The following is a 72,089-nucleotide window of genomic DNA, read 5'->3' as shown; positions in this document are numbered from 1 at the left end:
CCCCTTCATACGTCCGACTAAGGTGGGTTGAATATGATGGTTAACTCCAACAAAAAGAACCAAAAGACATTCCTCAACTGATGCCTTCAACATCAACTCAAAAGAAATTCCTCAACTGATGCTCTTCATTTAAATCAACTGCATAAGGAATTTAGAATTTTCTTCTTGCATATGAATAAAATATTCTAACAGAACTTGAGCATCTCCTGGATCTAAAACCAATTTTCGTCCCTTATCATACTGACTTCTCATTTAACTCTCTAAGCAATCAACATTTTGATATGCAGAAAAGAGTTTACACACTGGAGTATGTTCTTCCGTCTTCTTATCCTAAACTTACTTTAAAGAAGATAAACGTTTCTATGGCTTCGGAAAAGATGTGCCTGAGCTGGTAAAAGCTCATGATTGTGCTGCCTAATAAAGCTAGAAAAAAACCACCTTCCATTCGGCCTCCTCTCCTTGCAACCAATTTTCGGAGATGGTTGTGGATTTATAGCATCATCAGATTAGTGCTTGTTTCCAAATCTTATGCATGAAAACTTCACATCCATAAATTCCTTTGATGTGAATCATTAAGCAGCAGCGGGTCTGGCGCTGAACGAATCAAGAAGGAATCAAGTATTCCAACCACCGCATTGAGAAGAGATTTTATAAGAGAACTTCGCACTCTAGTTGACAACTCAACTGTCAATGGCATCTAACAGCCATCAGATTGCCATCAGTTCGATATCCTATGGCATTGCTTTAAACGTTTTATAAGATGATTCCATCTAAGGGGTGCCTAAAATGAAAATTAGCAATGAATATAGATTAATATCAATGGATAAAGAAAATCCCTAATCTGATCTCAAGATGCATTTCCACTATAAAAGGGAAACGAATGTTTAAAATACTGAAAACAAAATTGACGATGATTCTCTAGTTAATCAATTAACTCCAACTTAACACATGATTGACCGAGCTTCTTTGATACATAATTTTGTTGGATTTCATAAATAGTCCCATCTACCAGAACATAGATTTGGAAGGGTTGGAAGAAGAAGATTCTGTCAGTTGCTCTAAAAAACTAATGATTTTTAGATACTAAATTGTTTTACATTAGAGAAAACTGATAAAAAAAAGTTTTTAATAATTAAAATAAAAAGGTACTTAATATAAAAAATTAGTGTTTAACCATTAAAACTATAACGAAGGGGAAATTAATTAAAATAGACAGTCGGTTTGCCACGTAAACTTTTTTCGACAGCAATTCTTACTTTTTACCTTTTTAAGCAAATTATATTTTCATTTCAAAAATACCCCTCATTTAATTTATCAGCGTTTACCATAGTTTTCACCGATTAATTGCTTATATTTCAGACGATACGCATTAAGATTAAGTTTTCTGTAATGAATAAAATCTACAGATGAAAAACAGATTAATTTTTTATAAAATAATTTATTTTTATATACTTTTATAAGAAAATACAAACGGGTACGGGAATGGGTGAATGAAAATACAAATGGGTGTGTAAAAATACAAATAGGTGCGTGAAAATGTGAAGGGGTGCGTGAAAATATAAACGGGTGCGTAAAAATACAAACGAGTGCGTAAAATATAAAAAGGATGTGGGAATTATAAAAAAGGTGCGTGAAAATACAAACGGGTGTGTGAAAATGTGAATGGGTGCGTAAAAATACAAACGGGTGTGTAAAAATGTGAAAGGTGCGTGAAAATACAAAAGGGTGCGTAAAATATAAAATGGGTGCGGGAATTATAAAAGGGGTGCGTCAAAATAATGAACACAAAACAGGTGCGTAAAAATGTGAAGGGGTACGTGAAAATATAAACAGATACGTGAAAATGTGAAGGGGTACTTGAAAATATAAACGAGTGTGAAAATACAAAACGGGTGAGTAAAAATACAAACGAGTGCGTGAAAATATGAAAGGTACGTAAAAATACAAACAGGCACGTAAAATATAAAAGGGGTGCGAGAATTATAAAAGGGAGGGGGGGGGGGCATCTCCCGCACCCCTTTATAATTATAAAAGGGGTGCGGGTTTATAATATATATTAATATATATTATAACTCCCGTATCCTTTTTATAATTTCCCCGCACCCTTTTTATAATTCTCGCACTCCTTTTATATTTTACGCACCCCTTCATATTTTCATGCACTCATTTGTATTTTTATGCATCTGTTTTGTGTTCATTATTTTCATGCACCTCTTTTATAATTCTCGCACCCCTTTTATATTTTACGCACTCATTTGTATTTTCACACACCCCTTTACATTTTCACGTACCCATTTGTATTTTTACACACCCCTTTCCAGATTCCTGCACCATTTTCCAAATTCTCACACCCGTTTCCAAATTCTCGCACCTGCACCCCTTTCCAAATTCCCGCACCCGCACCCCTTCCCGCACCTTTTTCCAGATTTCTGCATTTCTTTCCAAATTCTTGCACCCCTTTTTCAAATTTTCACACTTATTCCCGCACCTGCACCCCTTCACGCAACCTGTTTGAGAAGAAAACTCACCGTTTTGAGAAAAAATGTACCATTTTCGATATATCCATTTCGATATATAACAATCAATTATTTTATAAAAAATTAATCCGGTTTTCAATCTATAGCTTTTATTCATTACAGATAACTTAATTTTAATGCGTATTGTGAAATGTAAGCAATTAATCGACGAAATGTTATAGTAAACGTTGAGAAATTAAATGAGAGGTATTTTCGGAATAAAAAATACAATTTACTTAAAAAAGTAAAAAGTAAGAATTGCTGCCGAAAAACGTTTACGCGGGAAAGCAGCTGCCTATTTTAATTAATATCTCGTAAAGAAGATAGAAGTTATATATTTGATCAATAAAATTGTGTACACTAATAATATGTCATTATACGATTAGATGAATTTAAATTAAAATAAAATAATATCCAATCATATGACGACAAATCATTTTTTTATCTAAATTATGTATCAAAAATATATGTACATAGCATTACTCATATTCAATTCAGGTTTAACTCTTTTGTGTTATTCAATCCTACATTCAATTAGCAAATTTGACTAATATAAATATTTGTTCTCAAGTCAAGTTATATATTCTCTTTATTTACCAAATTGAAGGTGAACAAGAAGCTGTGGAATAAGTAAGCTTGTAAATGGAGGTATATAAGCATTTCAAAAAAAAAAAAAAAGTTATTTTTTTAGTTTTATATTATTTGGTTTGAAATTGACCATTAAAAAAATAAAAGAAAGAGAGAGAGAAAGAATGTTTGGGGGAGCTCTTAGAATTAAGTAGACAAATAGTATACCAAGAGATAGTCATGGGTTTTCACCTATCTAAATCTTTGTATCAAATAAAATCTCAAATTTATTATATCACCCTTTAAAAAAAAGCAAAAGTTTATATAATAGTTGTAAGTCTAATCATTATATTTGAAATTTACATACCTTCTAACCGAGTAAGGTTTCTTGGTTTTTTAAAAAAAATAAGTCATTTTTAAATTATAAAGACATGAATAACTTATTGAACTAATTAAATTGTACTTGCTAAAGAAATGAGTTTACCCTCCCATTTTAAGAGTTTAGCCCTCACTCTAGGACACCCTTTGTGATAAAAACTAAGGTTTCATTGGTGTTTTCAATCAAATTCTAAAGTTAAGTCAAATTGAAAAAAGAATGAGAATTCAAAGAATAAAGACTCAAGAAAGGATAGAGGGTTGGGATTTTCAAATTATTCAACAATATTTTAGACTTTTCATCATTATTGAATGATACATTAGACTTTTCATTAATTCTATAGTTAATTAAAGCGTGCAAAATCTAGCAACAAAATTGGATGATTGGGTAGGAAACAAACTTTTAAACTTAAAAAGGTGAAAATTTGTTATTTAATCAAAGTTTGGTTTGGAATTAGTTATTTGGCCTTTCTCAACCAAGATTATAAAGAAAAAAGTTCAAAAGATTAAAATAAAATAAAAAAGGCTAATTTTGAAAAATAAAATAAAATCTTTTTAAATTTGCTTTTTTTGATCAATAATGAGCCACTTTCTACTCAATCAAGGCCATAAAAAGCACATGGACCAGGCCTAATAGGGCTTAGCCTAAATTAACAAACATAAGCCCAAATAATTTGTTAAAACTTATCTTTCCTTTATATACCATAGAACATCCTCTATTTTTATTTTTCCTTCAATAGAAGTTTGAAGTCTCAATTTTATTGTCATTTATGAGCAAAATTTTGAGTTGAAATCAAGTAGATTCATGAATTGTATGGTTGATTAGTCATGCAAAATTGACTTTTCTATCTTGGGCTTTATGTCAAAAATTCCTACTCTTTTTCCATTTACTCTTGTTATCATGAATTATTCAAAAAATAATTATCGTTTTTTAAAATCGAAAAACAAAAAAAAATAATAATAAAACTATGCACACACTTTAAATGCATAAAATAAATATATAGATAATGTGTTATCATGTAATTGAATAATTTTAAATTAAAGATAAAATAACTTCTAATCACATAATAACGTATTACCTGTATACTTATTTTGTATATCCAAAATATGTACATGTAGTTTGCCCTTGGTGTATGTAAGATTATCTTCTCAAACAACTAATAATTATCCTAAAATGTGTTGTAATATTTAAAATATTAAGATATTGTTTAAATTATCATATTATATGTTTGAACACTCTTTTCTAACTCATAAGAACAAGGTATTATTAAAAAGACATTTTAAAATATACTATTCAATTTTAGATTCAAGTCTCTAAGGTTCAAAAATAGTAAAACTAAGAAACCCAATTTAGTGGATCATATATATAAATAATAATAGACAAAGAAAGTCAGAAAATTGGTTACTACAAATGGTAATAAAGGGTAAAATTACAGGTTCAAATATCTTATAATATTATTTATTATTATTTTATTTTTAATTTAAAATTATTAAATTATAAATAATAACTTAACGTTTGTATCAATTATTAATGGTGAAGTATTATTATATACCATTAATTCTTGATGAATATTAGAGAAATATCTCTTTTTAATACAGTATTAATTTGATAATTGTAATAATCTTTCATAAAAAATATTCTCCCATTCAATTAAAACTTTAGATGTTTGAGTCTAAGTAAAATAAAGCCAAAAGTAGGTTTGTTATCACATTTGGTGAAGAATCTATTCCAATATTATTTGATTTTCATAACTTTCAATAATAACAATAATAGTTTTGCCTTCCATTCCACCTCATCCACTCACCTTGTTATGCACATCTTTTTGTTTAGGCCAACCGACTATATCCCACCCAAGGTTTGATGTTTTCTCAAGTTTCTACCTTTTAACTATGGAAACACCAAACACCCACCCATGGCCGGTTAGATTTAACAAAACTCTAACGGTGATAAGGGTAAAATCGTCATTTTCTCCATAATATTAAAAATAAACTAAAATAAAATCTATTTTGCCCTCCTAAACTTTAAAAACTATAATTTTCTCCCAGCCTAAGTTTTAAAAAATCACAATTTCATCCTAGGGTTTCGTTTCGAAATCTCCGACGACATCTCCGGCTCCATTGTCGATGGCCTCTCCCTCCCGAAGCATCCTCTCCTTCCGGCGATCTTTTTCCTCTCATTTGGACTCCCGATCGGAGTAGGAGAAGCCGTGGAAGACGAAGAACTTCGTCGGGGAAGACGAAGTTCTTCGTCTTCCCAGTCATCGGATGCGTAGTGCGTAGTGCAAGAGTTCTTCGTATGCGTCGATCGATCGTCTTCTCCCAGTCGTCGGATGCGTCGATCGATCGTCTTCTCCAAGACGAAGAAATTTTCTCCCAGTCGTCGGCTGCGTCGATCGATCTCATCTTCTCTAGTCGTCGGATGCGTAGTGCAAGAGTTGAGGGGGGCCGGAGGTGGAAGAGAAACCGTCGGGAGGGGAAGACGGCCGGTGATGGCGCCGAAGAAAGTGAAAGGGTTTGGAAATAAACCCTAAGGGGGGAAATGCGATTTTTTCAAACTTAGCTTAGGGAAAAAATGTTAGTTTTTAAACTTTTAGGGGGGAAAATGAGATTAAATTTACCACCATTAGAGTTTTGTTAAATCTAACCGACCATAGGTGGGTGTTTGGTGTTTCCATAGTTAAAGGGTGGAAACTTGAGAAAACATCAAACCTTGGGTGGGAAATAGTCATTTGGCCTTTTGTTTATCACTAAAAGCTCTTTTTGGATATTCACATTGTTCATTTATTTCTTCCCATTTATATCTAAAAAATTTCTCTTTTAGTTTTGCTTTTTTCTCAAACGAGTCATTGAATTTTTTATATATTCTTCTGTATTTGAGTGTGATGAATCTTATATCGATTTACTATATATTTATCAATATAGTCAGCAACTATTGTATTAATGGTCTTAAAATAGGCTTAATAAAATGATTATGTTAAGTTAGTATCAAATTAAGTTGATTGGTATACAAAGTGTCTTGATAGTCTCAAATTGAAAAAACATATACACCACCATCTATTAGAGGATTTGTTTCACAAACACTAGAATAATCATCAATAAGTAATCATATAACAAGTTAGTCTATTGTTCTAATGTGTTATACTAGGTAATCATAAATAAACTTGACATGTGAAATTTGTCACCTCCTTTTAGTGAGATCATTCAAAAATATGATAATAGTTTTATTGCATTATTTGTGTCTTTAGTCAAGATGATATTGGGATTATAGACATGATTTCATCTTTTAAAAGTATTGTATAATGACTTAAAAGAGTTAAAGTTATAATAACATAAATATATTTTAAATTAAAATAAACATAAATATTTGTATTAATAAAATATTTATTAACTAATATATTTATAATTATCTTATATATGATTTTATCTTTTGAAAATATTGTATAATGACTTTATTAACAATATTATCAAATACATCTTTCTATCTACACAACTAAGCTATCATTTAACTATTAATTGCTTATTCTATTTCACAAACTGTTTTTCACAAAATAAGTTACTAAAAATGTTCTTTCTACACTCACAATGACAATTGGTGAAATTAATGCTAATTTCAATAACAAAAAAACTAATGAAAAATTGGAAACATTTTATCCTTTTTAGTTTTAACTATCACTTTTATAACATCTTCATTCTCATTTAATCTCATAAATTTGACATTAGAGCGTATATCCAAAATGTAATCATGTAATACCTTCAGGTACGTTTCAGGGGTATTTATGTCTTTTGATTTTGTTTTGAGATATTTCCAGTTTTAAATATATATATATATATATATATATATATATATATATATATATATATATATATATATATATATAATATGGATAAAAAGATAAAGTTGTATATACATAGATATGGATATATATAAAGAGAAAAAAGACAAAACAAATAAACTTCAAGGCTTTTCCATCATCTTCCCATCCATTCTAGCAGCCAACATTCTTCATGCTATTTTCTTTTGTTTTGTGAAGATAAATGAAGGAATTGAAGGGGTTTTGGAAGACAAAATAAGAAAAGGAAACAAAGAAGCACTTTGGAAGCCTTGGTAACCAAAAGATCTATTTCCTTTCCCTTTACCTATGTTTATATGCATGTTATGTGAGAATGTTAGTGTGTTTTGGTGTTGATTTAAAGTGGTTTTGGTGATAAAGAAAGCAAAACAAAGAGGAGGGAGCTAACCTATAAAGATTTAGCTTGAAACAAGGTAAAAGATATTATCTTTGATATGTTTTATGTTTTATGTTTTTTTTTTCTTGGATCTATGTTATAAATGATGACTTTGAAGTTGAGAAATGTTGTTTTGCCATTTGGGGTATCTATGTGTGTGATTTTGTTCATGGTAGAGAGTTAGATAATATTTACCGTTTTGCCACTGACTTCGTCCCACATTTTGACTGTCATATCTAATGAATTATGAGTGCTATTATAGTTTGTTGGAAAGATATTTGAATTCTCTTTTTAGTGATATATAGCTTGCATGAATTAGAGACCGTTTGAACTGTTAAATGGCATGAACAAAAAACACTGTCTTACCAAATAAACAGTGAAAACAGTTTTTTGCCACTGACTTCATCCCACGTTTTGGCTGTCTTATCTGATGAATCATGAGTGCTATTATAGCTTTTTAGAAATCTCTTTGAATCCTCATTCCAATGATATATAGCTTGTATGAATTAGATATCGTTTGGACTGTTAAATAGTGTATGAACCAAAAGGACTGTTTTACCAAATAAATAGTGAAGACAGTTTTTTTGCCATTGATTTCATCTCACCTTTTGACTGTCTTACCTAATGAATTATGAGTGATATTATAGATTTTTGGAAAGCTCTTTGAATCCTCTTTTCAACGATATATAGCTTGTATGAATTAGAGATCGTTTGGACTATTAAATTATATGAAAAAGAAGGTTTCCCTGCCAAATGAACAGTTTCGTGAACAGTATTTCACAGTTTTTGGAAAGAAAGAAAAGGAAGAGAAAAAGGAAAGGAAGAAAGAAAGGAAAGGAAAGGAAAGGAAAGGAAAGAAAAGAGAGAAAAAGAAAAGAAGAAGAAAAGAAATAAAAACAAGAAAAGGAATTTGGGGCTCAAGATTCAGAGGTGGTCCCAAGAGTATGGTCTGGTGAGTTATGAATAAATTTAGATGGAAGCAAGATTAGTAAGATATAAGGCACGCATGCATGCTATGAACTATGAGGGGGCACTTTACATTACACCACCCGTAGTAGGGCATGTTCGTAGTAGGATATAGACCCCTAGTAGGGTCCGCTTACAGTAGAGCATACTCATAGTAGAGCTTAATTCAGATTCAAAAATGGTGTAGTGAGAGAAAGGAAGAGAGCTCAAGCTTAGAAAAGTGTCAAATCCTTATAATAAGCTTCCATAAAGTATCAAATAGACACCAGATAGGACAAAGTATGACTCAAATAGTAAAGAATGAACTAGATTATCCCCTCAATTTCTTATGGAGGTTATGATGTGAGGTTGAGTCCCGAGAGTGAGTTAGAACAGGAAATGAGATAGTTTACTTAATTCTTTTCTCTTACTGAGTGTTCTTATCTCTCACTTCCTTTTCTTTCATGATTACAGGTACAAGTGATCGAGATAGCTGCGAGGCAAGGTTAGGTCAACGAAGATAGATCTAGTTGAAGCATGTTATCTCTGGTTGTTCTTATTGACTTTTGACCTTTTTCAGATGATTGTACAGTTAGATATGATTACTCCATATTTTCAGATATTTTCATATGAGATATATACATCTTTTGTTTGTTTCCAGATTTTCAGTTTTCTTAGAATAATTTCTAAATGCTTTCAGTAATGAGTTGAGTTCAAAGTAGTTTTTTTAAAATAAATAAATAATAGATGCTCCGAATATTAATTCATAACATTTCTCCTCCAGTGGATAGTACTTCTGAGGAGGGATGTTACAAATCATTAAATTAAAAATCAATTATCATGAGTTGTAAATCAAAAAAATTTTTTAGATAAAATTCAACAAAGTGTATCAGTTTTTCTTTATCATAAGCAACAAAATTTTTATCTAGACATAAGTATTTCAAATAAATAAATAATTTTATATTTAATTACCTCATTAAAATAATTATTCAACTCTTGAAATTTCATATTTAAGACACTATAAAATTCTTCACTACAATAATGGTGACTCTGTTGTTTGTTTACTTGTTCAAATATTGAAAATATATTTATATCATTATATTGTTCATATAATATAAGGGGCATAATTATATATATGCATAAATTTATGAATATTTTTTTATAAAAGAGGGTCAATTAACCATAATTGATCCAACTTCTTTCCACCACTACTTGTGGCCAATTTAGTTCATAATTTTTATCAATTGAACATTGACAAAGTGTTTTATAAATAAAACTCATCATTCTTCAATTAGATATTTATCAAATGGTTGATGATGTCCTTAGTTTTGTTCTCTTTGCTCCATGTCAATATTCTAGTTAATCTCTTATTATATGGTTTTTGTAATTCTCATTTATGTTCTTAGATTACATAACATTGTGGCATCACAATGGAGGATGAGGGGTGAGATTTTGTGCGATGGCAAAAAGGAAAGAGTGGTCTATTATGCGATGGAGTATTTGTAGAACCCGAATAACAAATTGGATTGTCAACGATAGCAGTAGTGATGATAATGATAGTAATGGTGATGTTGATGATCGTAAGAGTGGTGATAATATTATCGATAGTGGTTATTGATGATAATAATGTTGTTGATGATGACAAATGATTGTATTATATTATCGACAGTAATAATAAGTACTGATATTGTCACTAATGATTGTCGATGAAGGTAGTATTGTTAATAGTGTTAATACATTATGGTAGTGTTGTCATCGATAACAAAAGATGATGATGATGATATTGTCAGATGATGACAATGAGTGGTATAATCTCATTAATGGTGGGATTATAATGAATTTGTAAAATAAATTGTATAATAATAACTTCGCATCACATCATTTTTTTGTCTTTGCCTTATTATGCAATAGAATTTACTAATATTACTTGATAGAATGTGAGGATTTATCTTTTTTTTACAATTTTAAAAATGATAGGGAAATTAATTAAAATAAGCAAAAATATTTTCGTTTATACATTTTTACGCCAACCATCAGACTTTTTACCTTTATAAGCAAACAAATATTTTTATTCTAATAATACTTCTTTCTCACTTCACTTAACTAATCTATATTTGTAGTTTTCATCTAATTTTCACCATCATCTCTTTTCTCAATGTTTTTATTCTATTAACACTCCAACAACAATACATTGTAGTTATTTTCTCTATCATTCATCATTATCATATAGCAAGTAAGTTTCTTTTAAATTTCCTTTATATAAATAGCAATATGTATTAAGAAAACTGTGAAGCTAATAATTTTTATAGAGATAAAAAATTAAAAACTTTAATGATGATCTCTGAGTGCTTGAATCTTTTTATAAATACTTACATTATTTGTACATTCAATAGTTTTGTTACCCAAATCTAAGTAAAAACTGAAATCGTTGTATTTTTCTGGTAAATTGCGTGGTTTACGTTTACATGGTTACTTACTTATTTTAAATTTTGTGTGTGCAGGAAAAATGGGAAAACTAATATATTTACTTGGATATGGTGGATATTGGGTTAATGGATGTGACAACAGTTCAAAATATATTGGTGGAGTTCACCATTTGTATCAATTAGTAAAAAAATAAATTATGATGGATTTGTAGAAGCAGTGTGTTCTCATTTATGCATTAATCGAAGTTGCAATATTGTAAAAATTTATATGCAAAATCCAACCACCTATAGTGATGTACCATATTTATTAAAAAATGATTTTGATATTCGGATTATGATGAGGTTATCAAAGACACATAAAAAGGATATGTTATTTCTTACAGTGTTTACAAGGCTTACAAAAATTAGAACCAATATGCAACAATAGCGAACTAAACCACAACCAGGAGTTCAATCATTTAAAGCCATGGATGATGCGATTAATTCTTTGGATAACATATATGGTGAGACACAACCAGAAAGTATGTCTAAAGGTGATGATGTTGATCTGGTACATGATGAAATAGGAAGGCAACAAGACCCTTTGTGGGGTACACTAAAGAGATGTTATGAGTGTTAGAATATGCCCTAAAAACCAATCGCTTTAATTGGTTTTAAGGGTTGTATATCTTGCATATACATTATTAATAAAAGAAAAGTTCTGTTATACTTCACATGTTTTCAACGTCACTTATATATATATATATATGTTGTAGTTGTATATTACATCCATATTAACTACATGCATATGACATGTGAAAGGTCCCGATGAGTTTTAATAAACGTCATCAAATCGTTCCCTACATAGGCAATCTGTTTGGGCAATAGTATTGCATAGTGGGTGTGTGCTATATCACCACAGTATATCAATGAATGATATTAGACATGGTGGATATACACATGGGTAAACAATGGAACCATTTGATGGTTAGAGAACTGATCAAAGGTTATTTTATTATATTGTTTATCGAACGTGACCGCTGAACGATGATCACATGGGCATTAATATGTAGTCAATGATACATCGTGAATCATACTAGTGTATAGATCCTTTGACTTGAGATATCATAGTTGTGCTTCGTTCCGGAACATATGGTTCATACGGTGTATACCACGAAGCTAATCATGTCTCGTTCAGAAACCGTTTTGATCATATGTTGCTTGAGCGAGAGGACAAGTGATGATCATACAAGGATCCGTCAGCTCGACTGCTCCCGAGTTCCCATACGAATATCGAGAAACATGAAAATCTAAAACACTGGCCAGTGTAGATAAAAGACCACAAGAAAAGAGTTTCGATGTGGCACGTTATGATGTATTACCTGATATTCGAAAAGATTAAATATTGGATTTTGACATTCCATGAATCCAAGCTTAATCGGGATGTAATGATGGAGGGATTGGACTACATGGTAAGTGTGAGTAAGAAAGGTTCATTTGATATTATGTGAAGCTTGTATTTCATTGTGATGTAGGGGTCATGGGACATTGCTAGATGATACCACATGATCAGTGGGAGCTTCATTTTGTAGCGGAAAATGAAGTATATCAGTTAACGACAGTTTTAGATTATATAATGATATAATGAAATGTATCGTCCGATATGGGGTCCACGACTACGTCACTATGAACCTTGAAGGTCACACCTATATTTCAAGGAAGAAAATGGTATTATGAAGCTGAAAATATTTATCTATGGTGGGCTAGCACTTTCCGAGGATAAAAATTGTGTTTTTCGAATAAGATTCGGAAAAGGGGCAAAATTGTCATTTTACACCTTTCAAATTGTTTAGAAAGTTAAAATAATTAATTTTGGGCATAAATGAATTAACATGTGTCAAATTCTCATTTCTCTTACTTTTCCACCAATGAGAAGTAAACATATGTTTAACTTGATAATTATCAAGTTTTAATGCCATAAATTTGAGAGAAAATAAAGAAAAATATGCAATTTTTCTTTACTTCTTCTTCTTGGCCGGGAAAAAGTTTCTCCTTTCTTCCATTTTTCTTCCTTGCATGGTGTAAGTCAAGAGATCACTTATTTTAGTGATTCAAGCTTCCAAACTTCAAATCAAATTACAAGGTACAAAGTAGTTTACATGTTTATATATTTTATTTCTTGAAAAATCATGTAAACTTTTCAATACCATTGTTACATATGATGTGAACATAAATTAAAAATTTTAATTTTGTTGCCAAAATCCTTCAATGAGATGGGTACTGTTCCAATAGAAAATTTATAATCGAATGAGGAAGAATATGGTGGTTATAATGATTAGGATAATGATATTGGTGATGATGTGGGTGATGATATTGGTGATGACAAAAGTGGTAATGATAATGGTGGTGATGAAGAATGTGATGATGATGGTGAAAACAGAGGTGATAACGGAGGTGGTTATGAAGTAGGAGTTGGTCCAAGTGGATTAGCTGGGGGAAGTTCATTTCATAACACTCTAACAATGCATGGCAGGCCAATTCCTATTAATGTACAAGTTTCAAATCCTTTTTTCAGTGGTTTAGATCCTTTCAGTGATATGGAAAATGAGGGTATTGCATTACATTCAGCTCTACCATGAGACGGGAGAATCAAAGTGAATGATTAGCAGGTGCTTATTTACAAGGTATAGACTATAAACGTTGGGTCCGTGCTTACTTTTCGAGTCTCCGATATAATATAACGACAATAAATATTGCAAAGTCATTTAATGCTTTGGCACAACATGCACGAAAATTACTGGTTATGATGCTACTTGAGTTTTTGCATTCTACCATACAGAAATGGTTTTACTTCCGACACAATATGACAGGTTCGTATAATTTTCCTACTTTTGTGCATGATGTTGAATTGTACACTTATAATATTTTTTTGATCATGCAGAGACTTCTACTAATCAACTGACTCTTTAGGCAGAGGAGAAAATAACAGGTCATAATCTTAAATCAGCTAACATGGTTGTCAAACCAATTACTGTGCACAGATATGAAGTGCATATTGTAGGCCAGTCGATTGTTATAGTGGATTTATGTGCGAGAGAGTGTAGTTGTAAAAAAATTCAATTGTCACATATTTCATGTACATATGTTGTAGCCATAGCTAGGTTCCAGAATTTTTCTGATCAATGGATGAGTAAATAGTATTCAATAGAATATTGGCAAGCGGTATATAGAGAGAGTGTCGAACCACTCAGAGATCCTTTTGAATGGGTACATCCAAAGAATCTTCCCACAGTTTTTCTACCACCAATACAACATTGACGTTCAAGTTAACCATTGGAACACAGAAGAAGATCATTGCAGGGGGAGAAAGTACGTCAACCTGTTTGTAGTCAGTGTCACGAGCGTTAACATACTCGGATTATTTGTACAAAGCCTTTATCCAAGACAAGTAGAAGACGAGGGATATCATATGCTGGTCTTCCATAGCCTTTCAGGTATCAAATTGTTATACATTACATTTGTATTTACGATGTTTTTAAACTATCATGTTTTATGTGTCTTGTTGCAAGTGTTCAGGGTGTGCAAGGCTGGGTGAATTTGCACTCCAAAGTTGTTGCGAGGTGTTGAACTGTGACAAATTTTTTTTTTTTGTATTATAAACTTTTTAAACATTCAATGGTTATTGTACTGTATTTTAACAATTTAAAAAAATTTCGACATAGTTTCCCCTATATTATTTCCATTAGCCATATCTTCTTTTTCTTCTTGTTTACATTTTATCCAAAAATAGACTCCAATATATATATATATATATATATATATATATATATATTCAATCCACCCAAACTTCGTTCCAAAGCATGAATAATATAAAACAATAAAATAATAACACAATAATCAACAAAATAAATATACATTCACCATTCACCATACAAGAAAAAAATTAACAAATATACATCAACCATTACATCCGTGAGCAAAAATCTTAGACGCGATTATCCTGCACAAACAAATAGTGTCAGAGGCTATATAGTCAAATTGGCACCCAATGGCTAAGCACTCTATCATCATAAGTATGAAGACTCCACAATCACCCAAGGACATCGATGATCAATGTGTGGATCAACGCTCCAACCTGGTAACTGGTAGTGTGAAACATCTCTTTCCAGAGGTACTACCCACTGAATGAGAAATGTTACGAATTAATATCTGGAATATCTATTTTTTTCTTTTAAAATACTTTAAAATGAACGCATCACTAAAAGTGTTTAGAAATTATTCTAAGAAATCTGAAAATTTGGAAGCGAACAAAAGATGTATATATCTCATATGAAAACTTATCTAAAACATCTAAGATTATGGAGTAATCATATATATGCCCCTAAATACAACTATACAATTATCTGAATAAGGCCAAAAATTAACAATATTATATATATATAACAAAAACCATAGGTAACCAACCCCAGCTTAGGTCTATCTTCGCTAACCTGACCCTGCCTCGCAACTACCTCGATCACTCATACCTACAATCATGAAAGAAAAGGAAATGAGAGATAAGAACACTCAGTAAGGGGAAAGAATTAAGTAAACTATCTCATTTCCTGTTCTAACTGACTCTCGGGACTCAACCCCACATCATAACCTCCATAAGAAATCAAAAGGATAATCTAGTTCATTCTTTACTATTTGGGTTATACTTTGTCCCATCTGGTGTCTATTTGATACTTTCTGAAAGCTGACTATAGGGATTTGGCACTTTTCTAAGCTCGAGCTCTCTTCTTTTCCCTTACTACACCATTTTTGAATCTAAATTGTGCTCTACTGCGAGCGGACTCTACTGTGGGTCTATGTCCTACTACGGACATGCCCTATTGTGGGTCGTGTAGTGTAAAGTGCACTCTTATAGTTCATACATGCATGCGTGCATTATATCTTACTAATCTTGCTTCCATCTAAAACTATCCATAACTCACATGACTATACTCTTAGGACGACCCTTGAATCTTGAGTCCTAAGTTGCTTTTCTTTCTTTTCTTCTTCTTCTTTTCTTTTTCTCTCATTTCTTTCCTTTCCTTTCTTTCTTTCTTCCTTTCTTTCTTTCTTCCTTTCTTTTTTCTCCTCCTTTTCTTTCTTTCTTTCTTTCCAAAAACTGTGAAATATTGTTCACAGGACTATTCATTTGGTAGGGCAGTCTTTTTGTTCATATAATTTAACAGTTCAAACAGTCTCTAATTCATACAAGTTATATATCATTGAAAAGAGGATTCAAAGAGCTTTCCATAAAGCTATAATATCCCTCACGATTCATCCGATAAGGCAGTCAAAACATGGGATGAATTTAGTGGCAAAAACTTGTATTTCCTGTTTATTTGGGTAAAACAGTCTTTTTGGTTCATATAATATTTAACAGTCTAAACGGTCTCTAATTCATACACGTTATATATCGTTGAAAAGAGGATTCAAATATATTTCCAAAAAGTTATAATAGAACTCATGATTCATCAGATAAGGTAGCCAAAACGTAGAATGAAATCAATAGCAAAAAACTGTCTTCACTGTTTATTTGGTAAGGCAGTTTTTTTGTTCATACAATTTAATAGTCCAAACGGTCTCTAATTCATACAAGCTATATATCATTGAAAAGATGATTCAAAGAGATTTCCAACAAGATATAATAGCACTTATGATTCATCAGATAAGGTAGCCAAAATATAGGATGAAATCAGTGGTAAAACTGTAAATATTATCCAACTCTTTGTCATCAACAAAATCACACACATAGATACCCCAAATGGCAAAACAACATTTCTCAACTTCAAAATCATCATTTATAACATAGATCCAAGGAACCAAAAACATAAAACATGAAACATATCAAGGATAATACCTCTTACCTTATTTCAAGTCAATATTTGCTAAATTGGCTCCTTCATTTTTGTCTTCCTTCTTTGATCACCAAACTAAACTTAAATCAACACCAAAACACACTAACATCTTTATATAACATGCATCCAATATATACAAACATAGGAAAAGGGAAAAAGAAAGAGATCTTTTGGTTACCAAAGCTCCAAAAGTGTTTCCTCTTCTTTTCTTTCTTTACTTTTCTTTCAAACCCTTCAAACCATCCACTTTCCTTCTAAAAACAAAGAAAATAAGCATGAAAGAGGCTGCTTTTCTGGAAAAGGCGGAGAAGATGATGGAAAAAGATAGAATTGCCTTTTTTTTTTTTACTTTTCTCTCTTTATATATATATATATATATATATATATATATATATCTTTGTTTTTCTTTTGTAATTGTTTTGTATATAACACACACACATATATTTCAACCTACACATTTAAAACTGGAAATGTCTCAAAATAGGACCAAAAGACACAAATGCCCTTGGAACGTACCTGAGGGTATTACATAGTGCAGTCTATCCAGACATGATTGAACTGTGTACATATGTGCTTTGACACGCATGGTGAGGAGATTGGATTGCACCGCTAGATTGAATAAGGCTATGATCATCATCAAATTCTTCTGTGTACCTCATATAATCCACAACCTTATATACCACACTGATTGCTTCTCCTCGGCAGATGGAATCAACACAGAAGTGACAACATCCCAATAAATGTTTCAATAAATGTATCAATTTTTTACGATATAACAAATTTACTTGTTTTTTTATGTCAAAAATAAATTAACATACCTGAAAAGCCTCAAATATGTTGTTAATAAGATCTCACCCTAGTCGCTTAAGTGACTTCCATTTCAACATGTGAAGGGTCCTATCTTTGGACTTGCAAGCTGCAAAACCCCTCAAGTTACTGAGAGTTTCATATATCCATAGTTGCATCTCATAAAAAGATAAAATTTGTGAAATGAATAATAAAAGCAAACCAAAAAAGTAAAAGTAATATAAATCTAATTTAATCTCATATTTATTTCTAAGGTTACCTGAAATGCAACTATAAATCCTATTAACACATAAGTTTGTACTGGAATATCTGGATCATATGTTCGATGTGCATTCATAACTTCTTCATACCGTTTCTCCACTTCTCAACTCATTGATTCCACTGTCAATTTCCAAACCATAGTCCCCTATGGAAATCTATTGAAACTGTCTCAATCATCTACTAATTGCATTATATGTTCTGATACCACTTGTTGATTATCTGCTCTTAATAATCCATAATGTATCAGATACAATACAACTATTTTGATAGCATCTTCATCATTGTTTCCCCATGCGTTAGACATTAAACTTTTACTAAGATCACCATGAGTCACAGATTTGCCACTTGGAAAGTACTTGTTTCTAAAATTCAATGAATATGTTGTTATGTATTCAGTTATATATGTTTCTCTATTAAGCCTCAATCCAGTAATTATAGCAAACTCAATCGGACTAAATCTACAATTGACCTCATTTAATCTAAACCAAAACACCTCTCCCAACTCACTTTCATTCACTTGCCGAAATAATACATTATGTAATAGGGTCAAACTATATTTATGTACTTCAAGATTTAAAAAAAATCTAAAACATGTTTGTCTAAACAATATTTTCTATTCTAAACTTAATTTTGCTCTTATATGTTTGGTGTGCTATCGTAGGCAACCAAAAATTAAAACCTATACTTCTAAAAATATAATGTGATAGTGCAAGTAAAGGATCGTCCCACGAAGAGTTTCTAATCTAATTTATGTGCTAACGTGAATAAGATTAAAGAGAGGGGGTTTGTTTATAACAAAATAAAAGTAAAGAAACAACTAAGCAGCAAATTAAATTAATTATCAAAATTAATGAGAAAACACGTCTTCGTCCAAGTCAACATTCACCATCAGAACCTCAACAACTGATCATTGATGCACGAATATATTTATTCATACTTTAAATATTAACCGTTGGAATTACTTTCCTATCTCTCCTTAATCATAGTTAATTAAAAACAAGCGATCTACTTAACCCTAACTGTCAAACAACGTAAGTCAAGCACTATAGATTTAATTTGAGAGCAGCATTAAAAATTAGAGAGATCAATGAAGCTAAACAACACAAGCACAAGCGATTGTATTTAATTTAGTCGAACGTTCTTCTTAAGATTTAATAATCGCTAACGTAGCAAATCATTAACCCTTAGTTGCTTCATAGATTAGAAAAATCAAACAATTACGGATTTGATATCTAATCTAGCAGTAGGTTATAATGAATAATTAACTAGTAGGCCTCCTAGCAATCAAACAAAATAACCATTAAAATAAATCAAACACAAAAGAACAATCGATACTCAAAGCATAAATTGAACAATAAAACTAATTAGATCTCACAGTTTATGAATTCTGAGGTTTCAATTTCCTTTGGCCAAGCCAAATAATCAGCCACGCAAGGTCATGGAAGAGCACGCAGAGAAGAGAAGAGAAAAAGAAAAATAGTTGTTGTTTTGTTTTCCTCTCCTAGAATCCTCTAATAATAGGATATTCCCACTAATTATGGGAAATATTAAAAATAAAATAAAAATCCCAATTTAAATAGGAAAGGACAACATAGCAGCTGTGAAAGTCGTCCACAACCTGGAGACTTCTAAAAGAAATATCATGCATCTGATCTGCCACTAAAATCACAGAGCAGGAAACGTTCCAGTCCAGGTGCAGCAACTTAAATCCCGATTTCGACCCTGATTCGATCAGTTCTAGACAAATCCTAAAACATGAAAGTTGTAGATCTCTTTCTTGGCTTTCCATAGCATCTTGAATCGTCGCATTTGGAGCTCGGATGGGAAAATTATGCCCAAAATACGGAGACACATTAAGACTGTCCAGAAATTATGACATTAATTCCGTTGTTATTCAAATGCCTCCAAATGTTACCTAAATCAAAATTTAAACTTAATAAGTATAATTGGGCATAAAATAAACATAAAAGACTAAGTATTAAGGAGTAAAATTATAGTATTATGCAGTCTTATCAATGTTTCATCGTATCTTTATAACTATGAATATTGATCGTAACTCTAAAATCATGAACATCATGAAATCACCTCTCCCCCACTTGATCATTAATTGGAAATTTCTACAAAAACACATTTAAAATGAAATGTTATGAGTTTCATTCAATAAAGTTTAAATTTAAGCAGGTACAAAGAAAATATCGCTTTTTGTGAACAATGTCATTGCGCGATATTGCGTAATGCATGATTGCACGATTTTGTGTGATTGCGTGACATTACGCAGTTGGCAGGATGTTGTGAGGTTGGCACTGGCATAGTAAGCACGATTGGCACTGGCGTAGTTTACGTAGTTGGTGTTGATGCAGTTTGCGCGCAATTGGCGTTGTTGGCATAATGTGCGCACAGTTGATGCGGTTTGCATGCAGTTGGCGCAATGACACATAGTTTGCGTAGTTGGCGCAATGACACGCAGTTTGCGCAATTAACACGATTCCTGTAAATTTACACAATTTTCGTCTCTTCAACAACTATACTTTCAGACATCTATTAACATCGAAACTACATCTTTATATACCATTCAAAACATCCATATATATAAGTTTAGGGTTCCACTCTAAAAACCCTAACTGTCATAACAACCATCACAACCGACGCACATTCTCAAAAAAATATTATTTCATTCAATCAATAACACCCGATATTCAATACCCACATACCCACAATAGATTATTTACACCCGTTTGATAAAAATATCATAAACCAAATAAATAAAATGACAAATGGTAACTAACATGTGAAACCATTGTCAATATATTGTCGCTTCTATATATTTTGTTGATTGCCCCATACTACTTGTAGGATATTTGCCAGTGATTTCTATTTTGTATTTTTCGATTTCTAATTTCAACTTTTTCTTTTCCGTTTTCGGCAAAAGTAACTTTTAAATTTTTAACTTTGTATTTTACTTGTTTTTTCAACATAAGGATAAAATGGATAAAAATTTTGTTATTTGCTTAAATTGGTTAAACTTTTATACGTTGGCTTAAAAATGTATAAACGAAAATATTTTTACTTATTTTAATTAATTTCCCAAAATGATAACTTATCACCCATAGTTGCCCATCTTTTCAAAATTGGGTTGCCAACTTGGCATGGTTGAATTAGTTTGGACCATAATTAATATTTTATTTATATTTAAATACAATTTTCTTGTGAATTTATTAAATATTGATTTTAATAAAATCTCAGTAAAATCAACATAAACTTTTTGTTTTTGGCTGATTAGAAATGCTAAAAGCAAGGCAAAAAGTTCTAAAACGCATCATTAAAAGTTGCCATCACTTGATATCGCGCACCCGGCAAAACTGGAAAGAAACCGCAAATCAATTTAATATTTGGTTAGAAAAAGGAAATAAAAAAAAATCAAGTAAACGACATCGTAAAGCACACCACTCTCTAGTGGCGGGACCCAACTAAAATACGTCTCCATGCTTTACATGATTAACAACATGAAATAAATTAATTAATCTAAACTAATATTGTATTAAAATTAGTAATTATTTTAAGAGGGTGTAGAGTTTAGATAATATTTTATTATAAAAATTAAAAAATTACTTTAAAATAGATTATTTAAAATATTATTGGATATAAATTATTATTATTATATTTGAGAAATTTTAATAAAAATGAATAAACATATAATTATTGTATTTAATTATAAATAATAAAAGAATATTAATAAATTTATTTATTTAAAAGTTTTTATATATAATTATTTTAAAATATTTTTTATATTACTTGTTATATTAATTAAAAATGGGATTATTTTTGTCTTAAAGAATTAATAAATAAAAATATAATTATAATAAAATCAAGATTAATTTTTTAATTTTTTAATACATAATATGAAAATAATAATTAGATTGTCATCTATTTTATCTATCATATTATTATTATTAATAATAAATTATTATAAATTTTATTATTAATAAATTAAATAAAATAATATAAATAATAAATAATAAATTATTAAGATATTTTTTATTATGTGAAATCAAATAACCCATAATTCAAAGCAATTTGTCACTTGTCATTTAGTAATTATGTTACTTAAAAATATCTTGTAATCACATAAGGAGATAATTATAGGGTATTAAGTGGATTATTACGGTGATTGATCCATTGGCAATAGTTTATTTTTTTATTAAAAAAAACTTAACACGTGTATTAGTGATTGATCAAAAATTAACTTTTAAGCAATGTTTACTTAGATTTTGTCAATCAAAGTGTCTCCATGGGAACACCATTAAGTTGCTTTCCCATTTGAATAAGCACAAAGCATCAATCAATTTTTACGTTTCACTAATGTTTTAAAAAAGTATTCCTTGATGAGATTTTTTGTCATTAATTAAAGTATATAAATAAGAATCTTACACAAATTAGGGTATGATGATAACATTACCCATATGAATATAAACTATGTATTTAATGCAAGGTAAGTTAAATAGCATGAAAAGAGAATTAAAAAGATAAAATTTTTAATGTAATTCAACTCAATAGTGGAAAATTTTATGTTTATAAAATAATTATCGAATTGATATTACAAGGAGGAATAGCTTGAAGAACAAGTGAAAAGAGTATTCATATGTTTACTTGTCTATGCGTATATGTATGGAGCAATATTATATGTATCTATTTTAAGTATACAATTTTGTGTATACTTATATATGTTATCATATAATTAGATATTATATTATTTTTAATTCAAAATTTCTCAATCATGTGATAAATATATAAGTGTGTATACAATTATATATCTAAAGTGAGTACATATAGTATTATTTTGTATCAATAAAGTTATGTATACACATTTATATGACATCATGTAACATAGATATAATGTAACAAAGTTACAAGGAGGAATAGTTGATATTGCACTTTACCAAAACATTTTTCACAAGTTTTTAATAACATAACATAGACATAGGCTCTAAAACAACGAGACAAACTATGTTTAAATTTGTTTTTTCATGTCCAATCCATTAAATCATCGCTATCATAGTCTATTTTGAGTAAAACTTAAAATTGCATACATAAGTTATATGAGAAAAATCATAACAATAATTGATTGGTATGATCCTAAATAAGACACTTTTTTAAAGTGTGTTGAATTTTTTATCCAAAATAGGCTCACATATACATTTATAGTACACTTTTTTATAACTTAAATATTTTTACTATTTTATATGTTGGAATATCTAAACTGTCATTGGGTTCAACCTTATAAAGATTTATGTTTATAATTTCATATAAAACATAATTTACTATTGTTTAGCATTGTGATTTCACGTTGTTATATTGTTTAATATTATAATTTTATGTTGTTATATTGTTTAATGCTATTATAATGCAGTTGAAGTATTGATAGTTAAAACTAGAAATGAGTTGATGAGGATTTAAGTTTGGATTAAAAAACACACAAAGAACAGGTTAATGTTAATGTTAATGTCAACCCCCGTTCTTTCTATGTTTCTAGATAAAAGAACACAATAAAAATGGGTTTGGTGAGAACACCAACCCTTAACGTCATTTAACCCTTAACGTTGTCTAACCCTTGACATTAACGTTAATGTTAACCTATTCTTTGTGTGTTTTTTTTTTTTTTATCTAGACCTAAATCTTCATTAATTCATTTCCAGTTTTTACCATCAATATTTTAATTATATTATAAAGACATCAAATCACAACATTAAATATAGTAAATTATATTTCATATGTAATCATAAACAGAAATTTTTATAAGGTTAAAAACAATGACATTTTAGATATTTCAATAAATAAAGTGATAAAAATGTTTAAGTTATAAAAAATGTAGTATAAATGTATAGCTAGACTTATTTTGGGAGAACAAATTTAATATCTTCTTTTTTTTAATGCGAAGCATAAATGGATGCACTAAAATACGAACTTATGATATTCCTCATGATCAATTTTCACTAAAATATGAATGGTTGAAATTAGAAAAAAAAAATTTATGTATCTCTAGAATCAAGATTCTCTTCGATTTAAGTTTTCTTAAGTTTTTATAAATTTGAACATACATTTACACTATTAAAATGTGTAATAGATGATTTGAGTTCAAGTCACTGTCACCTTTGTAAAACTTTGGAAACATTATTTAACCCAAAAAATAAACATGTGTAATAGATCATGAAAGGATCTTAATTTCTACCTATAATAAAATTTTTACAGCAATATATTGAAAAAAAAATCATTTAAAGGTGTACAATAACCATTTTGATAAATTTTATAAAGGCCAAAAAAAATTTTCTCACACAAGGTTTAGTACAAATTCAAACTCATACCTATTAACTTTCAAAATTTTAAATAACTACTTGTTTGTTAAATTTTGTTATTACTGTTAGGGGAAAATTATCATTTAAAAATTTTATTTATACTTTTATTTAGAATTACCCTATAACATCATAATATCTATTTTTACCCTCTAACACCATAATTTCTAGGTTTAAAAATTGATTTCCCCACCCCTAAGTATAGGGTCACAAAACTCTCATATTTTTTCATATACTATCACCCGCCCAAGTTCTAAGAAACTTTATTTTCACCTCTAATCTCCTTAGGGTTTTTAAATCCTTCTCTCCAACTACTAATCATCATCACTGGTAATTGGCTCTCTCCCTCCCACCTTTAAGATCGCTCTCCCTTCACTTTTTTATGACGATTTATCTCCTTTTCCAGCCAAGAACCAAGTCGAACTGAGGCATTCTTTCTTCACTTCACCTCTTCGTCTCCTTCATCATGGTTTTTTGTCTTCTTCGCTTCATTTCTTCATCTTCTTCGCTTTGTGGCTCTTTGGCTCTAGTTCTTCGTGTGGATCTAGCTTTGGTTCTCCTTCGTTTCCAATTGTTGTGGTTCTTCATGATGGCACCAAACTTCGGCTTTGGTTCTTCGTCTTCTTCACTCGGCTCAGTTTTTGGTTGGAAATGGAGATATATCGTCATTGGAGGGAGCACCGAGAGGGAGAAAGAACTCAATTATTGTTGTCTTCGATCGTCGATAGTGATGGCTAAAAAAATCGTATGAAAAATATTTATTTTTCAAACTTTAGGTAGAAAAATTTTGATAGATTTTTAAACCTAAGGAAAAAATGTTACAAATTTTTTATTTTTTAAATATTTTGATAAATAATAATTTTATTCCTGATAATAATAATAAAATTTAATAAACGAGTATTTAGATTTCAAAAAATAAACTGATATAAGTTTACACTTGTACTTGGGTGGGAATAAGTCTTTTGGCCTTTTATAAATTAGACAATTATTGACCTTTCGTAGCATCCATGAGGCAAAACATCTGTATATATGATGCTATTATTTTAAGTGGGTGCAGATTTTTCTTCATACATTTTACTTTAATTCTACATGATAAGATAATTAATTAATTACTAAATCTTATTTTTTATTTCAATCAAAAGCGCTTGTAAGACAAATTTATCCTTAGTCAAACTGAATTAATTATGATTCATCATAGACATTTCTGTCTTTGCATGAAAAGCGTGTTATAATTATCAAAATATGGACCCAAAATTTCATTCTAGGCCCATCTTTATATTTTTAAATTCCCAACCAATGGCAGCCTCTCCATGGTACAAAATAAATAATAGTGTTATGAATATAATTTATTAAATTATATAATAATATATTATTATTTATATATATAAATTATATAAATAATTTTATGGCAAGAAAATTATTATTCAACTATAAGGATACTCAGCTCTTAATTATTAAGTATTAAATATTTATCTAATAATATTTTAAATTATAAAAATAATAATTTTGTTCGATTTCTCCCAAACTTTTGGAGGAATTTATTTTATTTTTGCACATTAATGCATCTGTTGTTCAAGACAGGAGGGGTAGAATAGTCATTTTAATACCTTGAGTGCCACATTCATTAAGTCATCTTAGCGAACATTCAAAGATAAAACTAAATAAATTGTGTTTGGAATTGGATGCCCTCACAATCTTCAAATGCATACGCATACACTGTGGTGTGCCTTGCAAATTATATGGATCACATAAGTTTCCGTACACAGTTACATGTCATTATTATATTATTATATAATTAAATAAATTTTAATTAAAAATAATATAATATTTAATTATATAATAATATATTATTTATTTATCTAATTATATATTTAAAAATATTATAATTATTTATTGATTAAATGATAATCGAATAATATATTATATTATATATCAAAAATTTAATTTTTATATTATATATTAATATCATATTATATTGTGTGATATAATTTTTTAAAAATAAAATAATAAAAAATTTTAATTAATATATCATTATATTAAAAAATATCATAAATATTTTTAAAAATTAAAAATATATTATTTTTTATTTATATTATATTTATAAAATACTAATACCTATGTTACAAAATATTTCTGTGGAATACAGAAGGCATTAAAGTCCAAAAACTAAGGAAATAAATTTATAAAATAATTATATTTCTGGTTCCCACCACATCTGCCCTCCTGAACACGTCATACATACAAACTAAGATAAATAGTTTTTTTTTTTTTTGGCTTTTTTATTTCACTTTCTCTGTTCAGCCTCTGCCAAGAACAGCAGCTACAACAAAAGCACTAACACCAGAGGTACTGAAAGAAAAAGTGATTATTTAGATAAGATAATGAGGAGAGAGTGAGTTAGTTTCCTTCTTTCTTCTTTGTTGGGTTCATGTTATTGTTCTATTATTGTTTTTGTTTTTTTTTGGGGGGTTTTTGATATGATAATATTCCTCTTTTTGAGTGGCCACTTTTTGTTGTTATTGTTACCTTTTTCAGTTGAGTGATTCAGATTCAAGTTTATGAAAGTGGGCTGTTTCCAGATTTGATTCTTAATGCTTTTGTGGTTATCGAAATCTCAACTTTTTTTTTTTGTTAAAACTTTCTCACTTCTGTTTTTAATTTGTTTTTTCTCTCTGTTTTCAGCGTTATTTCAATGGTACTCTGAAGTTTGATCTAAGTTAAAGAACTTCAACAGGAAAAAAATGGAGTCAGATCTTCAACAGAACCATCACCATCTCTACGATCACCAGCTGCAGCACCACCAGCGGCAGACTAACTCAAGCTTGACACGTTACCAATCAGCGCCGAGTACATACTTCTCAAATTTCTTAGACGGAGATTTCTGTGAAGACTTCTTTAAGGGCTCCAGTCCTGAAACCGAACGAATTTTCAATAAATTTTTATCAAATTCATCAGAACAAAGTCTTGGAATCACCCGGCAACAGTCGCCAGCGGCGGAAAAGATGGTGGACCCTCTACAGCCGAGACAAAGTGCTCTTCCTCCGTTAAATAATCAACAGAGAAATTTTTGCTCTACACCTCAGAATTTTTATCAGAGCCAGTCCCAACAGAACTTGCAGAATCAGAATTCTTCCAGCTTAGAAATGGATTATGGAGCCATGAATTCAGTTGGGGTAGATCGTTTTCCGCCACCGCCCATGAAGATGAGTGGCAGTGGTAACAGTTCAAATCTCATACGCCACAGCAGCTCTCCTGCAGGGCTTTTCAACAATATTAGCATTGAAAACGGTGTGTTCAGCCTTCATTTCTTTGTTTAGCTTCTTGGAAACTATGAGTTAAAGCAAAAATTACAAGCAATAAATGAAGTTGTTTCCTGTAGGGTTTCTAAATTTTTATTTCTAGTTCTTGCTTTTGATGCTTATTATAGCATTTTACAGTTTCTTGTTTCATAATTCTTGGACAAACTGGCAGGCTATGTCGTGATGAAAGGCATGGAAGACTATGGCAGCGGAAATAGCACAAACAGAGAGGCATCATTTTCTTCTGCAGGCAGGCCACCGGTTTCTTCTGGGCCAATGAGTCCTATAGCTGAAATGGGAAATACGGGCAACAATGAGAGTTTCGATCAGGGGCGTCACAATAATTATTCAACCGGTTTCCGCGATTCCTGGGAGAAATCTTCTTCGATGATTTCAGAAAATTTCAGTGAAGCGAAAAGACTTACGGAAGAAGACAGGACTATTTCTGGATTTAGTGAAGCTGACACTGAGGTAAAATATTTTATTCGTTAAGCTCATAAACTTTATGATCAGAAATTGATGTACTATTTGTTGCACAGAATTTGGAAGCCCGAAACCGCCGCCCGCCATTGCTGTTGGCTCATCACTTGAGTTTACCGAAAGATTTGACATCAATAGAGAAGCTTTTACAGCTCCAGGATTCTGTGCCCTGCAAGATTCGAGCCAAGCGGGGCTTTGCAACTCATCCCAGAAGCATTGCTGAGAGGGTACAGTACATAATTTCACCATTTTAACAATCTGGATGATTCTCAGGATCCCATGTATTCCATAATTGAACTTGTCTTAATTTCATCTGCATTTTTTCCAGGTGAGAAGAACCAAAATAAGTGAACGCATGAGGAAACTTCAAGATCTTGTACCAAACATGGACAAGGTAAAGTTAATCAAAAATTTTTATGCCAACATCTGCATCTGAGAATCCCCTGGAAGTTACTTCAATTAGAAACTAATTTTGCCTCTGAATTTGCAGCAAACAAACACAGCAGACATGCTAGATTTGGCTGTAGATTACGTAAAAGAGCTTCAATCTCAAGTGAAGGTATCGTGATCTCATCTAGTCCCAAAATTGACAAAGCTTTATTTATTATTTTTCCATTTATCTTTCAGGCACTTTCTGAAAACCGTGCAAGGTGTACGTGTTCAAGCAACCCACGGCAGCCATAAAACAAAGGAAACGTCAAACGAGGATGAAAAGGCAAAGCTACAGATATTCCCCTCTTCACCGAAAATGAAGCTTAAAAGCTTAAAAGCTATCTCTGACTCTGAGTAGCAATTTGTATAGTAATGTGCATATTTCTGTAGGTTTTAAACAAAATTTATCAGAAACCAGCGCTTGAAATCCAGAACCCAGTAGCCTTAGATTGTAATATAAAAATCTTTCAACAGTGTTGCGAATCAATAATTCCATGTTAGTGCTATACAAGTGTTTAATTTCTGAGTTGTAAGTTCAGATAATTTTATGTTGTTGTGAGAGATAAGAAGAGAGTTGAACTCAGCCTTATACATTTGTGTCAAGAAGTAGAGAACGGGGAGCCATCAAGTATTGTCCTATTAAGTGGCATGAGAAACTGTGGGGATAACAAATTTGTCTCTTAAATTGATGATTTGATTGAAGGATGAGAGAGGTGATTTACTTAATATGAATAAATAAGGCTTGTCCCACTTAACCTTTTCCAAGAGTAGAGACCCTTTTTTTTGTTGTTGCCTAAATTGGATCTTTAGTTTTATGTTCCTTTTTGTTTCCGTCGAAGTATTGGGCATGTGTTGAGTAATCAAAGTGATTGCTAGGTCTTAAGCTATTCATCTTCTAAGTATACTTTGTAAGGTTTCAATCATTTTCCCTTTGGTCTCCCTCTTTGATAACAACTAACCTTTAAGTTTGTTATCCATCATTTCAATTTCAAATTTTAACACCCAAGTAATTATTTTGAACAATAATTAAGTCTATTTAAATAACCATTTTAATAATATATAAAAATTAGGTAGATAGTAGACATATTATTTGTGTATACTGATGATGTATTATCATATGATTGAATATTATTTTATATTTAATTTAGAAGAGCAAAGTTATAACATTTTTTTATGATTAGCTTTTATTTTTTTTTAATTTAAAATTATCAAATTTATGATGATATATAATTTGTATATCTATTTATATACTTAAAAATATGTATATGTAATTTTAATAAATTCAGTGGAAATGTGCATTTAAAGGTGGTGGATGGGGCTAAGTGACAATCATATGTGCCGTAATTCAATTGGAAGTGTGTGACATGTCATATCCTATGCCACTCTCCCTTTTATTGTCTACTTTTATTTTTCATATTTTTTGTCTTTTCACTCAATAATTTATTCATATTAATAACATAATAGGATTATTTTTTTAAATTTATAACTGAAATGACCATTTTGACCTTTTGTGGTATAATTTGGTAGGGCAGGGAGCGGTAGGATGGGAGTGGGCGCAATAACAGCCGTCATGTGGGTAGGGTTTGATTGGTTTAAAGGCTTTTATCATTAGTGGGGAACCCTTCTAATTTACTTGAAGCTTCCTTTATAGGGGCCCATATTTATTGGTTGGTTCGACAATTACAAATTGGCCCCAAGATTGTCAACTATGTAGCAGACATAAACCCAAGTCAACTTTACTTAAATCATCAATATGAAATTTATCATATACCTATATATGCTTTTAGAATATAGTTTAAGCAATAGGAATTGTTTTTCCATAAAATTTAGAAAGTATAATTAAAATTTGTTATTATGTTACTAATAATTTGCCATGTGAATATGATACCTATAGTATGAAATATATAATCCATAGTATTTATCCAATATATATAGGGAAATTCACACTCAAAGTAATGTGTCACTTTATATGGTATTAAAGGAGTGGGCATCCTACATTTACTTATGGGAATTAGCTTGAAACAAGAAAAAATTATGAGTTTAAGTAATAAAAGAAAATATTTTATGCATAAAATAGTATGAATTTAAACTTTTTTTAATGGTATTTAAAATTAAATTTTTGATTTTATTTAATATAATAATTATAAAGCTAACGTTAAGGGAAGGTCCCACTTAAGTGGGATTTTATATTTAAAAAAAATATTGAAACCCACTTAGGTGGTTAGATTGGGCCGCAGCCCAATGCATAAACCAACTAAATTAAAATTCAATATACAAAAGAAAAGAAGAAAGGCAATGTATTTATTTAAAGAGATAAAAATATTAATAAAATTATAAATATAAATAATTACATAATTTAATTATAAATAATAATACGTTATTATATAATTAATATTTTTTTATTTTTAATTTTAAAATATTTAATTATATAATAAAATATTATTATTTATATATAAAATTGTATATGTTACTTTCATATATAAAATATTACACTGAAAATATAATATATCATTATTTTGGAGAATGGAGTGAAAAATTACAAATTAATATGCAGTATGTGGAGATTTATTTTCATTGTTATAATTTATAACTATAAAAATGTTATAAAATTATATATATTTATTTTAAATACATAAATAATATATTTGATATATATAATCATATAATTGAGTAATTTTAAATTAAAGATAAAATAAAATTTAATTACGTGATGACATATATAAGTATGTATAATATTACTAAAAAAAAAATGAAAACTTCCAATTAAAGAATTACACGTGGCGAGAGCCCAAAATAACGTTCACGACCTCCTTGGTTTCAAGGTTTCCCTCTCAAAATCAAAAGAATTTGAATTCACAAAACCAAACAAGAAAGAAACGATACAATAAAATAACAGTAGCTCATTTAATTCTCCTCTCGCTCTACAAATTTCAAAATTCGTTTTTCGTTTTTCTTCATGGAAGACGACGACCATGACCACGGCTTCAGTTTTGGCTCCGTTTCCGCTCAAACATTTCACTCTCCGTCTCTTGTTTCTGTTGCCGCATTTTCCGCCATTCCCTCGCCGTCGCCTCGCCGCCTCTCCTGCCATTTCACCCGGCCCAGCCTGACGGTTCCGGCGGTTCCCAAGCTTGCTTGGGTGTCTTTAGAAGGACGCCTTGTAAACGCTGAAGAAGCCAGCTCGGCTAAAGCCATAAAGGGTGGCCTGAGCCGAGAGGAAGCCGCGGCTTGGGAGATGTTTACGCCCATTCAGAGGTTCTTGATAGTTGCCGTGATCGGCGTCGCCACCGCTGAGTCGAAGAAGAATCGGGTCATTTCGCAACTCAAAAAATCTGTTGAACTTAGGGTCTGTGTTTTTGAACTTCTAACTTATTAAGTGGGTTTTACAATTCCATTGAAGTTGACGTTTTAGTGTCGTAAATATATAAATATTTAATTATTTACAATTTTTATATGTGTTTCATCTTTTTTTTTTTTGAAAAATTCCCATGATTGTTTTTAAGATTATTATCGAATTTTTTTAGTTCAAGCTATTTTGAATGATATTGTGCAAATGCTTTTCAAGGATCAAGTACTCCTGAGCATGCAGCAGAAACTTGACAGTCTTTGTGAAGAATTGTACTGTGCAAAAGACCTAAAAGAAATGAAGGCCAATATGCCATCTCAGGGGAAAGAAGAGTCAGCACCTGGTGAAACTTTTGGCGAGGATAAAATCAATTTTGTTGAGTGTGGTTGTTGGCTTTGTGATCAACATCATCACCTCTTTGATGGGTTAATGGTGAAATTTCAGATTTACTGCTCTAGTAGTAATGTTAATTTATTAATTCAGTTTGTGATTATCTGAGCTGAGAAACTTCTGTTTTTTTTTTTTTTTTTTTTTGATCATATAAATTTGGTAACAGGGTAACTCTGCTGTGAAAGCTTCAAGTGGGGATGAGAATGAGATGCTGCAGTACAAAATGACTCATATGGATGAGGTGGAACCGGAAGAGCGCCGCATGTCTGATTTGTCAGATTGGGCTTCGAGCATCACATCAAGTCTAGAAGTTCAGGTGATGGAACTTCAGAAGCATAATCTGGTTTATTGATTTTGCATTATCTTTGATTTGATTGAGTATCAAATGTTAATCATATCTGAACTTTTTGATATAATGATCTTTATAAACTGTTATTTAATTTTCCAAATTGATCTTGTAAAGTCCTTATATGCAATTGGCCATATGAATGTTATTTGCCCTACTTAAAAGAGATCATATACCATAATTGGCCATATGAAGATGCTGGTGTGCAATTACCTAGTTTTAGTTAGATGGTCCTAGAATTGCATCCTGATGAATGGTTGGGACTTGGGAGAGAACTGTTTGATGGATATTTTCGGTTCTTTTATTATCTGTGCCTGCAATTGAGCAACAAACGGGTGAATTATACAAATTGGATTGAAACAAAGTTTGTTTATGTGTGGCTTGATTATCAAGCAATAATTAATGATGTAGTAGGACGTGGTAAAAGGACAGTAAAGGTAATGCTAACTGTGACATCATCATGTTTTTATATTGTATTTTCTGGCGTGCATTTGTGCAGATTAACAACTTTGCAGTGGAACAAGATATCAGCAATCTAAGGAAGGAGTGTGAAGAGAAGGATGCCACCATAAGGGAGCTAACTGATTTTCTCCAGTCATCTAACACGAATGGTTCAAAGGTAAAAATACATCTTTTATCATTCCTTCATAATTTTACATGTATTGTCTCCTTTGATCAATCAAGCTTATTTCCTTTTCTTCATAACAGAGGATCTCAGAGCTCGAAGACATCATAAGGAGGAAGAACACTATAATTACAAGACTTAGGAAGGACATGGTGGTTTTAGAACAAAAAGTGAGCGAATTCTATTCTAACAAATGCATTATGTTTACTTTAGGAAATAAGTCGAAAATATAGACACCTGGATTGAGAAGGTTCTCATTTTCTTGAAGTACTCTACCTTATCCATTCACCTCATCCAGTAGCCTGATCAACTCTTTTTGTTTTTTCAAATTCCAGGTAGTGCAGTTGACTAGGCTTCAGAGACCTTCAACTGCATCAGCCTCTCACAGTTGGCAATTTCCAGTCATGGCAGATAACCTCCTTTATGACATGGATAGTACTACAAGCCCTTCTTCTTCCGATTCTGATTCTCCCCCTGCAAATCAACCAGAAGTTCCTTCTCCTAAAGTTCTTGGGACACCTATTCTGAATATTGACTCTTCTTCGACGAGTAAACAGAAGTCAGTTCCACTGAAATTCTCTAGTTTATCGGTGAAGCCAACTGACTTGAGCACAAGCTCTCGTTGGGTTAGTCCCCTGACAGAAATTTCTACAAACCAGAATTCCAGTGCAGTTTCTTCTTGGAGGCAAAAGCAGCCATCAGCAAGAGGTGATATCAAGAAGAGTAGAAGGCGGCCTCAAACTGCATCAAAGGATGCAGCTCCACAGAGAAAATGGGTTTAGTAAGTACTATGCAGCTGTGATGTTTCAATGCCTTCTGGTTTGATCGCAACAAGTTTCCAAATAGAGATTTTATCACTTGGTTTCAGTTAACACAGGAATCAAGTCTAAAAAAATCATAATTTTCTTTTAGAACAAATTTTGTCCATAAATAGAATTTAGTACAACAACCAGGAACTAGAAATACACCTAATATGTGGAACTTCAGAATTTCTTAATTCTTCAAACAACATCAATTCAAATTTATTTTTTGTTTTATTGACCTTTGCTAAATCTCTATTTGCATTTTTTATTAGTGGAGATCTGAATTCATAAAACATGGTAATTGATACATCCAGTTGACAGATTCTTGATGATATTGATCAGAATAATTCAAGCTATGATATAGTTGATCACATGTTTGGTTTGTGGTAAGGTTAATGCAAACTCTATGAATCATGGTGAGTACTGACATTATTTGTTTTCAAGGTTAATGCAGTAAAACAGCTTGAGGAAGATTCGTGATGCAAAGTATTTTCGCAATTTGAAGGTGTAAGGCCTCCTGTCCTAATATGCCGAGGAGATAATTAAGGTGAAAGGCCTGGCACTGCTATATATATACATATTTGTTGCAATCATTGTTCTAGTTAGTTTCCGAAGACTCTCAGAGCTGTGAGATTTCACATTAGATATGGATACAGTGGATCTTCCTCTTCTAGTTATAAATTGCGATCATTTAGTTTTTATTTGTTATGAGACAAGAATAGTCTCTCTGTAATGAAACATAATATATGATGTGTAGAGACCAAGTTTGGCCTAAACTGTGAAATGGAACACAAGTATATGTAAATTCATAACCTGTTAAATGTTACAAAAATAATTCAATTATCTTCGAAGTCGAACTCTATGGATAGATGCTTGACAAACTGATATCACAAATAGTCTTCAGTATGAGCAATGCAATTCTTTTGACTTTCTGTGCAAATTGTTGAGGAAGAATGTTGCAAGAAGCCGAGAAGATCAATAAAAATTACTAAAATTTTAATTAACAAATAGTGATATTAGGAAAGAGGTAAACAATGGTGGATGAAACCTCACCTCTAACCTAAAATTTATTTGACTAATTTAAATAAACGCAATTTCTTTTTTTATGAAGTTTTTTTTTGTCTTTTTCTCTTTTTGTAGTAAAATTGAACGAGTTTCGGCTAAAATTGATTATTACCAAGCAAGCTTCTGACCTGGCTTCAGCCCAAACAATGAACAAATTGCTCAATGTACAAATTGCACAGAACCATTGATTGACCTGCTGAATTTGGATAAGTTTCCACAAAATTTCAAGAACCCATTTGAAATTGCTTCAAACTAAACAATTTACAACAAATTCGAAATAAAAACTAAGAAGATGTGGCTTTCTTTCAAATTCGAAATAACAACAAAGTTACAAAATTTCCGAAACTAAATCGAATTTCTTTCTTTCAAAGTGTAACTCTACTTTCAGCATTGCAATCCTACTCCTGTCTTCATCATAAGATGTGGCTTCAGGCGCCCAGCACACTGCAACTTCCAAGGACCAATGACTTTGTCAAAATCTGAAACCTTATTTTCCATCTTCATTGCTCTCCTTGGCACTTCAAATCCTGGAGGTGCACCAAGAAAAGAAACAGGAGCCCAGAAGCCATTATTCCTGAAGAAAGGATGCTGTAAAGCTTGGGCAGCTGTTGGCCTCTTTAAAGGATCCCAAGAACAAAGCCATGAAATGAAACTGATAGCATCCTCACTTGCAGATGGCATGAACTTTGACAAGTTAACTCCCGGTAACTCTGGAAATTGATAGCCTAAACTTCTTGCCAAAACTAATCCTTCTGGCCAAGTCTCCTGAGTTGGAGAACCTAAAACTCTGCAAATCTTGAACATCTGATCAGCTGCATCTTTTCCAGGAAAGATAGGATGCAATGCGTACATCTCAGCCATTATTGCACCCACAGCCCACATATCAACTTTGCTGTTATAATTGCTAGACTTTAATATCACTTCAGGTGCTCGATACCAGCGAGTTGTAACATACTTAGTGTACGATGGCTCAGAATCTATCTCCTTTACCATCCCGAAATCAGCGATCTTCATTACGTTCTCAGAAACAAGCAGGTTTTCAGGCTTTAAGTCACGATGGAAATAACCTTTCTGGTGCATGTGGTTGAGACCCAGAAGAATTTGAAAACACCAGCTTCTCACCTCAAGGTTTGTGAAGAAAGACTTCCTTTGACGAATAATCCGATTAAGATTGGTTTCCATGTACTCAAAGACAAAGTATAAAGAATCATGTTGTTTAATAACTTCTTGAAGCTTGACAATGTTGGGATGCTTCATCTTGCTTAGTGATTTTACTTCTCTAAGATTCATGCAGTCCTTCCAAGAATAATAACTTCTTCGTAACTTCTTGATGGCAACTACCTCACCCGAGCGCTGATCAAAAGCTTTCCAAACTTCCCCATAAGCCCCCTCACCAACAGGCTGAATGGCCTGAAAATTCTCCATTGTCATCAAACAAAAGAAGAGAGAAGTGCTTAGCGGAAAAAAAAAAAAAACTAAAAAAGAGAGAAGTGAAACTAGGAGGAAGATTTGAGATTACATCTTCATGTATTTATAACAGATCATAATGACTCTCCTACTTCATTCAGGTTTCAGAAATCAGAGTTTTACAACTGCTTGATTAGTAACTAAAATTCGATAATCAACAGTCATCTTTTTAAGTATTAATTTGTGTTGGACTCAATTAACAAAAAAGAAGACTATGAAGTTTCCTAATCTGTCAAAGATTTAGGAATTAGAGTTGGACAAGAATGTATTATCTCAGCTGAATCCAATGATATTCAACTATGATTCTTACAGAATTTAGATGATCAAAAGAGAGATTTAAGTTAAGTTTTCATCTCACACGTGGATATGCTTAACATTCCTTATACAAAAATTAAGTCGTATCAATTTTCTAATTCCTTCTCCATTGGGAATTTGGCTCTTATAAAATATCTGTAGTAAGAAGACAACAAAAATTAAGATTATCATATACCCGGTACCAAATATTTGCAAATTAAACATTTTAATCCAATATCTAACATCTAGAAAAGTCTTTTGTATTTATAAACTTGTGTAAAGATGTAAACATATAAAATAAAAACTAAAATTGACTGCAAAACTATTACGACAAATTTAATTGATATAACTTGGGACAATACTGTTCAAGGATCAAGTTCTCTTGAGCATGCAGGATTTACCGGCATGCTGCTTGATTTTCCAAGCTCTAGCTGAACTATATAGTAGATAAAACCCCACTCAAACATAATGACGGCGAGTGCTTAGTATTCTACTTAATTGACAGGAATTCATCTGCATGTCATCAGTCATTGATGATGATGAAGATGCACCCTGAGGTCACCGTTCTGTACAAAGCAGCAACCATTTGGAAGCTTCTTCGCTGGACGGTTTCTTCGGAAGGAGCAATTAGATGTTATGACACTGTTTCCCTTAGCCAGAAGCTGTCATTGCACTGGCATGCCAAAGTCTCTGTACTCATTCATGTCTTCTTATGGGACCAATCTTTAGTTTCTTCATTAGCGAGCCGTTTCAGGTTAAGAGTTACTTCCCCATCTACAATTGCATTGCCTCCTGAAGTTCAACTGGCACGCCAACCTAACGACAATCAAATTCAGCCGGTTTCACCTGAAGTTAAGTTATAGGCAAGACTTTATATTTGAGAAACATACAGCTGGGGAAGCCTCTTTCAGATTCCATGATTTTGCAGTTCTCTGTTTGATCCTGGTTCTCTGTTTAGTTGTATAAATGTATCAGTAGGCATTACTTTTGTATTAAGCCAATCAGTCAATCATTCATTCATATTATCTTATCTTAAATGTAAATTTTAGAATAATATATATAGAATTATGTAATCATGTAATAAAGGGAAAAATCCCCACAAAATTTGTGTACATGGAATCACTACAAAATCAGATATTGAGTGCTATTATTAGGGTTGGATTCAAACCAAATCCGAATTCAGAGAAGCTCATTTTCATATAGGTTTGACTCATTTTCGGTTCGGGCTCATTGAGTATGGAGAAAAACTTGTTTGTATTTTGCTTGTTTTGCAATTTAAGAGTTTCATGATCGCCTTGCACCTAGCACATGTTTGTGTGAATGGACTAGATTTGACTTGAGTTCGCAAGAGATATTTGGTTTAGCTCTTCTAAACAATGTCATTCATTTTAATTTTTTTTAATGATGTGAGTTGTGCTCGGCTCGTAAACCAAACATAACCTCTAGTCGAGTTTGAGTTCTTTACTATTTCTCAAGTCACATTTGGATTCATATTTGTTTACCTCATATTTATAGTTAGACTTATTTGTGCAAAACTCGTTTTAAATTTTAATAAGTTTATTTGGAATCCAACCCTAGCTATTACAATCCAACATAAGATTTCATCAACTGAAATGCAATGAAACATCTATAAAATAATAAACTTTTAAAGGTTATAATTTATTTATTGATAAATTCATTATTTGCTTAATCAAAATTTCAGGACTGTTTATTTGATACCAAATTATTAACATTTTTAACTTGTGAATCAGCCGTTGATTGGAAAAACATCTTATAATTGCTATCGTTGATTACTCCACTAATCGACGGTCCAAAGCTCGTCCTTCCCGGAAAAGGATTTTCAATTTCTCGCTTCAAAGGTAAATTTTCATTGGTTCTTTGAAATATCACACGGATTGCTATCCTCTTAACCTTGTTTTAAACAATCTTGACCGTCAGTGTACATAATAATCTACGCTCCAGATATTTTCATTTTTCACGTGGATAGTCAGTTCACTCAGATTCAATTATTATACACCGTCGATCAGGCACAAATCTATGGCTTAAATTTCACTCATTTAAAACTTGGATACACGCTCGAAATTTCAAACTTCCCTCCTAATTGTTTTTTCCTATAAAACCCTCCAATTATTTCCCCGGCTACTATCACTCCAAAATTTGCGTTCGTCTTTTCTCGGGAAACATATACATTTTCGCGGCCTCAAATCTCAGAAATGGCTCGTACAAAGCAAACAGCGAGGAAGTCTACCGGAGGCAAGGCGCCGCGTAAGCAGCTGGCCACAAAAGCTGCTCGCAAGTCAGCTCCGGCTACCGGAGGAGTGAAGAAGCCTCATCGTTTCAGGCCTGGAACCGTCGCCTTGAGAGAGATCCGAAAGTATCAGAAGAGTACGGAACTTCTGATCCGGAAGCTTCCATTTCAGAGACTCGTGAGAGAAATCGCTCAGGATTTCAAAACTGATTTGAGGTTCCAGAGCAGCGCTGTCGCGGCTCTTCAAGAGGCGGCCGAGGCTTATCTCGTTGGACTGTTTGAGGACACAAATCTCTGTGCAATTCACGCCAAGAGGGTCACTATTATGCCTAAAGATATTCAACTCGCTAGGAGAATCAGAGGTGAGCGAGCTTAGATAGGTGTTGAATCTGTTTCCAATTTAGATCTGGATATGTAAATCTTTTGAAATTTAATCAAAAAATATGAATCTTTTCATCAAATTTGTTGAGCCTTTAAGTTAAACAAGCTTCGGATTTAATTAAAATGTTTGGATTAATATATGTTAATAATTGAATTTTGCTTCTGCTTTTCTTCCTTATGCCTGCAGCAATCATATTACTATGAGCAATCTTAATCCAAATATGAATCCATCATGTGTGGAACACGATTCGATGCCATCCGAGTGCTCTAGTTTTTCTAACCACCAAAAACTCAAATTTTTATTGAAAATATGAAAAATGAATGATAATCAAGACATTGCCTATTCTGCAAAATTGGTCCGGAAATTAACAATACCAATCGGTTGTTAGAGAGGGAACAGAACCATTCACAATTCTAGTAGTTCCCAGATAATCAAATCTACATCATCCATCAACAAAGCTTTTACTTCTGGATAAGAAAACACGAAATTTGAATATAAGTTTAGAGTAAGACTCTGAAAAGCATCATGTATTGATGTTATGGTGTCAACTTGCTGATATGATTTTTGGCAGCAACTATAGGTCCACCTTGCAATTCGTAGACTCGAGTCTTAAGAAAGGTATCTTCTTTTCTGAAAGTCTTGAAACAGGAAACGGGACTATTTATGTCATGATCACAATAACAACCATCTCATTGTAAATGCATCATCTTTCTTAAAATTAATAATCGGCATGGTAATGGGAAGAGGCAGGGCAAATATTCTAATTTTTTGTTCCTGTCTTGTAAAAGATACTGACTTTTATCTTTGTTACAGGAATGACAAGTTTTTTCTGTTTTACATTTATAGAGAAAAAATTTCTCTTTTTTTATTTGTTTAAAAAAAAAATTCTTTCTATATCTATAAAAAAAAAATTCATTCTTTGTACTTTTTAAACGTAATATAAATATATTAAATAATAAGATTAATTAAACAAATTCATTCTTTGTACTAATATAATATTTTAAATGTCCTAATAACATTTGCAACAAAAATAATATTTTAATATTTTAATTAAATATATAAATATAAAGAAGAGCAGATAGCAATAGGGATAAGGATAGGATAGGAAGGAAATATATGTATTCCTGTCCTCAATTGTAAAGATTTTTTTTGTTTCTTTTCTTATTTTTATTGGGAAATTCTCTTTTTGTTAGGATAGAGACAGATTAAAAACCTTAAATTCGAATTGAATTGTAGTTATTCTTACTATATCATAACTATCACAACATATTTATTATGCCATTAATTACTACATTGTCTTTAAAATTATGTAACACTATCTTTCACTAGTATAAATACAAAGTTGCGAGAAGGGAAAGAGGATGAAAAAAAAAAAACTATGGACACTTAATAGTCCGTTGTTACAATTTATTTCTTTCTACTAATATTGCAATTGCATTTCATTGAATTAATAACAACACATCAGATGTAGACTATTAATCATTCTGATCAAACCAAGTAAAAATTATTTGTCTTCTATTTATGTTATTGCATCTATTCATATTCTCACACTTGAGTCTTCTCAATTTAATGTACTTATTGGTGCATATTTTAACATCAACAATTTGATGCTAGAAAAAAGACCCCAAATATAAGCTCTTATGTTTTCCAATAGTATAATCTTTAATATACATGAGTTTCTACTTTAATGTCATCTCACGAAATGAGTGTCATTAGATTCATGACTAGTGTTAATCGCACTAGTGAAGACAATCCCAATCATATTTTATTGCCTCTATCACTCATTGAATGTCAACTTGATGCTAAGACTAGGGACATGTCATCATTCCCTCCCCACCCCCCCCCCCCCCCCCCTTTGGGTGGTGTCTCGAATAGCTAATGTGATAAGCACAATCTAAGTGTTCATCTAATGACATAAGAATGTTATCTCAAAAGTATCTACAGGGCGCCAATCCCCTTATAAGCAACTTAAGTGAGGTCTCACGCCTTGCAAATAAATTCTCTAAACCCCTTTAAGGAAAGATGACAAGTAGCCTCCAATATAACCTATCTGACATGTAGGACATAACTTATGTGTCTGATTTATCATACTCGTTAAAACAATGATGCACATAATGTAGACTTGAGCTCACATAATTGATAACGGTGCTGACCTACGATGTGCAACTTCTAACTCACATCATGATGAGGATAATCTTCAATGTCTAAAGCATGTCATACATTCAAGTGGTAATAACCATTAACATGTTCAAAATAATTTATATTGAGATGACATTGACAAGTGAGGTACAAACTTACACCATGACGAAATCAATTGTAAGTCTTATCATAGGGATGTTGACCTTGAAAGTGTAAAAGGAAACTCACTCTTTGAGGGATCATCTCAATTGACCGTATGATAAGATGGGTCAAAATTTGTTTTTAACAAGCTAGCTCACCTCAATAAACAAGCCTAGAAACCAAATATGTGGGTGCACCTCAACACCTTATGGGCTTGCCATGAGAAGGTAGTTCCCAATCTGCATCCAATGGACATCCCATTGCTTGATCTGAAGCAAGTTCTAAAAGTCATGGTTGTTATAAACGATGAGCCATAAATCAAAGTAAGAAAATCTCCACTCTCCCTTCTAGGGCATTATGATCCTTTTCCTAACAAATTTAAGGCACCATCCATCAATTCATTTGATGGAACTAATGATCTTTGAGATTATTTAGATGCCTTCAATTTCTACATCACCACATGGAAACAACTGACCATTTAGTTCTTGCATCAATCTTAAGTAACTTAGTGCTACATCGAAGCCATCAACCATCTTGAGAACATACAACAAGAAAAATGTGAGACTTTGAAGATATATTTAAAGCACTTTAATGCAAAACTGTCTTAAGTAGGACTGCCTAATTCCACAAGATGTTCAAAAGACATTTTCAAAAGAGGAGCTCAATGGTTGCTTTTAAGCTCATTGGTTCGAAGACATCAACTAGCGACCTTCCTAAGACTAGAAAAAATCAAATGGAAACAAGAGTACGTGGAGAAGTGCAAGATTTGGCAATGACTTTGAGATCTAAAGGACAAACAAAAAGGTGGCGACAATGAAAACAAAAGATGGGGAGGAAAAAGAAAGTACCAAATAGTTAGAGTGAAAATGTAATTTATTTATATTATTAAGAGTATAAATAATATTAAAGTGATAAAAATATAATTTATATGTTAAAATTAATGTTTAAAATAAAATTTAAAAAGTGAAAAATCCTCTTAAACATATTTTCAAGGCATTTATCGAATTATCACATAGTATAATTATGTGTAATTTTTTAATTCTTTGAATTCATGTATCTTCCCATTATAGGAGTTAGAGGTGTTAGTGAATAGGATTGAATCAGGTCAGACCGACTCCAATACGACCCATTGAGTCTAAGGTTGGATGGGCCTAAAAAGCATATAAGGCCCATGACTCTGCCTTATGTATATAGGGTTGAGTCTGCTAATTAAATTTTTTTTTATATTATAAATATTAATTAATTAATTTTTTAAATAATTATACAAACAGTCACAAACCTGTCGACCCAAGGCCTAATAGCCAAGCCTGACCTTGAAGACCTATGAGCCTGGCCCAACTTGCTACAATACCATGCTGTGCCCTTTCGGGTCGAACCATTTTCTCATTCTTCGGGCTGCTGGACCAACTCATTTGCCATATCTAATGGGAGTATATTTTTATATATCTTTCTAGTCATACAGGACGATAGTAAGAGAAAGCTTAGGGGACTCAAAGAAATTATCAAATTATTAGGGGGCTTCATACTGTAACGCTTTCAGTGTTCATTCCCCTACAACGGTGCACATGGATCAGTCCTTCGATAAAACTTTTCTATTGGTCAAATTTTTTTCACTAGGATCGCCAAATCAGCATTCGCTAAGCTTTATTTACCGTCGATTATCCTAAAATTTACGGTCTAGATTTACTCATCCCAAACTCTCCAAAACACACCAAAATTTTCAAATTTCCCACCTCCAAATTTCTCCTCTCCGATAAATAACCCGAATTTCTCCACTTTTACCGCCTCAAGAAGCAAACACATCCAGATACAAGCAAATACCCTAAATTTTCAATCTTTCATATGGCTCGTACGAAGCAAACAGCAAGGAAGTCGACTGGAGGCAAGGCCCCACGTAAGCAGCTGGCCACAAAAGCTGCTCGCAAGTCAGCTCCGGCGACGGGAGGAGTGAAGAAGCCACACCGTTTCAGGCCGGGAACAGTAGCCTTAAGAGAGATCAGAAAGTATCAGAAGAGCACAGAGCTTTTGATTCGGAAGCTTCCGTTTCAGAGACTAGTGAGAGAAATCGCACAGGATTTTAAAACCGATTTAAGGTTCCAAAGCAGCGCCGTCGCGGCTCTTCAAGAGGCAGCCGAGGCTTATCTTGTTGGACTCTTTGAGGACACAAATCTCTGCGCAATTCACGCCAAAAGAGTGACAATTATGCCTAAAGATATTCAACTCGCCAGGAGGATTAGAGGCGAGAGAGCTTAATTGTGAAGAAGAAATTTAGTGTAGGTTATCAGAAATTTAGGGTTTGATTTTAATTTACTTCAATTCTCTGGATTGTTGTTCCTAACTTCTCATGTTTATCTTTATTTAAAAATTAAAAAAATTTTATTTATATGATTGTTAACCCAAAACTTTCTTTGAGGTTTAGTAAATATGTTAAATTTTGATTTTCATACCAAAAAATCTAATTAATCTGCTCGAAACCTATCCACATTAACTGAATCTAATAAATCTTTAATTTACAATCTAAAACTTCTTTTCAATGGTGATAAAGATAAGGGGAAGACGCATTCAATCGATAGGGTTACAAGGCTAGCTTCCTGAGCAATTACTAGCACAGGCGATAGAGGCGATTTCGCCGCTAAAATTGAAGTTGATGGTAAACTGTTGGACATACCTGTAAGGATTTGATGTCGGCGTCTCTAGAAGAGTAGGAGGAGCAATCTCTTTAGCTGGAGTCGTTGTCAAAGCTATGATAGGGTTAGAGATGATAATTTTAGTTTGAATTAAAGGTTGTTTATTTTCTTTAACTTTATTCGAAAAGAAAATCTTTTGATAAGAATAGAAAAAGAAGGGATGAGATGGAAAATATTTTTATAATGAAAAATGAGATTGTTTTAATATTTATTATTTAAAGTATTAATATATTTTTATAATTTTAGATTATTTATATTTTTATTATATATATTAAAATAATTAATATATAAGGATTGATATTTTTTATATAATCGAAAATGTGGATTGATACCCTTTTCTTGTTGCCATCCTGAATGGGGTTTGGTGACAAGGATCAGAAGATGGGTAAGAGATGGGTAGATAATTAGTGGATCAGTTTGAGTTATGGGTTTCATATTATACTGTTAAAGAGGATTGAGTGGGTTAATTGGGCCAGCTAAACCCAATCTTTCCCAGCCCAAAGTAAGGATGCAAACGTCCGCTTGTGCCGTTTGATTCAGAGCAAGACTTATCATCAAACGGTCGAAATTCGAAATTGAATTTTTTTACCGTTAGCCTCTGAAGCGCTTAATTGGAAGGCGTTTCGTCAGCTCCACACATTCAGAAGCACAGCATTAAAAAGTTCTAGCACAAACAAGAAAATTTAGATATAGAGCAAATTAAAATAGAAAGAGAAAAGGCTTACAGGTTTTTGTTTTTGAAGGAATGGAAGCGGAAGCAAAAGTTGTGATTCCTAGGAAACCCAGAGGTTTAACTTAATTTCCCTTCGTTTTCACTTACTGATTGACTGTTTCTTTGATTAATTATTTTTTGGGTTTTTTTCTACTTCTACCCTTATATGTATAATTTGTTTCTGTTCTTTATCTTCATTGTTACTTCATTGCTTCCCTTTTTATCAATGTGATTTTTTTTTTTAAAATTTGATTTGCCTTTTCCTCGTTAACCTGTTATTATATTAATGATTGGGTATAATTCTTGCGACTTTATACTGGTGTCTTTTCTGGATGATTGTTTATGGGTTTTTCTTGATCAAGTTAAGTAGTTTGATTGATTGATTGATTTATACTTTTTTTTTTTCCTGACTTAGGGTAATTTTCAGGTAATTACTACTGGGTCGTATCTTGATCATATTTGTTTGTTTCTTTGTTATGACTTTGGTGAGATTTTATTTGAAATCCATATATCCTGATAATTTCTGGGTTTTCATTTATTTTCAAAACGATTGTGTTGATTATTTACTTGACATTGATCCATGAGTGGTGCATTCTTGTTCAATTTTTCTTGTGAATCAAATTGATTGGAACAGCAAGCGTTTCCATTTGGGTGTGAAATAAAATGGTCTATTGCACTGCTGCATCTACATGAAGGCTTTCTTTCTCTTTGTGTTTCTTGATATCAGTTTATCTTTTGGCTTTTCCCTTTAGGAGGTAAGGTGAGGAATGATCCAGCAAAAGGAAAGAATCGACAAGTTCTTCGCGATATAGGAAATCTTGAGGTTCTACAAAATATTGAAGGAAAGATCTCTCGCCCAATTACAAGGTCTATATCCCTCTCTTTTTGTTTGTGTCTATGAGAGATTTTTTCTTTCTACCTAGTTCTTGCTTGGTTACAGGGGTTTTCGTGCACAGCTTTTAGCAAATGCGAAAGTGGCAGCAGAGCAGAATAAGGTAGTAATCTAAAACTAGAACATTTTAAACATTTTAGTGTATGGAAAATTTGTAGTGATTACAATGCCAATGCTGTTATTTGCAGCTTGTAGTGGTTGATGATGGGGTGACTGCAAGAAGAAAAGACCAATCTCTGAAGAAGGCAGCAGGAACTGAAAAGAAGTTATCTGAAGAACCAAAATGTGATGATCTAATTGTAATAAGCTCTGATGAGAAAGAAAAGGGTAAAGCAGAAGACAAGCAAAAGAAATTACCTGATAATTGGACCTCAATCGGACCTTCTGAAGAGGGGATTGCCGAACCTTGTGGTAGACAAAGATCAAGGGAAAAGACCTTAAGGAATAGAGTCAAGGCATTCAGTTCAATTCTTACTGCTCGAAGCAAGGTCATTTTGGAAGTTCAATTATCCTTTGAGTTGATTTTGCAGGGCTTCAAGAAAATATTGATCTTCAATTTGTTGATTTTCAAATCTCGTTTGGTTTAGGCTGCTGGCGGAATTGCCAACAAGCCGAAGGATGTGATAGTGGACATTGATGCAGCAGATGCAGATGATGGCCTGGCAGTAGTTGAGTATGTTGAAGATATCTACATGTTCTACAAAGAAGTAATTTCTCCCTGTACTTCCTATTTCTTAAGTAGAGCCATACAGTGTCTCTCTGATAACACATATCTTGTGTTTCAGGATGAGAGCCGAGTGCACGATTACATGATCTCGCAGCCTATTAATGAAAGGATGAGAACTGTTCTAGTAGTCTGGCTGATAGAAGTTCATGACAGATTTGAACTAACACCAGAAACCCTGTACCTTACCATAAACATATTTGATCGCTACCTTTCGAGGAAGACTGTGAGCAGGGACAAACTTCAGCTAGTTGGCATTAGCTCAATGCTCATTGCTTGCAAGTATGAAGAAATCTGGGCTCCACTGGTAGAGTGCTCTCAACTTCTGCTAGTTTAAAATTTTCCTTCTTGTGTTCTTATTTATAGCATATGTCTTTGCAGGTTAACGATTTTGTATGCATATCAGATTATGTTTATGATGGAGAAGAGGTGTGTGCCATGGAAAAAGAAATTTTGGGGGAGTTAGGTTGGTATTTAACAGTTCCTACTCCATATGTGTTCCTTGTGCGGTATCTTAAAGCTTCTGTTTTGCCTGATCAGGAGGTAACTAGCATTTTTATCTTGGTTTCAACATTTTTCAGAATCGATTTCTGATGTATTCAGCATGGATTTGTCTGGCAATGCAGATGGAGAATATGGTGTTTTTCCTAGCTGAACTCGGTATCACCTCTTACCACATTATAATTTCTTACTGCCCATCAATGTTCGCTGCTTCAGCTGTTTATACTGCACGTTGTACCCTTAACAAGAGACCTTATTGGACCGAAACTCTGAAGCATCATACTGGATATTGTGAAAAGAAAATTAAGTAATGTTACTCTTTTCTTTGTTATATTTTGTTTTCGGAGTATATGGTCATTGCTATTATGGCATGTGTAAATGGCATATAATTTAAGATGTAATTTTTCATGAAACAGGGATTGTGCAAAGCTCTTGGCTAAGTTGCACGTGGAGGCTAAAGAACATGGGCTTACAGCAGTCTGTAATAAATTCTTATGTCCTGAAAAGGGCTTTATCGCTCATTTTGCTCCAGCGGAAGATCTTTTATCAAGCTCCTCATGAAGGGTAATATAAGGTCTTTCTACCATAGGTTGATGGGTGCTTCCCTTGTAAATCACTAATGACAGACTAGCCGATATTGGATGGAATGTATGTAAAACCTTTATATCAAATGAATGCAAGAATGATTGCTTTCCCTTTAATTTCTTGTTTGCTTTTACAGTTTAAGAATAAAGATTGGCCTAATTTTGTGTTCAAATATTATGAGTTTCATCACGGACCTTCAAAACCAAACTCATAATACTTCATCAGCGCAATAGGTCATTGTTATTGTTTATACTAAGCAGTTCTCAGACTTCTAAAAGATTAGTGATATGTATTTACGGTCTTACTTTACAGTGCTCCTTATGGGTGCAAGCTCTAGTCACCTTATCGGTTTCCTCAGGCTCCAGAAGGTTATCCCTTGCGTATAGTTTAGTCTACCTCATTGCTCAGTGTCGGAATGATTATAGCACTTCTGCTGCTGGGACACCACCAGTAAAGATGAGACCTGAAGCCAAAATCCAATTCATCATATATTCCTACAAGTTATCGTAACATATTTAAACTACCCATTATATATTTGGGTTTATTTATAATTAAAAAAAATTGAAAAGTGGAAAAAAAAATCTATGAATTCCAGTTAGAGAAATTAAAAAACAGTAATAGAAAAAAGTATATCCATTGTTAAATAAACGAATAATAACGAAGTAGATGCTCTAAAACCACAAACCTTAGTTCCTGCTATGATGGTACCATTGAGAGGATGAGTGGCACATGCAGTAACACCTTCTGATAGTGGAATAAACCTGTTTTGCTTTTTGTGCTTGTTTCTCTCAGATAAGCTCTCTGTATTGTCACTAGAAGAAGAGGACATTTAAAAAATAAAATAAAATAAAATAAACTCCAAGATAACACAAGCATACACAAAGTCGTAACAGTAGAAGGCCACAGTCACTGGATCATGTGGAAAACATAATCAAAATATGTACCACCTTGTAAGTTCTTTTTTCACCCATGAAAATATTTATATTTCTAATATTCTCATCTAACTTCCCTTTTTGTGGAATTTCTTACTATGTAGAACATTTTACTTCAGGTCATCAATCCAATTCAACCAGTGGATAGCCCGATGATCACATAAAAAATATATATATATTGCAGGGTGTCTTACATGAAGTCCACATGGCTAGGGGAGCTTGACTCTGGGTAGAAATCTAAGAGATGAATGCCTTGGTCAGAGGATGATGCAACCACATAGATCTGCATCAAAAACATGGTACAAACTCAAGAATATTTCCAGATAAAACCAACTCAGTTGGGAATTAATCTTGAATTTGTGTTTAAACCAAAAGAGACATTAAAATATGACAACTGTTGAGCAAATAGTTTCAAATACTGAGCAATACTAATATTTGAACAAAAAACATGAGTCTGAAAACAGTGAGGGCAGCCCTGACTAAACTGGATTTCTGACTACAGTACAAATCAATGCTACTCAAATTGGAAAAAGAGATGTTCTCCTAAGATATGCTACATACACCATTTAGGAGCCAAATAATATGAAATCTTTAGTACAGTCCAAGCCCTAATGTCCTGACAAGCTAATCATACATTTTCCGCAGCACGAATTGTGCCAAGGATTCATTAAGGTGATGTCTTGACAACACTGCTTGACAGCCTTGCGTGAATAAGCCCATGCAAGCATGTATCTAGCATGATACTAGGTTAATAATGAATAAACAAACTAGACTTAAAAGGTAAAACAAATGGATGAAAAATCATACGGAATTTGTCGGTAGCCACGCTGGTTTCCTTGATTGCATTAGATCAGGTGGACTGTTGAAATCATCCCTAATAACTCGCAAACCAAAAGAAAACTATTACAAAATTATCGAACAAGTTACCATTCTTTCTGCTAAAATTGGTGTAATTCTAAATGTATGAAACATGACTTACAACCAAGCTGGAGGTGGGCAATGAACATGGGTAACTTGAAAATTATGAATATTCAGAACACCTGACCTACATCACACATGAAAAATTTGGAAACAAGTAGATCTATTTAACGTTAACCATTTGGCAAAACCAATGTTATCTCATAAATCACGCATACATGTGTACACAAAAACACACACACACATGCAAATACACATACATAAACATTTGCAAGTGCTACAAAAAGAAATAAAAAATCTCTCAATATCTTTGAGACAACCTGAAGCATTTGTTGTCAATCAATTACAAAAGCATAATCAACAAAATGAAAAGACATGAAATAGTGTATACAAACAAGTCCAAAGTCATAAGCATAAAACATAGAAGTCAACTTTGGACATAGGAAGGTAAATATACTTCTATCATGCGATTAAATAAAATATAATGTTATCTAAATTACAGCACGTGAAGAAATTATTGTATACTTCAATAACATCTAACTCGCATGAAAAAACCAAAAAGCACATCTGTTTTACATACCAACCATCTTCCAAGTGGAAAGCCAATTGATATGGACAACTAGGATCGAAATCAATAGAATATATTTCCAGTGGGACAATATTGGATTGTGCCTACATAAGATGACTTTAGATAAGAATATCGCCAAAAGCAAAATAGTAACAAAAAATAACTTTCTAACAAAGAATAGAAGTTTCTTTTTTTTTTTATAATATGAAACCAGAAAAGCTTAAATTGATTGTTGAGGAATTTAAAAAGCAGTGAACAAGTGTCTACAGTTATATACATAATGTATGGATCAGGACTTTTAACAAATACAACTCCAATCTAGAGATCAGCATACTATGGAGCCTGAAATCAGCAAATCACTGAAATAACCACTGCCATCCTTAATTAATAGAAAATTCACAATATGCAACAAATCCAGCATCAGAGCAGATATGCATACCTTCAAAGACCCAATTTTCTTTAGCATTGAAGCTAACACCAATGCTGTTAGAGGTGGACGACCTACCTGAGAACGTACAAAAGATATAATTTAGAATAGAGAATCAAACAGACTATACCAAATGAAGATGGACATTATCTGAAGCAACTACACTATCAACTGCGTAAGACTTTACCAACTGTAAATCAAATTCTAATGCAATAATCTCGTGAAAAAATGGACATTCACAAGAAGTAAAGCTACCACAACACAATTTGATTCAGAAAATTAGAGTAGTGGGAAGTGTGAACACATTTTTTTGGCACAATAAACAATAGAGCAAATGATGACATGAGGATCTCCCTACTGGTTACTTGGTGGTATTTAGCTTCCAGTCAAACTCCAATATCACAAGACAAAGTAAGAAAACAAATTTTGAAAAATATAGCCTGAAAACTTACTTCATTATGATTCTGAAAGGCAGAAGATGCTTTTCCTCCACGAAGATCCCATATATATATATTCCCATTCTTACCACCTGCAAAAACAATCTAAAGTAAATGAATTTATTAGAACAATTTCTCCTCGGAAGAAATGAATGATAGATTAAGAAATAAAAAACAGCGCACTTTACTTCTAATGACTACATACTCACCAGTCCATTCCTTATATTTAGTGCAGTTAGAACAAACTGGCTAGAATCAATACTTTGATAGGAACATTGTAAAGCATATATATTGGTCTACAACATTCAAATAACTTGTGAAGTTCTTTATCCCTCTAACACTTTCCATGGCCAATTATCAAGCCGAAAATTGGAAAGCACCAACAGTGCAAGTTTAAACCATCCACCTCACAACATAATATAAGCATATGCTCAATTAAAGAGCAACTGCAGCTTGTAAAATAATTGCTATAGCAGGCATGTCTAAAAGGGGGCACACATGCAGTATAATGAATACCTAGTATGCAATGTAGTTCTCTGTTCATCACATAAAACAGCGCAAAATTTATATTTTCAGGGATACACATAATGGAAGCTTGCATATAGAAGACTGTTTTGAGTATATTATTAACCTGATTATCTGAGTGTAGTTGGATGCTATTAAGAGTGCAACGAGAATTAGTTGTAAGCTCAAGACATGGAAGATCACTCATTCGTCTATCCCATATATTAAGTATCCCATGCGTATCAGAAGCAAGTAGCCTATCAAAATGGACCATTAAACAAATTTAATAATTAGCAACTAGCTAATTCATACACACTGCATCTCCATAGCAGAAAGAAAACAAATTTACACATATGAAACCTCCGGTGAATTTTAAATGAATAAGTTGAAACAAAAGTATGATTATCAACATTATAATCACAATCAGCTTTGTAATGTAAAAGCTAAAATGTTGTAGCAACAATTAAGGAAAATGCTGAATGCTAATTTTGTTTGGCTATATCTGATCGCCTCACCTCATTTTCAGTTTGTGGTACCCAAGTCATAGCAAATATTACATTTACAATTAGAATCCCATTTTTCAATATTAAAGGAAAAAATACTTGAAAAATGAAAATTTAATTATATGCCATCACTTTCAACTGAAAACAAAAAAGGCTACATGGGGATAAAACAAGGATTTAAAATGATAAATCATAACTGAAATTGCACAATTCAAAGTTCATGATTCTCTTGTTTCATTCTTGTCGCACCACAGCATCAAGGTTTAGACACATAAGTCAAAGAGTTCACTAATTCACCAACCTTGACTCATCAGTTGCACTAAAGGCAATACCAGCTACACCTTTCTGATAATAAGACCCAATAACACTGACAGCACGTCTTGTTCTTAAGACCTGAATAAGAAGGAGAATGTATTCACCAATATAAACATGCAAATCAGGATGCTGTACCAGAATATGGATAAACTACCAACTAAAAAATATTTAAATAAAGCAATGAAAGTCTGAATAATACAATTCATTGCATTAAAAAGTTTTGAAAACACCAACTCTTTATTTTCAAATCAAAATTCTTTTGGAAGACTGAAAAAATGCATTAAAATATCATTTTACTGATCAGGCATATGCTGTAAGCTATTAAAATACAAGAAGTTGACAGCATTGAAGTGGATATATAAATAATTTATTACTGCCAATATGCAGTAAACCAAATAAAAGATAGAACTGTGAAAAGAAACACTTACTTCGACTGGGTCAGATGAGATGTAACCAATATCAAATATTCGTACTTCATTACTTTTAGTAGATGCACAAGCAACCTGCATGAGTTAATAATATTAAAACCCATTTAGTGTAAAAGCCCAAGAGGAAATGAATACATCAAACTAATATCGCAAGTCACTGGTACAACTAGTACATGCATTCACAAACTAAGAACTGACTAGAGATATATTTAGTATTATTAGTATTAATAAAGAAAGCGCACAGATACGTACTACTGAACTGAACAAAAATTTTAAAATAAAATGCCAGCCCAAAATGACAATAGATTACTAGATTTCTCAACAACAATCACCATGAGTGAATTACCATGCTCACTGTCCAAGATTCTATATCATTATAGGGACATTACTAAACAATTTAACCTTTTTGTCAAGCAGTACTTAAGATGTTATCACAGCCAGCAAATAATTTGATAAAGTGGTCTTGTTTTCAAACTCTCGTTGCATCATTTAAATTACAATAACTTCATGCCAGTTGCCTCTTTGCAAATACCATGTTTAATTCATTTGTTTGATTAAACTTCAGAGATTAAGATACTGTTAGTAATCCAGCCACACTTTCACCAAAACAGCCAACAACCAACAAATGGAAAAACCAAAAACATTTTATTCATTAAAAGGGTATTTATATGGATAAATTAGACAATTCGAGGAGCCAAGACGTCTCATTTCCAACCATTTAAGGCATTGGAGACCTTCCACAATCAGCCATAAGACTTCTCACAACCCTAACATTGCCCAAAATTCCAAATTTTTCTTCCCTCCTTTCTTTGATAACCCTAACTACCTATTTTTATAATAAAACCTTAAAAAAACCTAAACTATAAGATAAGGACAATTGTCCTCCTATCATATCATTACCGACCCCTTTAAAAACCACCTAGTCCTTAATGTGGAAAAATTGAATTGTTTTCATATATATTTATATTTTTTTTTTTGTTTTGATTTTTGATTTTTTGTTTTTTAATATCTTTCTTTCCCTCTATTAGTTGTCCAGAACACATTTTTTAAAATTTTTTTTTTCTTTTTTTCTCCCTCCCTGCCAACCGTCCAGAACAAATTTATTTTTTCTCTGCCAACCGTTTCATATTTTTTTCAATTTTATTCTTCTCCCCCCTTAGCTGTCCTAGCGCCATTTCAGATTCTTCCATTTTTTCCAAGAACTCTTTATTTCTCCACCATTTTCCGATGCCAATCTATCTCCCTTGCCAGATCTCATAGCTCTATTACCATTTTGTTAGGAATCCAACTACATTTTCACCCAAAACAACCAACAACCAACAATTAAACAAAACAAAAAACATTTTATTCATTAAGAGGTATTCACATCAATAAACTGGACAATTGAGGAGTTGGAGCCTCCAATTTCTAGCCATTCAAGACACCAAAGACCTCCTGCAATCAGCCTTAAGGTTGTCCTCAAACCTAAGATTGCCTAAACTCCCTATTATTCTTCCTTCTTTTCTTTGACAACTCTGACTACCCATTGTTATAATAAAATCTGACCTATAAGATAAGGACAAGTGTCCCCCTATCCTATCAAAAATCTTTTGACAATTAAAAAAATGTTGTGCAAACATGATCAAACACATAAAGCAGTTAATAGTCATGTCAATTGCAAAACCTTTATGTTTCATATTTATACCGAAGAAGATGCTCACTAAGTGAACAAGAGAAAATGTCTATTTAAAGATTGAGAAAGATGGAAAATCACTTGTCCATTATAAAATTTATTTATGAGATAAAATGTAACTAATAATCATATGAGTTTATCTGCATACTCTTCTCTCTTTATTCTAACTACTAGTACAAGTCCAATACATATTCATCTACTTGTGGAAACTTCCTTCAAGCTTCAACAACTTTGTCATTTATCTAAGTAAAACTAGGCACAATCATTTCTGAATTCTGAACAATGGTAGGAATAAGCTAAATTTAGACTAATATTTTTGGTCTTTTTGCTTAATTGATAAATTGTTCATAGTATCATCACAACTAAAAGTGGTATATATGTTCAATTATCTAACACATAAGAACTCATTAATGGATAATAATCCAAACCTCATCTTGATTAGCCAAATTCCATTGAACAGCATCGAGTAAATTGTTCATAGTGTCATCGCAACTCAAAGTGGTATATAAGTTCAATTATCTAACACATAAGAACTCATTAATGGATAATAATCCAAACCTCATCTTGATTAGCCAAATTCCATCGAACAGAATCAAGTTGTTGATGCAATGAAATGTGCAGTACATGTTTAATTTCATCATCGATTGGGCCTACACCAAATGAGATGATAACTTAAATTAGAGCACAAAAAACATAAAAACAAAACATGGTAATACTGAATGTATGCAGACCATATATTACTAAAGTGTATATGTGGAATTTAAAATGTGAAAAATGAATATTCAGTACTATACAAGCAAGAGAAATTTGAAAACTTGCATGTTGGGAATTATTTGAGTTAAATTTGGGTAACAAACAAAAGATTGGTTGAAGCATAAGGAGCTATCAAGCCATGATCTTTAAGCACATGCACAAGTAAACCTGGGATCAGAGCCAATATAGTTCTCATTTATAAAGATCAAAGGAAGAATCTTACATGGTAAAGTGTCATTAGTCAGAAAATATAGAGCTTCGTAGTCGTGCACTGTTAGGCAACCTGATCTTGTAACTGATGCCAAGTAAACTCCCTGAAACAATAACAAATATCTGTCAAAAGTTCCAAGGTAGAAAAGCAAGAGCGAAATGACCAGGCTTCTAAACACAAACATGAATCAAAGCATAACTGAGAGCATAGCAAGCAGGAGAACAATGCTAAAAATGTAAAGGGAGTAAGGAAGTGCATTTCTCCTAAACAAATTTGATGGGAAAATAGCAAGATTCAAAAGTCAAAGGCTTTTGGACTCACTTTTGTGTCAAAGTCCACTGCAGAGATGCCTTGTCTGATTCAAAAAACAAAGAAACGAAGAAAATTTAATGATTAATCTCTTATGAATAGCAAAATCCTCACCAGAATCATGAATAAACAACATAAAGAAACTGAAATACTGACTTCCTCGGAAAGCCAACGACATAGGCAGCTGCATCATTACTGACACCAACACTACTCATCTGTCAAACAACAAAAATTCTACTAAACACACACGTACGTATAGAAGATCCTTCAACACAATAGCGTGAAGATGACAAGCCTTGAAGCAACGCAAAATGAAGAAGGCCCAGTGACCAAACAAGCAAATAATCAAATACCGAACTGAGTTGAGATAATCCTTACATAAGTTCGACACGGCAGTCCATCAGTATGATACATATGCGGAAATTTCCCAATCTTTCAAAATAAAAGAAATTGTCTTAGAATCACTGAAAAATGATATCATTTTACTCACATAACGAAGCAGTTATTAGTAGTTCAAACACCTCACAGTACGACTCCATGAGCAAGGAAGAAAGATCGTGGCGATACTTGGGTTCAACCCTGCCGCTTACTTCAATCAAACTCCTCTTCCATCGATTCCTTTCATAATAAGACACCTATTTCAACAAAAGTACTGACACAGCAACCAATTATGCAGCAGGTTTAATGATTTACCTCACATTGAGCTGTTTAGGGTTTTCAGAAGGAGGCTTGTACGGAACCAAGTAACTCTCCATTTTAGCAGAATACACGTGCTATTTTCCCACTTAACTTGTTTAGGAGAGTTGCTCTTCCTCGAAACGTTTACAAATTTGGAGGGAAAAAATAAAGATTTATAATAACTACAAATCTCCCGCCATTCCGAACCTAGGCGACTTGCACAAGGTTCCCACAGATCTGCTGGACCGGACTTAATGAGTTCGATAAGAGACCCGGCCCAACAATATAAAGGATTTGCCTATTGGATTGGGTTCAAGCTACATATCAAGACAAGTCAGTTAAATCCTCAAGTAATTGTTGGCAAGAAGATTTGAATTAGATCATAAAAACCAAAGCGGAATTCAACAGAATCAATCTTCATATCAATTGAAAATGAGACAATTCAAGATTCAGCGTCACAGCACATACATATACACAATTTCTAATGAACGACAGACGTAGATCTTAGGCAACATATTTCAAAAGAGAGATTAACCTAAAATCGAACTTAGTGTTACATGAAAGGTAATTACTTATACTAAAACTAGCACATAACATTTCACCTCGGCTACAGAAACCAATAATTCTAAGCCCTCTCGCCTCTAATTCTCCTGGCAAGCTGGATATCTTTAGGCATAATGGTGACTCTCTTGGCGTGAATTGCGCAAAGATTAGTGTCCTCAAAGAGACCGACAAGATAAGCCTCCGCAGCTTCTTGAAGAGCGGCAACTGCGCTGCTTTGAAACCTCAAATCGGTCTTGAAATCCTGAGCAATTTCTCTCACCAGCCTCTGGAATGGAAGCTTGCGGATCAGAAGCTCCGTGCTCTTCTGGTACTTTCTGATCTCCCTCAAAGCTACAGTTCCTGGCCTGAAACGGTGAGGCTTCTTGACTCCTCCTGTCGCCGGAGCTGACTTGCGAGCCGCCTTGGTGGCCAGCTGCTTACGCGGAGCCTTGCCTCCGGTAGACTTCCTAGCGGTTTGCTTCGTACGAGCCATTTCGTAGATTGCAATTTGAGAGAATGTTTGTTTCTCGAGAAAATATTGGCGAGAAAAAAATTGAAGCAATAAGCAATGGACAGGGAGTGGATATAGGAGGTAATTATAAGGAGGGAATGTGCCCAAGGAGGGAACTTCGAAAATGTTTTTGCTTCTCCAGAAATTTGAATGAGTAAAGGAAGACCGTAGATTGGAGAGTAATCGACGGTCAATAGTTTTGGCCGCCCGGTGAGCTGGCAATCCGGGTGAAAAGGATGATTCTATCAGGCTGGAGATTGATCCTGATTAATGTTTAGATCGACGGTTAGGAATTCTCAAGGAGGAGTGACGCGGACGCGTACTATTTGAGGAATTTATTATGATTTGAAAACTGTATATAAAATAAATTATTAATATACAAGTTGCACAAATTTCATGAATCCCATTAGCTAGGTTTGGTTTAAATTATATTTTATTGCTGAAATTAAAATATTATTTTGAATATATATATAATTATTTTAAAATATATTTTATATTATTTATTATATTGATTATAAGTGAGAGTATTTTAATTTTAAAAAATTAATAAATAAAATTATAATTATAATAAAATTAAAATTATCTTAATAATATTTTGATATGCTACTTAAATTAACACTTGTATTATCTATTACATTATCATTAGAAATAAAATATTACTGTAACTTTTTATTATTGATAAAATAATATAAATAATAAAAAATAAATTATCGATGTAATCTTTCTTCCCTGCAAACCTAAAGACCTTGTAATTGATTTTTGTTTTACTAACTAAAAAAATTAATAGCAAGAAATTGCATGAAGTAATTTTATATAAATGATCAAATCCAAAATTATGAGACTTTTTAATAAAATAAATAAAATTTCCATTTTTTGAATTTTTTTTCCTCTAATATCTCAAACTTGGAAGTGTTTTCTTATTATTTACGAGGACAATTAAACTCAGAATATAAAGGATAAATGAATGAAGGATGTTACATTCTTTCATCACAATTAATATGTAATAAAGTATATATATCTAATATTATCCACAAGATCAAACTTATATCTTAAGATTAGTGGTTGGTAGTTGCCTTTAATTTTGCATTTGGTTTTAGCCCAAAAGAGTTATTCCCACCCAAAGTTTGGTGTATTTCTAAACTCCTACCCTTAAAGTTGAAAAAACTCAAAAACCTAAACACCAACTATTTTATTAAAATTTTCTATTATGGGTAATGATAAAACCGTTATTTAACAAAATTAAAAAAAAAACTAAATTTTTATTTCATTCCCCTCTAATTTAAATTTTAACATTTTTTTTAATCTAAAGTTTGAAAAGTCACCATTTTACTCTAGGGCTTTTCAATTCCCTGACCACCTTCTTCATTTCAGCCAACAAGTGGCACGTCCCCGCCCATCTTCCCATTTTGACCACTTGGAAGACACCATCAATGGTTGAAGAAAAGGACAAAGACAATTCGTTCAAGTGTTGTCGAAGAAACGGACAAAGACACAAAACCCATCGTCTTTATCAGCTTTTTAGATTCGTTGTCCATCAAATCAACTCTAGACAAAGGTTCCATCATGTGATTTGTCTTCTCCTGAAGCCAACTGACAGAAAATAAAGCTAATTCTTGTTGTTCGGAGCTGATTCGATGAAGATGAATCTCTTCATCTTCTATTTTTCGCCTTCATTCTTCATCGTCTTTCATCAATCTCTGGCCTTTGTCAATCTTTGTTCTTCAATGGCAAAGAAAGAAGAGGAAGCCACTAGTGTCGAAGATGGTGGCTAGAGAGGGAAAATAAATAAACCTAAAATGAAATGGAAACTTTTCAAATATTGGGTGAGGGAAAATTGTTTTTATTAAATGACGATTTTATCATTAACCATAATAGAAAATTTTAATAGAAAGATAAATGTTTTAGTTTTTAAAATCTTACAGATAAGAGTTTGGAAATACACCAAATCTAAAGTGTGAATAAGTCTTTTGGCCTTGATTTTATAAAAACAAAGGATTGTTCAATGACCATTAGACTACATGTCTAAAAAATTAGTCTATAAATATCTTAAGTATATATGTCAATAAAATAATGTTCAATTATTTAGATTTAGTATTCAAATTTCACTTACTTTCAATATTCTTTTTTATAGTTTTCTATGTTGACTCAAGGAGTAATTATGCTCTAATTTTGATGATAACAAATTAATATGTCCCTAAGCATATTAATTAATGATTTTACTTGAGTGTGAACTTAGATTGCAAGAATTGTTTTAATACACTTGAAGGAGTTTCAAGATGGAAATAAAAGAGAAGAGTCAATTGAAGAATTCTTGAAGATTTGAAGTTTAGGTAGACATATTTGTAATTTGGAGCATTCACTTTGATTAGAATATTTATTTGCATGGGATAGCTCACTTGAAAACTTATTTTTATATCTTTCACATTTTGGGTTAAAATGTCGTTTTTCAAACTTATTGGGTTAAGCCAAGTTTTTCACTAAAGTTTATTAATTCATTTAAAATGATGAAGTTTTGTGAACTACATTTTCATATCTTAAAGTTGGTTTTGAAAGAATTTTCAAAAATGGGTTAAATTATCACTTTTCAAAGTTTTAAGGGTCAAATTATGATTTTTGAAAATTCAGGGGGTAAATTGCAATAAAATTTGGTCGACCGAATTTGACCAACTGAATCAGCTTCTGAATTATCTAGAAGCCATGATTTTGGCTTCCAAAAATTCGGTCAACCAAATTAAATTCGATCGACCAAATTTTGGTTTGAATTTTCTAACGGCTAATGCTACGTAAGCTCCACGGAAGTGTCACGTCACATCCGGTTGACCGAATTACATCCGGTCGATCGAATTGTGCATTTTCTAGAAAACTAAAACGGCTATTCTTTGTGCACAACGGTAACTTTCCTTATTTCCCCCTATATAAACCCAATGGAATTCGTTCGAAAAGAACTTTTGCCACCAAAAACTTTCATATATTTCAGAGCAAATTAGATTTGAGCTATTCACTTGCAAATTCTCTTCTTTAATCAAAACCCTTGCTTATACACTTTGTAATTTCATTTATATTGGGTTGTATTAAGCTTTAACTTTCATATACACTCTTGAGACAGATCATATTTTAATTTCGTACTAAAATTCATGCTATAAAGGAGTGAGGTTCACTCTTGGAGAGATTAGAAAATTTCTTGTGAGAGAAATTGAGTTTCAACATTTGTAAAGGTTAATAGCACCTTGGAAGCTATTTTGGTTGTGAAGAAAAACTTGGTTGAGGTTTAGGTCAACCAAAGATTAGTGGAATACTCCAAGAGAGAAAGCTTGGAGGAGTGGACGTAGGCCGGGTTGAGCCGAACCACTATACATCGCGTGTTTGATTTTCTCTTCTCTTAAACTCATATTTTATGTTATGTTATTTTGATTGTATTGATTATTTGGAATATTTTAGTTATTCTCATAAATTGAATTAAAAATAGGCAATATTCATTGATTTGAATAAATTGCTTTAATTCTCAAATTCGGTAAAGATTGTTTTAAAATTGCCTAATTCACCCCCTCTCTTAGGCCATTCGATCCTACATTCTATCTCCAAATTGATTTGTGGCTCTAATACCACAATGATCCCTTCACAAATTTCACCAAATTTCATATGTTATTGATTCTACTTATCACAAAAGCGATTATCATTAGTAGATGATCATAACATATTACTCAAGTCTTATTAATGATATACATTCACTAACATAAAACAAGCTATTTATATTATTAAATGCATAACCATAATATAAATAGGAAGAGTTTGAATAAAAACACCTTGCCACTTAATGATTGAGCAAGCTCAGAGTTTTATAGATTCACTCCTTTCGTAATTCTTATCACTCTTACAAACATTAGCTAAGTCTTTTCTATTTATAGAAGAGAAAGACCTTCGGGTTTCAAACAATCTTGAATCTATCGATAACATATTCTAAAACAGTAAAAGCAAATAATAATGGTACTTGGTTGTTTCCAACTAATGCAAAACTACAACTACATGTTCTGTACATTAGGGTCAATATCTCCCATATGTCAGTCACATTTTACATATTTTATAACAGTAAATTCCAAGTGGTTCTTTATTAATTGTTGATCTTCAGAGTGTCAACATTATCTCTTCTGTTGATCTCTTATCTTTGCTTTCCACTTGTCTTTTGCATATTTGATACACGTTGCGTTTACACGTGCTTCTCTTTTTGCTTTTGGGTTGAGCAAATCTCCTTTTCTTGGGCTTATTCTATGGGTTGATCTAATGAGTCCATGAAATCTCCAAAGGTTCCTTCTTCCACTGGTTAGGCTTCTATAATTTGGGCTTGAGTTTCAACCTTTTAAGTAATAACAAGCCAAAGTATATCCTTTGTATTTTCAATCAGAGCCTAGTTATATATATTATAAGGTTTAAAACCTTTAACTATATCTTGTAATTGGGCTTGATTTTCCCTAAACAAAGTATCTTGAACTTTTGCATATTTCTTTGATAAGATAACTATTATATTATCCCCTTGTCGATATGGACTATCTCATTTTTCCTAAAGAGTTTTTCTAACCTGGATTGAACCATAAGTAGCTTTACTATATGTAGCTTTGTCCAGTATCCATCTACTTTGTTAAGTTCATAAAGTCGTTGCAGTGTCATTTGTCCCATTAAGATGTCTTTACGAACCATTATGTTATACTATGGTTGTTCGACAACAAATTCCTAAATTTGTATAGGTTGGACATTGTCATCTTCTTGAACCAACGAAGTAATCACACAAATAAACATATGAATTCTTCTATCAAATACATAGAGTGTTTGTTTAACCGTATCTGGTAATTCGAGGTTTACCATCACTTCCTATATTTCAATCTCAATTACATCAACTCGATTTGCATGTAAGTGAACTCAAGCTTGCTTCAAATAAGCTCGAACTTGACTGGTTTCAAGCTTAAGTATGGCTCAAACTCGATTCAAACTTGAACTTTTTACTAACTCGTTATTAAAACAATGTCATTTTAATACATATTTGTCAAAATGATATTATTTTGTATCAAAATTTTTAGCTATCAAGTTTGATGAGCTAAACACTCCAAAGCTTGAAAATGTTGAAGTTGCAAGCTTGAGCTCGAGCTCGCTTGAGGTTAGCTCACTTCAGGCTTATTCGAATCTAGCCCTAAATAGAATCATTTTTGAAAAAGCTTCCATGGAACATGTAATTCTATAAGTCTATTTAAGAATACAAAAAGTCCTTCTTGAAGATCTTTTTTGTCTTCCCCTTTCAGATGTGTTATTAATCCTTTTAAAGTGACTAATTTGAGATAAGACATTTGAAGTCAGTTATATCTCTAATTATTCTATACTTTAAAAGTAGTTGTTTCCAAATAACAGATCCTCCTAAGAGTTTTTCTTCTTCATAATAAATTTTATCTACTTTAAGCTAAGCTAGTCTATTAGCTAGTTTTCGTAATATCTACCTAAGTTCCACTTCACCTTGTCCAATAGCTACAACTATATGACATTTAACATCCATGTCTTTTAATATTGCTCTACTGGCTTTAGTAACTTTAAGTTTTTAGGAATTTCAAATTTCTCTATATAGCTAAATTTTTTTTGTAAATCTTTCATTCTTTTATCCTGCCCTTTGGTAGTATCTTACTTTTTAGTAGTGCACTGTTTTACAATAGCTTTACCCTTTCTTTGAAAGTTCCTTTTGTTGGAATTCAAAGGATATTCAGAATTCCTTTTACTAGTATTTCCAACTTCAAAGTTTTTCTTCCTTGGTGTTACCACATTTGTAATAGTAGCATTTTGATATTTTGGATTTCATTTATTAGAAGTGTTTGTGTCTAAAGATTGTTGAGATCTGGAATGTATCAAGCTTGGTGAAAGATCGAGAGATTCCTATGATTGATTCACAGTAGTATGTTGTAATACTATAAGAATTTGTTTGAACACGGTATTTACCTCTTCTAGAAGCGTTTCTTTCAGCTTATTCAAATCAACTGCTTTAGTCATAGATTTTTTACCCTTGGATTGTTAATCCTAAAGGTTGATTTTTACGGTATTACTAGATTTTTCTTGGAAGGACAATTTCTTCTTAAATGAGTCATTGACCTATATTTAGAGCATGAAAATCTTCTTCCAGTTTGATCCTTCTTGTCCATTTTTCTACAATGATCTAGACAAAAAGTCGGCGATAAAATTAGACTTTTTAGATATAAATTCAATCTTGAAGCGATATTCTGCAAACCAGATTTATCATCTTATTAATTTAATTTTATCATCCTTTGAGACTAATTTCATAAATAATGTCAAATATTTAGAATCAGTTCTTAAAGTAAATTTTTTATTGATAACGAATAATCGAAATCGATTAATACATTCTTTAGCTGCTAAAACTTTCTTTTCGTAAACAAGATAGTTTATTTCAACAGGTAAGGATTTTCCTAATGCATAACAAACTATTCTTTTGATATTATCAGCACCCTTGGCTTTTAGAACTCCTCCCCAATAATAATTAGATGTATCACTCTCTATTATTAGATAATCAGAGTCTATAAGAAGTGTTAATGTCTTAATGTTCTAAGTCAAGTTTTTGGTTTGGATAACGCAGTTGATATCTTCTACAGTCCATGACCATGGTATTGTAAAGCTAACCTTCTTTGTTAATTCATTTATTACCTTGGTCAAATTTGGGATACATTCCCTCATTTGGTTAGCAAGTCCAAGAAATTGTTGTAACATATGCTTATTTTTAAGCATATTAGGAAAGTCCAATAGTTTCTTTGCAATATAATCTTGGAGTTGGATTCCTCCTTCTCCAAACTCGATTCTTAATAACTTAATCTTAGTTTGGAACTAGTCTATCTTTCTTTTAGACAAGACCATTCCATATTCAAAGAATTTTTTGATTACCTGTTCCAAATGATTTTTATGTTCTTCCTTAATTTTACTAAAAACTAGTACATTATCTACATACATAATACAAAAATTAGATAAGTCAAAGAAACCTTATCCATTTTCTTTTGGAATATGGCAGGTGCCTGTTTAAAACCAAAAGGCAACACTAATAATTCAAACAACCCTTTAGGGCAAGTAAATGTTGTCAAAGGTATGCATTGTTCTATTATTCTGATTTTTCAAAATCCTGATTTTTAATAAAAGAGTGAAAATATTTTTCTAAACCTAGCTTTATTTAGTAAAGTTGATTTGTTAAGAATTTTATATGCATCGTCTATAGTTTTTCTATTTAATTGCCTATAGTCTATTACCATTCTAGCTTTTCCTCTCATCCGCTCAGCTCTATTTATTACCATAAAAGCTAGAGAAGAATGAAGGCTATTGTTTTCTCGAATTAATCCCTTTGATGATAATTCAGAGATTTGCTTTGTAAATTCCTCCTTTGTATCAGGGGAGTATCTATGAGACTCTGATTTTACTCTATCATTAGGATCTCATAGTTTTATCTCAACAAATACTTCGTTCCTTTCCCATAATTTTAATACTAAATCATCAAAACATAGAAAAAGTTTCTCTTTAAATTCTTTAATTCTTTTAAGAATCCAAGAGTGTTCATGACTGTTATTTTTTAAAATTTTATTCCTCTATATTATTTCATCCATACTCTAGAGGTATGCATTAGAGACTTAATTCTCCTACAATTTACCTTGAGCGATTCAGTATATTTGATTTTGAGAATCAAAGTTTTGAAATTTTACTTGACATGTCATTTCATTCCTATCTATTCTAAAAGCATTAATCCACCATTTCACTTTTGGCCTAATAGAGAATATGATGTACTCTTTTTCAGGTTGCAATATCTTGGGCCTAAAGCCATTTCTAATTTTTAAGAGATCTGACCTTACTAGAATAAGAATTGTATGTCCTCCAAGAATGATATAATTATTATCTTAGATGAAAGTCCACAAAGAAATGAGTTTCCAAGAATAAAATCCACTTCTAAGAAATCTAACAAAAGGATTTCTCTTAGAACAAATTTTTTCTTATTCAATAAGATGGTTACTTCTTGGACATATTTCGTGATCATATTTTGTCTTTCATTTGTAACGGTGTTCATGATGGGTTTTTCAAGTTCTTTCCACATTTTTGGTGGAAAACAAAACTTTCGTACAATACACTTTGTTGCTCTTGTGTCTACCAAAACATCGACATGTAAGACTTATATTCCAGAAAATAAAGTTCCACTGTTATACAAGTGTTGATTATTCCTTATACTAATTCATGCCAATGAATTTTATGATTCATTATCATTTGCGTTGATGAAGTATCTTCTTCTTCATATACTAGTATTTGAACATATTTATAATCGACTATTCTTCTTGTAGAAGAATTCCTTGAAATGTGGCTTTCTGCAGTTGAGTTGTCTAATCTTTCTTTTTCCAATATATTAATCCTTGGTGCACTTGGTCTAACATCGTCTTTTTTTTTCAAAAGTTGAATTTCTTAATGAAAATACAACATTCCTTGAAACTAGGTTTCTTGGAATGGAAAGAGTAATATCAAACCCATCACCAATTTTTTCAATTTTTATTCTTTGGTTAATTTCCATGTCCACTACACTAGGCTGTGGTGTAGAGGTTAATACCCAATTCCTTGGTCACGTCAATTGATGAGAATTGACTATGGTAGGATTGATTGGAATAATTGAGTTTGAATCGGGGACCATGCACTTCAATATTTGAATGAGAGTGCATTGATATAGGATTTATAGAATTTACCAAACGGTAAATCATCCTATATTGACTTGCTATTCCGTTGCTGGATTATAATAAATTTTCCAATCTTGAAATATAAATTCTTAAGACCATGATTCTCTAAAGATTAGGATCCTTAAGACTGAACATATATCCTGGTCAGATCGTTTCATAAGAGTCTCCTAAAGCTATGTTGGCATGAAATCCTCCAGCTAAGGCTTTAGTAAAAGTAATTCATCTCCTATCTAGTAACAGAACTTGGATAGGAACATTCATACCTCCACGAAATAGACTTTGTACTCTTACTTGTACAACTCCTAATTGTATATAGTAATACTTGTTATTTGCACGTTTTACAAGTTCACGCACCTTTCGTAACCAATCATCATTTGATAAAATGATTTCCCTTTATTTGATTGGGTTAAAGCCACTTTAATAGGTTTCTCATGTACATCATTTAGTCCTCGAGCTTGAAATATCCATTGAGAGGTTTGCCCAAATACTTGTTTTAGAGAAAGTTTTGGAATCACCCATTCATTTGAACTTACCGATATATCCTCATAGCTAGTTGACTAGCTAATTACTAGAGTATTTTCTTGTTCTAGTGATATAAGTTCCTCATCATCGTTGAATAAATTAAAAGGCTCTTGTAAATTTTCTATTCTATTCATAAAAATATTTAATCGAAGATGAGTAGATTTAATAAGATTTTCTTTTTCTTGTTCTAATGAATAATCTTCATCAGTCGAAGAGTCCTCTTCTGATTCCTTAGAGTATTTTGAGATTAGCTCATAGACTAATTCATCATCTGAGTTGATCTCGTATCCAAATATAAGCTCATATTCAGAAGTTAAAAATTTAAGACTCGTCTTCTTTTTGCTTTTATTTGGACATTTGTTTGCATAATGATCTTTGTTATCACATATCCAATAACAATTACAATCTTTCATATTTTTTCTTGAAGGGCAAGTAGCACAAAATTTCTTTACTCCTTGTTCTTTCGCGGTTATCTTCCTAATAAACTTTCCATGATTAAGAAGTTTAACTTTATTAGAAATAGGTCTTTTCCTTATATTTTTAAAATGTTTGGGAAATTTCCTTTTCCATAGAAAAATACTACACTTTTTATGAGTTTTCCAATTTTGATGTTTTGGAGTTTTAGATTTTTCACATCCATGCTGTAACACCCCTTTTTAAAAACAGACCTCTAATGATAATATTTATTAACTAAAAATAATAATGATAATAATAATATAATTCAGTTTGATACTCATGAAGTATTCGTACAAAATATTTATTAGAAATCAAGTATGCCAAAATGTCCCAAAATAACTTCAGTAATTGTAGATAAAATGACAATCCTAGAATGCATAAATTTCATAAGGTAAATTATTATCATAATAATAAACTAAATAGAAATAAAATAATTTTAGCCGAAAACACAGCATCAATGTGTTGACATGTTCGCCTCCCCACCTGTCATGTTGTTTTTCCTAATATATGAGTTTAAACTCAATAGACTTTTATAATAATTTTGATGTTTCTTATGGGCATTTTCGACGGAGTCTCACTGTTATGTGCGTCCCTGACGCACTTAGTTGGACACCCTTCTTAGGTGCCTCTTACGCTATTGTGTCGGAGGCATCAATCTCAGATATCTCTTATCTCTTATTCTTCAATTTCAAACATCCGTCCCAGATGTTGTTGACATCATAACCATATATCAAGTAAATTATAATTTCCCATTAATTTAAATCGAGACGTCTCATCAATCAGTTCGAACATCCTCAAGACTAAGACATCTCATCCATTGGTCTTTAACTATGAGTTATATTGTTTATACGCTTAATGTAATTATATTAATTCATACACTTTATCAATTAAAAATACGGAGAATGTTCACGTAATTGTTATTTAAGATAATAAATTAATTCATGCACATAATCACCCAAAATCTCCTAAGAACACATTTTACTCACTTAGCAAACCCAAGAATCCATAATTAGTGGCTAAGATTTTGCTCTAAATGATGTAGATGCATTGTAACATGTGTTGATGCATGCACCATATCCTAGCTCCCAAAAGCAAATAAACACATGTCAAAACTTCTTTCTTTTCTTTTATCTTTTCTCCAAACAGTGCTGTAATTTTTCTTCTTCTTTTCTTTTCTTTTTTTCATCCATGACAGACTTTGGCTTTTTGGAGAAATAAGACAACGACAATTTTGCTCATGACAAGTGAACGCGTCACATGGCTTACGTACAAGCAACACAACTAACCTATCTGGTGCTCATTCGACATGCGCATGGCAAGTCCGACATGCACACTACATGTCGACATAGAGCACTTATCGATTAAGACATTATCAGTGTCTGTGGAGCGAGTCAGACCCTAGCGATGTTGGACGGTAACCCAACTATGGTTCAGTTAAAACCTTCCAACTCTTAAGTTTCCGAATTGCACCATCATAATGTCACCATATACATATAAAAATGTCATGGCTTCAAATTTTTTTTCCAAAATCTTATTTTGATGCAAAGTTTCTCTCCTTCTATCTCTCTCTCTCTATATATAGATATATGTATACACACATCAAATTACATAACATACCAAGTCAACCATACTTCCAAAGAGATTCAAATTAGGCATTTGCAACATCCTAGACTTTATATATCAAATTCTACTGCAAAAGAATGGGTTAATGGCCTACCTCTCATCCTATGATTACGTCGGTCTTTGCGTGGCAATGATCTCCCCAGTGACTTCCTTTTCTAGCCGGCAAATAGAAGGTCCTTCTCCCTCCTTTTTTGTATAAGAAGAGAATTCTAGAAGTGTTTTCGTGGAAGAGAATTTTTTGTTTTGTAAAAAGGAAGCAAAAAGAGAGAAAAAATAATGTTCTGAAACTACCTCTTCATTTTTATGTCATTCCTTTCCAAAACATCTTTTAACAGAGTGATACACGACAAGCGTTATCCAACCAAGAGTAACTACCAATTTTGAATGAGATGCGTTGAGCAGATTCGACTGAAAATTGACTACTGAGATTCATATTCCCATTTATATACACTGCCTTCCAAATAACTTTTCTTATAACTATATATTTTATATTCAAATATAAATACATACATATATATAATAATAATTGGGTGGTAAATATAATATTGAATGATAACAAAATGACCAAATTACCCTTTTATTAATTTAAGAATATTACACATACTGTTCTCGGACCCCATCAAAATTGTAGCAACAAACATCATTAAATTGAAGCTTTTTAGTGTCTTTATCAAGTTTCGTATTAAGACACCTTGTTCTCATGAGTTGCCTTACTACTTTTATTTTTCCTTCTAAAGAATCAACTATTTGATTCTTTTCCGAGTAGTAGCTTGAAGGCCTCGTTAGCCATTTTATCCCACCTGTTGGGTAACTTTGCAAAAAAGGTGTTTTTTGTAACCTTATGTGTTCTTCTGAGTAGTTGATAAAAATATCATTTGTAAATTCCCTAAAGAGCATATCTTTAAAAAGAGCGAAAATTCCGATCCATTACTATTTAATTTATAATTCTATATTAAATTTATAATTATGTATGTATATATGTGTGTGTATATATATATATGATTATAATCAAACATATGATTTATTTTATAATATATTAATGTGTATATGATAAAAGCATGTATCAAACAATATGATAAATATCATATATGTTAACACATTGTAAAAAAAAAAAAAAAAACATGTATATAGGATCACGATAATCTAATTTTAAAATTTTAATTTAATGTTTTGATACTATTTATGAGCAGTGACCAATACTCTATATATATTTTTTATACATAATTTAGATATACAGATAATATATTATCTGTGATTAGGTATTATTTTATCTTTAATTTAAAATCATCTAATTATATAATAAAATATTATTTATATACTTAAAATATATAAAAAATATGTGTATAATTTTATTACCGCGATGCTCTAATTAAGAGAGAGATGCTGAATTGGCGTTAAAATCTAACTACTTTTAATTTATCTTTTATGACTTTTAGAGTAACAAAAATTATTTATTCACATAAAGTGTCTAGACTTCGGTAAAAAAGTTTAACACGAAATTTTTAATTAGAGAGTTATTCTGGTTGGCCAAATGAGGATGTCCCACTCGGTCATTGATGAAACGACATGTTCCATCCTTCAAGTTTGAATTCTTACTCATTTATTAAAGCTAGATTTTAGCTTTATTCGTTGAAACTTATTTTCTTTATTGTGCACTATATATAATATAGTTAATATCTATTATACCATTAATATTATACATAAATTTATTTTATCCTAATTATTTTATATGTTTTTTCCTCTTTTATTCCCATTTTTTCAAATCTTTCATTTCTTTCCCTCAGTTTTGAGGAAATTCCCAACGTTCATGACCCACCCTGCACATCACCCTTAGGAGCATTTTGTTTAGGTATTTAAAAATTGATTGTAAATCTATTTTTTATTATTGATATTATTTTATTTAGTTTGTCAGATTATAAAAGTTTTAGTAATATTTTGATATCAATAATGATGTGACATGCAATATAAGAAGTAATTCGATTACTATTTTTATTTTAGGTATTAAAATATTATTAAAATTACCATGATTTTATTACAATTTAATCTTTATTAATTTTTAGAACAAAATACTTTCATTTTCAATTAATATAACAAGTAATATAAAAAATATTTTAAAATAATTATACTCAATAATCTTTAGGTAGTCTATCAATAATTATTTGAGTAGCAATATATACACAAACGATAACATATCATTATATAATTGAGTATTATTTTATCTCCAATACAAAATCGCTTAATCGCATGATGATATATACTCATTTGTGCATATAATTTTATTATAATTATTTATATCTATCTATTTTTATCTAATAGAATAATAATTTATACATAATAATCTTCTAAATAGTATATTTTTATGATAATATTTTATTTTTAATAATAAAAAATTATCTAAACCAATTACACACTTAAGATTTTATGTATTGTTTGAAAGCTGATGGACCACCACAAAGTACACGTACAACCTAATCACCACTACTCACAAACACATCACACTTGTAAGCCATCTCAATCATTTCTTTAATAATAGAATTTAGATGAGACTATGTGATCCTCTGACCCACTTCACCCATTGACAAAATGCCCCATTTCCTCAAATGCCATTAGTAAAATTTTCTATTATTAATATTGGGATTGGGTTCATCCATGATCGGTCAATTTAATTTGATTTACTTTAATTGCTAAGAGTAGTTAGTGTGGAAGTTATTGATAATTAAACTCTTATTTAAAATCCAAAATTATTTTCCCTAAAAGTGTAATAAACATAATATTTTACAGAAGAGGTTTTACTCTTCTTCTTCTCCACACGCAGAGCCAAAATTACATAGAGATCAAGTCTCTCAAAAGGAATGCAACATATGGGCAAATGAGGTTATGGAAATGACTTACGTTAATACCTCGTGCCGTGTTCGATGAATTTCGTCAAAAACTCAAAGTCGAGTACACGTATTTATATTTACAGAATATTATGTTTGACATGTTTAAATTGTTTCCAACAATTAGATAAACTTCCATTTTCAAACTCCATGTCATAAATTCTAACTATATACAATCTATTGAATGATTTGAAAATAAAGGAAAAACTCAAGGACATTTTGTGTGGGGAGAGTGTAATGGGGAGTTCCAATCTCTGTAACATCGAATC

The 72,089-nt window shown here is 31.8% G+C and overlaps 6 protein-coding genes and 1 pseudogene across 11 annotated transcripts; 4 read left to right on the top strand and 3 right to left on the bottom strand.

The window, feature by feature from the left end:
* The first annotated feature begins 26,583 nt into the window (after positions 1 to 26,583).
* Positions 26,584 to 29,055, top strand: LOC123205627 (transcription factor bHLH122-like). Of its 4 annotated transcripts, none has more exons than XM_044622630.1 (7): positions 26,584 to 26,684; positions 27,021 to 27,626; positions 27,810 to 28,108; positions 28,177 to 28,344; positions 28,446 to 28,511; positions 28,608 to 28,676; positions 28,745 to 29,055. In XM_044622630.1, exons 2-7 carry the CDS (start codon positions 27,080 to 27,082, stop codon positions 28,799 to 28,801), a joined length of 1,206 nt encoding a protein of 401 aa, XP_044478565.1. In that variant the 5' UTR covers positions 26,584 to 26,684; positions 27,021 to 27,079; the 3' UTR covers positions 28,802 to 29,055. The 4 variants fall into 4 exon arrangements, with proteins under 4 accessions (XP_044478565.1, XP_044478564.1, XP_044478566.1 ...); XM_044622629.1 differs by having other exon boundaries at positions 26,605 to 26,730; XM_044622631.1 differs by having other exon boundaries at positions 26,672 to 26,734.
* A 2,380-nt stretch (positions 29,056 to 31,435) lies between these two features.
* LOC123205626 lies at positions 31,436 to 34,910 on the top strand. The gene is made up of 7 exons (XM_044622628.1): positions 31,436 to 31,895; positions 32,115 to 32,327; positions 32,452 to 32,601; positions 33,131 to 33,250; positions 33,340 to 33,426; positions 33,592 to 34,037; positions 34,504 to 34,910. Coding segments are annotated over exons 1-7 (1,407 nt in total). The 5' UTR covers positions 31,436 to 31,505; the 3' UTR covers positions 34,505 to 34,910.
* A 598-nt stretch (positions 34,911 to 35,508) lies between these two features.
* Positions 35,509 to 36,549, bottom strand: LOC123205603 (cyclin-dependent kinase F-4-like). Its single transcript, XM_044622592.1, has one exon. It carries the CDS (start codon positions 36,547 to 36,549, stop codon positions 35,509 to 35,511), a length of 1,041 nt encoding a protein of 346 aa, XP_044478527.1.
* Positions 36,550 to 39,011: 2,462 nt separating this feature from the next.
* On the top strand, positions 39,012 to 44,178 carry LOC123205628 (annotated as a pseudogene).
* Positions 44,179 to 45,053: 875 nt separating this feature from the next.
* LOC123205635 (G2/mitotic-specific cyclin S13-7-like) lies at positions 45,054 to 48,012 on the top strand. 2 transcript variants are annotated; one of them, XM_044622649.1, is made up of 9 exons: positions 45,078 to 45,270; positions 45,947 to 46,061; positions 46,135 to 46,189; positions 46,275 to 46,574; positions 46,674 to 46,793; positions 46,872 to 47,117; positions 47,192 to 47,353; positions 47,437 to 47,618; positions 47,728 to 48,012. In XM_044622649.1, the coding sequence occupies exons 1-9, from the start codon at positions 45,228 to 45,230 to the stop codon at positions 47,870 to 47,872; spliced, it is 1,368 nt and encodes a 455-aa protein (XP_044478584.1). In that variant the 5' UTR covers positions 45,078 to 45,227; the 3' UTR covers positions 47,873 to 48,012. The 2 variants fall into 2 exon arrangements, with proteins under 2 accessions (XP_044478585.1, XP_044478584.1); XM_044622650.1 differs by lacking the exon at positions 47,728 to 48,012 and having other exon boundaries at positions 45,054 to 45,270; positions 47,192 to 47,276; positions 47,392 to 47,596.
* LOC123205634 lies at positions 47,949 to 56,868 on the bottom strand. Of its 2 annotated transcripts, XM_044622647.1 has the most exons (18): positions 56,567 to 56,868; positions 56,395 to 56,491; positions 56,252 to 56,305; positions 56,030 to 56,088; positions 55,886 to 55,919; positions 55,577 to 55,667; positions 55,159 to 55,250; positions 52,929 to 53,003; positions 52,487 to 52,578; positions 51,810 to 51,939; positions 51,194 to 51,283; positions 50,754 to 50,819; positions 50,327 to 50,418; positions 49,808 to 49,873; positions 49,636 to 49,702; positions 49,023 to 49,111; positions 48,582 to 48,708; positions 47,949 to 48,359 (listed from the first exon to the last, which is right to left on the bottom strand). In XM_044622647.1, the coding sequence occupies exons 1-18, from the start codon at positions 56,626 to 56,628 to the stop codon at positions 48,294 to 48,296; spliced, it is 1,449 nt and encodes a 482-aa protein (XP_044478582.1). In that variant the 5' UTR covers positions 56,629 to 56,868; the 3' UTR covers positions 47,949 to 48,293. The 2 variants fall into 2 exon arrangements, with proteins under 2 accessions (XP_044478582.1, XP_044478583.1); XM_044622648.1 differs by lacking the exon at positions 47,949 to 48,359 and having other exon boundaries at positions 48,588 to 48,697.
* Positions 56,869 to 56,951: 83 nt separating this feature from the next.
* Positions 56,952 to 57,764, bottom strand: LOC123205640 (histone H3.2). The gene has a single exon (XM_044622655.1). It carries the CDS (start codon positions 57,585 to 57,587, stop codon positions 57,177 to 57,179), a length of 411 nt encoding a protein of 136 aa, XP_044478590.1. The 5' UTR covers positions 57,588 to 57,764; the 3' UTR covers positions 56,952 to 57,176.
* Positions 57,765 to 72,089: the final 14,325 nt, after the last annotated feature.

Source organism: Mangifera indica, unplaced genomic scaffold, assembly GCF_011075055.1.
Source record: "Mangifera indica cultivar Alphonso unplaced genomic scaffold, CATAS_Mindica_2.1 Un_0010, whole genome shotgun sequence".
Taxonomy (NCBI): Eukaryota; Viridiplantae; Streptophyta; class Magnoliopsida; order Sapindales; family Anacardiaceae; genus Mangifera; species Mangifera indica.
This window is presented reverse-complemented; position numbering and strand designations above follow the sequence as displayed.

What these genes read in the sequence shown, in the direction of transcription:
- LOC123205627 (XM_044622630.1), top strand. Translation starts at nt 27,080, where the DNA reads ATGGAGTCAGATCTTCAACAGAACCATCACCATCTCTACGATCACCAG. An exon ending in CCAGAAGCATTGCTGAGAGG is followed by an intron (nt 28,345 to 28,445) that starts GTACAGTACATA and finishes CATTTTTTCCAG; the next exon opens with GTGAGAAGAACCAAAATAAG. An exon ending in AGCTTCAATCTCAAGTGAAG is followed by an intron (nt 28,677 to 28,744) that starts GTATCGTGATCT and finishes TTTATCTTTCAG; the next exon opens with GCACTTTCTGAAAACCGTGC.
- LOC123205626 (XM_044622628.1), top strand. Translation starts at nt 31,506, where the DNA reads ATGGAAGACGACGACCATGACCACGGCTTCAGTTTTGGCTCCGTTTCC. An exon ending in ACCTCTTTGATGGGTTAATG is followed by an intron (nt 32,328 to 32,451) that starts GTGAAATTTCAG and finishes ATTTGGTAACAG; the next exon opens with GGTAACTCTGCTGTGAAAGC. An exon ending in TGGTGGTTTTAGAACAAAAA is followed by an intron (nt 33,427 to 33,591) that starts GTGAGCGAATTC and finishes TTCAAATTCCAG; the next exon opens with GTAGTGCAGTTGACTAGGCT.
- LOC123205603 (XM_044622592.1), bottom strand. Translation starts at nt 36,549, where the DNA reads ATGGAGAATTTTCAGGCCATTCAGCCTGTTGGTGAGGGGGCTTATGGG.
- LOC123205635 (XM_044622649.1), top strand. Translation starts at nt 45,228, where the DNA reads ATGGAAGCGGAAGCAAAAGTTGTGATTCCTAGGAAACCCAGAG. An exon ending in TGGCAGCAGAGCAGAATAAG is followed by an intron (nt 46,190 to 46,274) that starts GTAGTAATCTAA and finishes TGTTATTTGCAG; the next exon opens with CTTGTAGTGGTTGATGATGG. An exon ending in AAGAAATCTGGGCTCCACTG is followed by an intron (nt 47,118 to 47,191) that starts GTAGAGTGCTCT and finishes ATGTCTTTGCAG; the next exon opens with GTTAACGATTTTGTATGCAT.
- LOC123205634 (XM_044622647.1), bottom strand. Translation starts at nt 56,628, where the DNA reads ATGGAGAGTTACTTGGTTCCGTACAAGCCTCCTTCTGAAAACCCTAAA. An exon ending in TCATGGAGTCGTACTGTGAG is followed by an intron (nt 56,306 to 56,394) that starts GTGTTTGAACTA and finishes TTATTTTGAAAG; the next exon opens with ATTGGGAAATTTCCGCATAT. An exon ending in ATTTGGCTAATCAAGATGAG is followed by an intron (nt 53,004 to 55,158) that starts GTTTGGATTATT and finishes TAACTCATGCAG; the next exon opens with GTTGCTTGTGCATCTACTAA.
- LOC123205640 (XM_044622655.1), bottom strand. Translation starts at nt 57,587, where the DNA reads ATGGCTCGTACGAAGCAAACCGCTAGGAAGTCTACCGGAGGCAAGGCT.